Source organism: Simochromis diagramma, unplaced genomic scaffold (genome assembly GCF_900408965.1).
Source record: "Simochromis diagramma unplaced genomic scaffold, fSimDia1.1 OVJJ01000545.1, whole genome shotgun sequence".
In the NCBI taxonomy this organism is placed as follows: domain Eukaryota; kingdom Metazoa; phylum Chordata; class Actinopteri; order Cichliformes; family Cichlidae; genus Simochromis; species Simochromis diagramma.
Window position 1 is genome coordinate 1,130,818 of NW_024387371.1, and position 60,948 is coordinate 1,191,765.

General features: G+C 40.5%; 2 protein-coding genes and 1 long non-coding RNA gene across 4 annotated transcripts; 1 reads left to right on the plus strand and 2 right to left on the minus strand.

The window, feature by feature from the left end:
* Nucleotides 1-15,572: 15,572 nt before the first annotated feature.
* aar2 (AAR2 splicing factor) lies at nt 15,573-19,207 on the minus strand. Its single transcript, XM_040008242.1, has 3 exons — nt 18,158-19,207; nt 17,847-18,076; nt 15,573-16,636 (listed from the first exon to the last, which is right to left on the minus strand). The coding sequence occupies exons 1-3, from the start codon at nt 18,918-18,920 to the stop codon at nt 16,469-16,471; spliced, it is 1,161 nt and encodes a 386-aa protein (XP_039864176.1). The 5' UTR covers nt 18,921-19,207; the 3' UTR covers nt 15,573-16,468.
* An 11,306-nt stretch (nt 19,208-30,513) lies between these two features.
* On the minus strand, nt 30,514-54,757 carry prpf6 (PRP6 pre-mRNA processing factor 6 homolog (S. cerevisiae)). 2 transcript variants are annotated; one of them, XM_040008186.1, is made up of 21 exons: nt 43,610-43,830; nt 42,972-43,134; nt 42,714-42,832; nt 42,515-42,593; nt 40,537-40,713; nt 39,871-39,999; nt 39,648-39,742; nt 39,392-39,548; nt 38,974-39,136; nt 38,117-38,235; nt 37,790-38,008; nt 35,326-35,448; nt 35,100-35,221; nt 34,794-34,932; nt 34,540-34,659; nt 33,530-33,706; nt 33,244-33,377; nt 32,841-32,932; nt 32,120-32,234; nt 31,842-31,968; nt 30,514-31,364 (listed from the first exon to the last, which is right to left on the minus strand). In XM_040008186.1, the coding sequence occupies exons 1-21, from the start codon at nt 43,798-43,800 to the stop codon at nt 31,212-31,214; spliced, it is 2,913 nt and encodes a 970-aa protein (XP_039864120.1). In that variant the 5' UTR covers nt 43,801-43,830; the 3' UTR covers nt 30,514-31,211. The 2 variants fall into 2 exon arrangements, with proteins under 2 accessions (XP_039864120.1, XP_039864121.1); XM_040008187.1 differs by lacking the exons at nt 42,972-43,134; nt 43,610-43,830 and adding an exon at nt 54,753-54,757 and having other exon boundaries at nt 42,714-42,771.
* Nucleotides 54,758-54,958: 201 nt separating this feature from the next.
* On the plus strand, nt 54,959-59,971 carry LOC120719174. Its single transcript, XR_005692632.1, has 3 exons — nt 54,959-55,273; nt 58,681-58,853; nt 59,188-59,971. It is a non-coding gene; the product is annotated as an uncharacterized LOC120719174 (long non-coding RNA).
* The last annotated feature ends 977 nt before the right edge of the window (nt 59,972-60,948 follow it).

Here is a 60,948-nt window from a genome sequence, read left to right on the forward strand (position 1 = left end):
AAGTTTAGACTACAGATAAAAATAAATAACAAACACAGGAGCATAAGAGAATAAATCAGAAAAATCATTTTTCAAATAAATAAAATAGTAGCACTGTTCATTGAGTCATGGAGCGTGGATGAGCTTTTAGTGCGTCAGCTGTCCTTCTGTCCCAAAATACAGCAACAGTTTCCGAGTGTAGGAACAGGATTTCTCTAATTTGTCATATTTTTCTTTTTTTTTTCAGTTCCAGAAGCTCAAATGTAAGGCCTGACTTTTTTTTTTATCAACTGGCTGAAAATGTAAATGTGCACTGACATACATTTACAAACCTTCATTATAGTGTTTACATTAATAATTACCACGCATGAGTGGGTTTACTGTAGCTGTGACTTCATATAGGTTTTGCAATACATGTGTTAAAGAACCGCTTTTTGAAATTGTGTGTAATATGTACAGTCATGATCGAAAAGTTTAAAGTCGAATGAATGTCGTGGCAATAAGGGGCATGAATGATGTCTTTGAACTATTCTTTGTCTGGGGTGAAATGATTGTACAGCATACATCTTTAATGATATTAAAAAACAAGAATGGGGTCCAAAAGTTTGAATTTATTTGGCATTGTTGCCAAGCTCAAAAGCCCAAAATTACCATGAATTTCATGCCCAGGATGAGTGTGTGTAAACTTCTGACCATAACTGTACACAAGTAGCATTTTATAATGTGTGAAACTGGTACATCTGCATGTTAAGCCAATAAGCATGTGGTAAACACACTCAGACTGCAGAGTTTATTAGCAGGTATATGCATGAAGTCTTCTGGTCATAATGTTGCAATATGGCTTTTATTTGCTGATTTTTATGCTGATTTTGAATTTATTCAAAACGGTGTGTGTTAAACTATAAATCAAACATATTCATAATTAAACATTTACTCTATTCGGGTAATAAATCACTGTGCAGAACCAAACATTGCCCAAGATTTCATGGAAACAGAGCGAATGGACTGCATTCATAAACCACACTGATGGAAATTTAATGTGTAAACTGAATAAAATGAAATACTAAACAGTTTTGGGGCCTCTGTGCCAGGGATTGCATTTCATCACAAGCAAATATGCGTAATAATGTGTTTTCTATTGGGACTGTAACCATGAAATACACTGTAGGCCTGAAATGGGCATTACTGAATTCCTTTAATCAACTACATGAGGGATTGCACTCAAAGAAAAAAAATACTTTAAGGGTTTGCAGACGCATACCCTCGTGTAAGTTCAATGTGTGAAAAGAGAAATGTTAAATATATCCAACTAACAACTGAAGAATGACTAAAATTGATAAATTAATACATTTTAAACCTTAACATGGAGCAATTCCCGTAGTAAAAAGTCTTTTTGTATTCATTTAGTCATTCATCACTGCTCTGCCCTTCCAGAAACTTCATACCTCTATCATTATCTATACTGTATATCACCATCAAACGACCAGTGAACTGGGAAGAGAGCAATGCCTTTCATTAAAGAATGTGTATCATCCCCTAAACTGAGCGCTTCACTGACCCACTTGGTGCATTGCATGCCTTATTAGATGAGCTCAAGCTAATCCAACTGTAACCAATTGTGCGTTATTGTTCACGCTAATTACTCCATTAGAGGAGGCTGTTCTCTAGTTCACATCAGGAGGCCAGAGGTCACAGTCGCCCAGGGTTGAAACCTCTCACTCAAATGCCCACCTTCACCATCACCTAATCCCCCTTTCTCCACTCAGCAGTCTAATGTACATTTATAGTCCCCATACTGTCGCAGTCTGGGAAAGATTAATCTGCAATAATGGCAAAATTGGGTTGTCGCTGGAGATTTGAGTTAATACGCATACATCCGCTCCCCATTGTGGCCCTGTGACCTGTGCATGTGCTCCCGTCAGTTGAGAGCACAGGTATGCAGGGAATGCTATCACAGCAGAGCCAGACAGATGCTGCTCAGGGGTGCGAGTGGGAGGAATTGTAGGTTAAGGGGTGAGGACCGTGCTTCGCACCCAGCTGGATGTTTGTTCAACCTGGGATCATTTATGAAAAGAGCACACGCTGAAGGAGGCGGTTACGCCGCCGTCGTCTCTATCTCGCCTTCTATCTGTATAAACTGTTCTCCCCCAAGCCGCAGGACACAAAAGAAAGTTGCAATGATGTGGAAGAAGTTAGTCCAGCACTGTACTCCCCTGTGGCGCAGCACCAGCCTGCAGCTATCGCTCAACACTGTCTAGCCTCTGTCTTTAACCCTGATTTGTCCTGTCTGGATTATAGGAAGAAGTGAGAGGGCTTATCATTTCACACATAATAATCTCATTTCACAGCCTCTGGCACAGGGTCAGAAAAAAGGGGAAGCACACAGAGTTCTGAAAGCTGGAGGTCCAATCACATGCTGCTGCTGCTGTGTGTGTGTGTGTGTGTGTGTGTGTGTGTGTGTGTGTGTGTTCGGGGTCCTTTGTCTTTTGAGGCAATGGGATATTTAAGTTTCCTTATAATAAAATTTAGGATGGCATTCAAAACTTATTAGGGTGCATGTGGATGTTCAGTCATGTATCCCCAAGTTATATATCTGAAACACAAAGTTCTTGGGGGAATAACTTAAATTCACCCTTCCTTCCCACTTATATTCACACCCTTCTCCAGTTTCCTCAGTTTGTGGCCTGCAGAAACAATCCCTCATAGGCACTGACGTTTTTTGGCTTTCATTCAGATTAAAATGTTTGGTCTTAATTAGAATCAAGTTAAATGGTAGCTGTTGAACTATCAATATCACAAGTATTTTCACTGGGTTCATTCCATCTTTGATTCCTATTTTGTTGAGCTATTTTTACAAGCTCAAAGCCTAGAAGTGCCCTTTAACCACCCTTACAAGACAGGCCTGTAGGACACATCAAGAAGGCTATAAGTACCATTCATATTAGCTAGTAAACAACTTTGATAGCATCATAAAATTGTGATTCTATCTGATGCTTTCTTTGCATATTTGTTCAATATGACATTATACAAATTGCTCAAACAGTGATATCTGCTGTCACATCTCCTGACCCCATGTTGTCACTCCTGAAGAATGCTTTAATGACACGTCAAAGGCTATACATGCAATTGTAATGGATAGAGCACATACCAAACACACAGCAGCTGCTACCAGTGCCTCTACTCTACATACCATCCTGTATGGCGCTTCACTGTGCCCTTAAAAAATCCTGAGCATGCATGCATACATTACTTTCAGGGGTGCCTGCAAGTCCCACCCTTGGATTTGACGAAGTGCAGAGGGGCTGTTGCTACATTACAGTCTGGAATGCAATTATGCTCGATTGGTGGATCAGTGTCAATAAATCCCTAATGAAATGCATGGATTTAGCTTGCACGCTGGATCGTGTTAGTTTAAAGAAGAGCTATATTTCACGGTGAAGTTTAAACAGACCCCTTTGTCTCGCAACTTAATCCTTTGTATGACACAGTACCAGCCAAACAAATCTCATATTTTAATAAAGAATGGAATTCTTCATCTGACTGCAAGAGGGACCAAGTCCGGACTTGGTGCATTGCTGGAGGGAAAATATATTACGTACTTTTGATTTTTAATATAAGGCCTAATGTGTGCGTATGAAATTGATTCTGGTGATATGTGATAAGGGGAGTCTGTTCCCTTTTTATGCAGTCAGCAAGCCATGGTTGATAAGCACCCAGCCAGTTATTAAATTAATTTCAGCAAAAATCAGGATGTGACACAACCAATTACTTTTAAAAACGAAGACATTCACTGTAGATTAAAAGGAAAGGTCTAGCCCATAAAGGTTTGATAAGCCAGGTATTACAACATGAAAATAATTATTAAGAATCAACGGTTTTTATTGTGGAAACGGTAATGTGGAAACAAGAAGTTTGGAATCTCGATGAAAACTTAATATTTTGTTACAGGAGTTGTTGGAAATAAAAGGCTTTGTAATAGCCAGATTTAAATCAGGTACCGCTTTAACTCTTTTTTTTTTTTTTTGGCAAAGTCACAAAACATTTTGATTGTAAAATGGTTGTAAAATAGCTGAAAAGTACCTTTCTCTAGAAGGCTATGCGGTCTTTTTTTTTAAATAGCTCTGGGCATTGAAGACATTTTCATTTTGATGTGCTGTGCCATAATTTATACATATTTTTAAAAAGGCACTCCAATCACTATAAAAGCTGTGAGGAGTTGAGCCACAACTAGGTTCATAAATCCAACTTCATAATCATCAGTATTTGCAGTATCATACGATGGTCATTACAGACTCTAAACTGGTCTTTCTTTCTTTTTTTGTCTCTTATCCGAGGTGTCTTAAATTTCTACACCTTGTTAACTTTGGAGCAACCATGTTTGTAAGTACCAGTTCTAAGGCGATAAAACGCTAAAAGGCACAGTGAGTCATTTTTTGAGGTTATTTAAAAAAAATTTATAAGACTATTATACGCATAATAGTATATCAGTTAGTGTGTAATTACATCTTCCAATAAATTCATGGAGTCTCATAAATTTAGAATTAATCCCATAAAAATACACAGGAGCAGGTGTCAGTTTGTGGAAGCTGCCATTTTCTTGATTATAGTCTCCAAGATGTGAATCACCATTCCAACTAATCTACATACGTAGTACACTAGGGCAGACACCAGAACTCGTAGGTATTCATGTACAGTGGAGACAAATTTTAATTCACACGTGCACCTTCAGACTGAAGATATGATGGATCATACCTATGTTTTGTCACCTGAGAAGGGCTTCCCTTCACCAAAGAGGTAAAAACATGACAGAAAGAGACAAAGTGATGATTTTGGCATAGTATCTTTCCAGAGGCAAGGATTTGCAGAGAGACAATGATTTAAATAATCTTGACAGAAAAAAATGTCCTTCCAACAGCAGGCGCTGCAGCTAGAATAATACACTTGAACTGGGTGAGGTAAGAAAACTGAATTCAATTGACTGCAATCTGCTATCTACAGTGAGATTTTCCACACTATACCATTAAGAATAGCAGGAATGCAACGGCCCGTGCTAGTTTAACTGACTCTAACCAGCAGGCTTCTTCATTAATTCAGCTCTGCTAGCTAAGAGCATCAGTCATTGTTGCATTCATTATTTCATTTGTTGGTTAGAATAACAAAATAATGAAAGGATGCTCTTCTTCTCTGAACCAGACTGGTCGCTACAGTGACTATGGACTTTTGAGGTATAACGATAACGATTCAGAGATGTCTTTGTCCTTGGAGGTATTTTTAAAGCCTTTACTATTATTCAAATTCATGCAGAGTAGAGCAGGTGGTAGTATGGCCATGTACTGCTTGCAGTTGTAATATAGTGCAATTGTAGTTGTCCTTTGCATCACTAACAGTTTATCAAAATAGAGAAAGCCATCAAAAAAACTCTCAGTGTGTGAATGTGGTAAATCCACAATCTTCATGACTTTGTCCTTCACCCTAATCCTGATCCCATCGCCCCAGACCCATAAATTATATTAAATATCTTCATACCTAACAGGTTTCATTCAAGGAATGTAGTACTAATGAACTTTCCTCTAGTTTATTTGAATGAATTGTTCCTCCTTCTTAATAATTTAGAGTTACCAAAGCCTTGAATCTGTAATTTAATAACTCATACTCTGAGAATAAAATACATCTTCCCCTGCTTGTAGCTTTTATCATCTCTTACTCTTCATGATGTAATGAGCTTAGTATTTTAAAGCATTTTACACTTTTCCTGCCCTGAAGATGATTTTGCTTAATGAAAATAAACAAAGGGTTCCAGTGGTTGTGATGGCATGAATTTATTAACACATCCAGGAATCTGAAAAACTAACAAATCTCCATTCTTTAGCAGACAGAGTATGAAGGTTATATGCTGCAGCAATCATAGAGCATGTGCCGGTCAAACACGTCTGGGTACGTGTATGTGCATTTAGTGCATGTGGGAGAAAGAGACACAAAGTGCATGCATGCACATGTAAGTACATTTTTGTGGTTTGGATTAAGAACCCCCAACGTGCAAACCTCCAACATTTGACTTTTCTCAGGCTATTGGTTATTAAGGCAAGAAATTGTGCACTGGTGACCCCAGACATCTAACTTATGGCTGATTGTTCCCACTTAGCATGGCAGCACTTCAGCTGAAACCGGGTATGGCTTTGACTTAAACAATTCCCAAATGGACTGGTCAGGATTTCTGTTAGATTAGCTAAGAAAGCCCCTAAAGTATACAGCCATCACCAGTGCATCCCAGAAAAGAGAAGCATTTTCATTGTTTTTTATGGTGTGTATATGTTGACCAGCTGCAGTTACTCGTAAAAAGTTAACATCTTTCCTTCATAATACTAGAACTCAAACAAAACCATTCATAATGTGCTCACGTGTCCTTGCCGGAGACAAAGGTCACTCCTGGGCGTGTGAAATCACTCTGTGAAATGCTGGACTCCAAATTGGCTGGGTGTGACGGCCACTGATTTGCCAATCATTCCATTTCTTTCAGGAGACTGACTGGGCTGCCAAAAGAAGTGTGAAACACTGCCTTTCAGATTAAACCAGAAAGAGAAAGAAACAAATAAATGCCAACACACAGACCCATAAAAAAACATTCTTTAAAAAAAAAGCCTTTATTTAGACATAAAGAACCAATGCTAAATCGTGTGTGTGTGTGTGTGTGTGTGTGTGTGTGTGTGTGTGTGTGTGTGTGTGTGTGTGTGTGTGTGTGTGTGTGTTTGTGTGTGTATGGGTGAACACAGAAGAAGACAACCTGTTATCCTTCTTCTCAAAACAGTTGTCTGAACACCATAGACTGCTTTGAACCACTGTGTTTTATCAAGGTTTTGCAGACATGTGACTGCTAACCATGTGATGTTAATGTGTCCACCATTTTGGACCTATGACATCATGGTGTCATAGGTCAAATGAGGCACACAGGCCTAGAAATTGGTCTGAGACTGACTTGAAACCACCTGTTGCTATGGGAAAATGTTGGCAAAAACTGTAATTGTTTTGGTTTCTAATATTTTCTGTTGTTGCCTGTAGTTTGCACAAAGTGGCATACTTGTCTCAGAAACACTGTCCAGCTACTCTCCAAGTTGTCCTGAAACTGTAGCTGTAGCTCAGGAGGTAGAGCAGGTCACCTACTGATCGGAAGGTTGGTGGTTTGATCCTTGACTCCACTAGTCTGCATGTCAAGTATCCTTGGGCAAGATACTAACCCCAAGTTGCTCTCCGATGCATCCATCGGAGTATGAATGTGTGTGAATGTAGTTAGAAAGCACTAAGTACAGAGAAAGTGCTTGTGAGAATGGGTGCGCTTTAAGTACTCTGGGAGAATAGAAAAGCGCTATATAAGAATTGGTCCATTTACCATTTACCAAACTGTGAAAATGACTGTTTGCCTTCAAAGTAAAAGCTTTGTCCTTTGAGACATGTTGGCTTACTACCAATCATCTAGTATTTAGCAAGTATTTGAAGGCAAACATGAATAATTATAAGCACCCGTGGCAATCAGCTAGCAAATGAGAGCTAGCAACCTCCAGAAACATTGCTAACAAGTCAGGGAATACACATTTTTTCCTATCTACTGGTGGTTGTATTATATTCAATATGGCAAACAAGTCTAGAGTAACATATGCATGTCTTCAGCTTTGCCAACTTTAAGTAAAACTCTTGAGTGTGTTGTTAAGCAAGTGTGCTTGGCAACACACTCTTTTGAACTTTTGAGCACAATACTAGAATCAGTAAAGCTCAGGCTGGATGCCTTTGTGCACAGCATACACTGGGAACCAATCTTCCGTGTAAAAATATTGCTTCCATTCCCCTCTTTGACCATTAAATGCGACCAGATCACTGCACATGTTTCCGTCCGAGTGAGGGTCTTTGTTTGTCTACACATGAATCCCAGCAGCCCTGGTGTTGGGGGGTTTGCAGGGAGGGATGCAGGCTGGAAGCTGTGGGAGTAGAATCATTAACCATAAAGCATAAATCTTCACTCTGCAGACCTCAGGATGGGGCAAGGACTGCATAAGGCCGAGGGAGCTTCTTCTTCCTTCAGTAACATACATGAACAGGACCCTGTGAGTCTGAACTGAGAGATGGATACTCCCTTTCAGTTTTGAAAATGCTTTTCAGTATGTGGATGCATTAGTGTCTCCCAAGGAGGAGGAGGACTGCAGGAGAATGCAATCTCAACTGTGGGTTCTCCTACTTAGAAAGAAATGGAGGTCCCGGTCAGCTAAAGAACACAGCTGAGATCAAAGACTTGATTTTACTTATTTATTTGCATGGATATAGCATGTTAACCAATGGATTGAGTAATATACAATAACAAATCACAATTATGCTCTCATGTTCTTGGCTTTTATTCAGTAATATTTATATTGCGGCAGTGGTCTCTCCCCTGTTACTACACTACAGTAGTCTTTGTGCAGGCATTCTGTGGGCAGTCACTCCTGACTTTCATTAAGCAGCTATGGTTCCTCGCTAATCTGGACAAGAAGAAGGGCCTAAAGGAGAAACGTGGACCTCGTTCAGACCATGACAAGAGCCAGTATCTGTTTACTTGCCAGACATCTTGGGTTTAGAGAGGTAAACATAACAAGAGTGAAAAGAGTTGGTGAAAAAATGTGACTGATTTGATACAGCGAAGAGGGAGAAGTTTGCTAAATATGTTTATGACAGAAAGCTGTGCTGCAGCTTTAAGTGACATCACAACAAAATAACAGCTTCTGCAAGTTGTTTGTGATTTGGGTTGAGTAACTCAAGTCCCTTAATTATCCTAAGCTGACATACCACAAATATACCACACCTAACATGTTTTTGGATAGCCGGAGAATTCTTTTCTTTTTTTCAAATCTAGATGATTTAACACTGGAGGTTGTGTCTGTTTTGCTTGTTATAAAGTACCGACACTCTCATTTCAGCTTAATCAAGACCCAGTGAATTCTCATGTGCAGCTCAGTATTGTTTATCTATTAGCGTCTCGTCCAGGGTCATCTTCTCTTGCTTGCAGTTTCATTAAAGTATTGGAAAAATCTCAAACCACTTTGGCCATATCCACCAAATTTCAAAAATAATTGGCCAAATTTGCATTCCTGATTATGTCTTCCTACGCATCAGTTGCCAAGTCCTTGGCATCAAATACAATCTTGCTCTATGTTCACCACATGGCTGAGTTTATAGTCTATGGTTTAACATCAATAGAAAAATGGCCTCCTATGAGCCAAACACGTGGCCACCTGGCTCCAGTGAGCCTGGCCACAATACGGACTCATACTCGCATGCACATACACACACTGACAGAAGCCTCTTCAATTAGACAGACTTAATAGCAGTGGTGACAGCAGTAGGATAGGAAAGGAGACAGCTAGCACTCAGATTAGTGATGATGGGCTTGGATGAGTCTAGGATTCTGGCCAGGGACACAGGGGAGTTAGAGCTGGAAGGCTAGATGGAAAGAGTTTAAAGAATATGGTAATTAAGAGTTATTTACTTAATAAACACCCTGATGAGAAGTGATGTTTCCTTAAGGTCTGCTAATGATTATGAGGGAATTTGGGGAAGCTGACATTGGTACAGCAAGCTACAAAATACTGATAGCCGAAGAGAACTGACCTCTCTCTGCTCAGCTACGGTGGATGATGGTCCAATAACTCAACTCAGGCCTAGACGCAGAGAAGCAGAGGTATGGGGGAAGTGGAATACGGTAGGAAATAGTGGGAAGGGTAAAAAGTACATAAAGGAGACAGGAAGATCACGATTTACTGTTGTATTGAAGAGATGTGGGAATAAAACAGGGGAGGCTGGGATTTTTCTGTGGCTTTTTAAATGCTGCCTGTGTCACAAAATAAATCGTGCACATTTAAAATGAGCTAAAGCACAATTAATAAAGGAGCATATGTGCAGTTGTAGTCAGAAGTTCACATACTCATCATCATGGCAGTTTGGGGCTTTGAACTGTTCGTTTTCCAGGGTGGAATAACTGTACAGCATAGATCTTTAATAAATTTTTAAAAAAAGAATTGGGTACAAAGGTTTGAATTAATTCTGGATTTTTTTCTAATCCAGAGAAGGTCAAAAGTAAGTAAGTAAGTAAGTAAAACTTTATTTATATAGCACCTTTCAAGATAAAAATCACAAAGTGCTTCACAGAAGCTAAAACCTAAAAATAAAAATCAACTAAAAGCAAGTTTTAAAAAGATGGGTTTTTAGCTGTTTTTTAAAAGCGACCACTGAGTCCACAGATCTCAGGCTCAAAGGGAGAGAGTTCCACAATCTGGGGGCCACAGTTCCAAAAGCTTTGTCGCCTTTTGTTTTCAGCCTCGTGTGCTGGACAGCAAGCAAGCCCTGGTCACATGACCTCAGGGACCTGCTGGGAATGTATGGATGCAAAAGTTCACTTATATATGTTGGTGCTTGTCCATGCAGGGCCCTGAAAGTCAAGGTCAAAACCTTAAACTGGATCCTGAATTTAACGGGGAGCCAGTGCAGCTGAATCAGCAGGGGTGTGACATGGGAAAACTTGGAGGACTTGGTCAGAAGCTTTGCAGCAGCATTCTGAACAACTTGCAGATGATCCAAAGAGGCTTTACATAAACAAGTAAACAAAGAATTACAGTAGTCCAGACGAGATGAAACAAATGCATGAATGACAGTCATTCATACAGTCATAGGCTCAAATATACATATCTATATATCTATATATCTATATATCTATATATAGGGGGTTGAGGCCTATGCAGAACAGCAGTGGGGACAGAGCATCTCCTTGGTAGATTCCGCACTTGATGGTGACTTGTGCTATGGGCTTGAAGTTGGCCTCCAGTGTTGTCCGCCACGTCCCCATTGAGTTCCTGATGAAGGCTCTCAGGGTCCTGTTGATCTTATATAGTTCTAGGCATTCCAGGATCCAGCTGTGGGGCATTGAGTCATAGGCCTTCTTGTAATCAATCCAGGCAGTGCACAGGTTGGTCAGTCTGGTCTTGCAGTCTCGGCTGACTGTTCTGTCTACCAGTAGCTGGTGTTTTGCACCTCTGGTATTCTTGCCCATCCCTTTCTGTTCCCCGCTCATGTATTAACCCATGTGCCTGTTCATCTTAGCCGCTATGGTGCCTGACAGGAGCTTCCACGTGGTGCTGAGGCAGGTTATTGGTCGGTAGTTGAAGGGGACCGGTCCCTTCTGGGGGTCCTTGAGGATCAAGACTGTCCGGCCTTCGCTTAGCCATTCCGGGTGTCTCTCGTCAACTAGCAGCTGGTTCATTTGTGCTCCCAGACGCTCGTGGAGTGCAGTCTGCTTCTTCAGCCAGTAGGCGTGAACCATGTCAGGGCCTGGTGCTGTCCAACTCTTCATACTGGAGACCCTTTCTTGGATATCTGCCACTGTGATGGTGGGGACCCTGTTCGGGGAGGTTGCTGTGGTCTGCCACTGAGCATTGCCGTTATGGGTTGCGTCCTTCTCCCACATGCTTTTCCAGTATTGCTCCGTCTCCAGCCTTGGTGGTGTTGTTCTCATATTGTTCACCTGCCACTGAGAGTACACCTTGGCTGGTTCCGTGGAGAACAGCTGGTTTATTCTCCTGCCTTCTATCTGTCTGGTGTACCTCCTCAAGCGGCTGGCCAAGGCTGTGAGTCGTTGCTTGGCAGTTTCCGAGGCCTCAGGTATGGATAGCTTGCTGTATTTCTTATGCACCTTCCTCATCGCACCTTTCTGCAACTCCGATAGTTGGCTAACCTCCCTCCATGCTACCTTGATCTTAGCCTCTAGCCTCCTTCTCTATGGAGAGTACTGCCCCTTGTGTTGTTATACATATCCTCTATTTGAGCCTCTATACATGGAATATAGAGAGCCTCTATGCCTCTATGTATACTTTTGACCCTGTGTGGATTAAAGAAAATCCCAAATAAATTCAAACTTGTGGATCCAATTCTCATCAAGAGAACAGTTCAAAGTGACATTCATGCCCATGATGAGTGGTTGTAAACTTCTGACCACAACAGTATCTACAAGACTTTTGTTTCATAAGAAAACAAACAAACAATCAAAAATAACTAGCAGAGGTTAATCCAAAGCAATGTAAATAAGTACAAATCAAACAGGAAATGAAATGTTGGAAGCAACATTTGTTGCTTGTGTGTAAATGGTAAATGGTAAATGGCCTGTATTTGTATAGCGCTTTACTAGTCCCTAAGAACCCCAAAGCGCTTTACACATCCAGTCATCCACCCATTCACACACACATTCACACACTGGTGATAGCAAGCTACATTGTGTGTAAAGAATAAAAAAGGGAATTTTAAAAGTTTAACAAAATAGCAATGAATAAAGCAGGACTCACAGGAAAGCTATGAGTAAAGAAAGTTTTCATTCACTTCAGAGACCAATCTCAAAGGTCCAGTCTGCTTATGTGTTTGCCTCCATGCTGCAGCCTTTTGGGGGAGTTCTCTCTTGAGTGTTTGGCTACCAGGAGGGGTCTGCTATCACCTCAGAGCCCCCTAACAGAAAGTGAGCAGCTGGAAGAGTGTGTGCATCTGTGTGTATTTGGGGTGCAGGGGTATTCAAATCCCTTTTTGCTGTGACGATGTCGGCCAGAGTTCGTGCTCTGAGTGCCATGGCCAAAGACAACACGAGCTCACTAAAAATGGAAGTCAGATTCAGTCATCTGACGAGCAGGTGGGGTAGAGTGAAAGATAGCTGATGGACAGTGAACGGGGGATAGGAACCAGAAAGGTCTTGGTTTGTTTAACCCACGTTTGATTCTCAATGATCATCTGATGTTTATTTAAGCTCTCAGGGATGACATACAGCACAGGTGTAGACACTTTTATAAGCTCTGTGACAAAACTGAAACATGTAAGTGAAGGTGATCTAGGCCTCTGTTGTCCTGGAGCATCTCTATGTGTTAATCACGGCCGGTGCTTTTTTCACCTCAACACATTTAGTTGCTTAGTCTGTGAAATTTATTGGCCAGCTGCTGTGTGCTTATGCTGTACTTGATCAGAAAGACACACAGATGACTGCCGACTAGGTCTCAAAGGTCTGTCTTCTTTTTAGCTCCTGCCTTTAATCGCTTCACCAGATCACTATAGCAGAACATATTGTTCATAGACTCACTCTCTCTCCCCTGATGTGTATGAAATTTCCAGGAGAGATTTTTTTAACCTCGTTCATCCTTTCTTTTAACACCCCTACCACTCCGCCGTCAATAAGTCTGGGTTCAAAATGTGCACGCGCCCAGACCGCACACTCATATATGCACCCTGGGAAAATGTACACGTGCCTGAATCAAATTTGGGTCATGCGAGTCAGACATGTGAATTCCCGCTAGCACTGCAGCAGAGAGGGATTATTGCAGTGCCTGGTCATCAGCATATACTTCCCAATTTAGTAAATGCCAAACATCAAGACAACAACAAAAAAATGAGAAAAAGTAGCTTCTGAAAACTGATGTGTGTATGAACAGGGAATAAAATCCATTCCACAGATGCACACACCATCAAACTTTTTCTGACACCAGTTTTGGTTTATGAGAGCAGGTCATTTTGCCTTCATCTGGAATATTTGCTTGCATTTTTATATCAGCAAAACCAGGTTTGATGCAGAGCAAACACCCTTTCCACTTCTGGATCTATATGTATCCTTACATATAACTTTGGGACGCAAACAATGACTGAAATCCTACTTTTTAACTAGTTTTTATCCAGATTATGCCTTCTGCTATAGCTCAGAATAGTCCTGGAAACATGCAGACATCACTGTGTGTACACACAGGGAGGGAGAACAAAGGAAATCACCACATGAAATTAAAAAGAAATAAATCAACAAAGATATAAAGAAAATCATTTGCCATTTAGCAGCAAATCTGTGGATCCTGATATTTTTTATATTTCCTAGTTAATCTCTGACTTTACACCACAGGGATGGCAAAACGTAACTGTTTATCCCAAATGAAGTAAGAGTTAGTAATTTAGCAGTTCAGTACGCGCATGATCAAACACCTGATTTGTTTAATCCACAATGAATTCATCACATCCAGCCCACCGACTGTCAAGACGTCGCACACACTAAGCGCTATCCTTCTTTCTGTCTTGAAAAGAGAAAGGCGAGTGGGCGAGTGACTGAAAAAGAAACAGAGGGGCCTGTGTTTACACTGGCAGAGTGAGCGGCCTGTGAGCCCCATGGAAATGGCCAGCTCACATCTGATGGCGAGAAAGCTCCACCATGACTGACAGGGCCTGGCTTTTGAAGCTCTGCACAGTCAGTGCAGTCTGTTTCTCTATGTGCCTCGCTCCCCCGGGGTAGCCACACCAAACAAAACAAATAAGAGAGATTAGAAGGAAAATGGTTGCCATACCAGGGAACACAGAAGGAGAGCCTTCACTGAGGGTGAAGGGGTGCATGTGGCACGGAAAAACTGGACCCTCAGTGAGTTGTCCGCTGAATTCCTATACACTGTAATTCCAACACTAATAGAGGGGCTGGAATGCCAAGGACATCCCAGTGGAGTCATTTCTGCGACTGTCTTCATCAACAATGTACAGTATTTCATCTCCGGAGAGGAAAATGCATTTACCAATCACTGGCATACATTTTCCTTCCATGTTGTGCTGATAAGTTTCCGCCATGCTCTCCAAGCCATACTCGCCATTTAATTGCATTTAAAAAGGAAAATAACAACCAGCACAGGGCCCCAGTGGTCTCACAGCGGACCACAAACACGAACTGATCTTCTTTAAAGGGTTGCGTAAATCTTCAAAGGGGAGTTTTCAGTGTAAAGCCCACTATTACCATCACTTTCACAATACCAGCTGTCTTCCTGGAAGAGAATGGATTTCTTGTATTGGCATTTAGATTTCCAGCAACGGGCTCAGACTCTATTGATTCCCATAATTGCATTAGATGACTTTTGTCCTTTTCAAAACAGCTTTATAGCTATAGATTGGTTCATGGAGCCAGGGCATGTCAAATAAGAGAGGTCCAGCTGAAGAGAAAAGGGTTCAAGAAGTGCAAGAACAAGATTAACGGGTGAACAGATCAATGAACCAACAGGAGAGCACAGTCTGTGATATCCACCGTTGTAGCTGAAGGGATGGAGCTGAAAGGTATGGGTAAACTGTATAGGAGTTGTAACTGCATATGTATACAATTACATTCCTCCTTTGGTGTTTTTCCACACCGCTCTAGATAATCTTATATAGATATTTGAAGATAAGTGTTAAGAGTGATGGTGGAAGAAGAAAAAGTCGATTAACAAAAAAAAAGCTCTTATCCCAGTCACCCATGTCATGATGATAGCAGCACCTTTTATCTTCTCTTTGCTCTTCTTTAAGAGAAAAAAACTTATCAAAGCTAGTAAATTGTATGAAATTCTTCTTACAAGTCCTTCCCACCAAAAACAGCAGCTTTTATCGATTGTGGAACTGACAATCTGCAAATATGGTGTTATAGAGCAGCTTTAAAGCTGTAAATAAGCCTATGTGCGCCATCTAGTGGAGGAGAAAGAGAAAAGACATGGTAGCAAGTATGAAAGGTTCATTATTGATAAACAACAGTGACAGAAACCACCAGACACAGGTGGATATTTTGTTTCAGAAGTGCTGTTTTTATTAAATTGATTACAGTAAAGAAGTAAAATAAAAACAAAATTTAACAAAGCAGTACTTTAACAAGAAAATCATTACTTTATGAGTTCCAACCCTTTCAGAAAACCTGGTAAATCTTGTGAGTATGCTTTTTCCCACAGGTGTAGTGCAGCTCACACACGATCATTTCAATGCACTCTGCAAAAGAACTAATAGAGCTACACAAACTAACATTATGAGGATTCCTTGTAACTAGGAGAAAGACAATGATGGTAGCAAACAGCTGGAAGCAGTCGCAGTGACCAACAACACGCTCAGCCTCTGAATGACTGAATAGGTTCTGTCTGCAATCACTCTCAGACAGACTGGAGAAAGTATGCTGTCTAATTTATAAACACAAACAGATCCAACACAACACAATCCTTCTGAGTCAGTCTCTGCTGAACCAGACTTCACTGCATCTCTCTGCAACTGTTTGCCAGCTGCTAATTTAAATGTGAGGCTGCCGAATGCTTATGTGACTCTGCAGCTGAATCATCGTCCTGCAGCAGCTGTGTCACCATTCGTGTAGAAATGTCTGAAATTATGCTTCAAAACTATCAGGTCCTAGCTGGACTCTGAATGTAAGTACATAATGTGAATTTCAGTGTATTGCCATTTTATCACCATCACCAAATCCACTTTAAAGATAGCAGCTGTCTGCAAGTGATCACAGACTTGGTCGCCATCTTCAAAGCAACTATTTGAAAGCCAATGAGATCAGTCAGTTGCAAAAATGTTTGGTCGTGCCGTCGTCTCCACCCACTGTTTTCCCTAGTGTGACTGTAGCATAAGATACTTTGTGGATCTCCTTCTGTGTTCCTTTTTCTCGGTGAGGAGAGTCCATTGAGTAGTTTCAGTCGACTGTCACACCTTCAGGCAGCTCCACCACAACAGGTTCACAGTCGTCCAAGTCTGAATCGAAATCCCATCTGAACTTCTTGGTCAGGTGGGCTTTGAATTTCTCTGCTCTCTTACGCAGGTTGGCATCTACACCAGGCCCAATGGCAAACTGGAAAAAATCCTGTGAAGAACAATTAATCAAACAATTTTATAAACTGGTAACTGTAAATGTGATCTGTAAAAATTCAGGTGATGCTTTGATACTGTGGTCCATTTTTTGTTTGCAAGCATTTCTGTGTGTCGTGGAGATCATTCAGGATTATGAACGTATGTTGTACAGATCGAATTATAAACTGTCCTCAGATACCAGCCATATAAAAATAGTGTTGTGAAAGGTATTCAACACACTGGCAATTTAAACATCCCTTTCTCATTGCATACGAATTATTATCTTTATAATTATTTTTTTTTACATTTAACCAGAAGAGCATGCAAAGTGTGGAGCAAGCCCAGGTTTAATCTCCGCTGGGGTTTAAGTAGTACAAATGCAGGGTTCAACATAACCAACAGGCCAATGGCCCAAGGCCAGCAGAAAACTCTACTGGGAAAGTTGATAGCCCAGCTGCTGACCCATTTGGACCAGTGACGGTGTTTCCACTGACCGATTTACCCCTGAACAGAGCTGACCGAAATGATCGACTGTTTTTAGCTGCTTTGACTTCCATTTGTTTATTTATTCCACTACATTTATTTTAAACCTTTATTTACAGCTTTTTTCCTAATAATCTTCTTCTTTTAGCTGCGTCATTTACCACAGTGGATAATCTGCCTCCATCTCCGCCTATCCCTAGCATCCTCCTCTGTCACACAAACTCTCTGCATATCTTCCTTCACTACATCCATGAATCTCCATATTCAGCTTCCTTTGTACAATCTGGCCACTATCCCTCCTCTGCATATGTCCAAACCATCTCAGCCTTCCCTCTCCAACCTCTCAAACCTGAGCTGTCCCTCTGATGTACTCAATTCTAATTCTGTCCACAGATCACAATGTAGTCTGAATACAGCTTGAATCTACTAATAAATAATGATATGTTCCTATAGCATAATCTTGAAATTGAACTGTCATTTTTGTGGGCCAATAAAGTCACACAAGGAGCAAGTAAAAGGCTGATCTTCTGGCTTGTTGGTTGAAAAGTGTGATACTGGTTAATGGACCCTAAATTACTTAAGATTAGTTTGCAAGAACACATTTTTTCAACTTTTTAATATCACAACATCTTGGTTGACATCTAAAATCAATTTTGCACCAGTGAGATGAATATATATTATTTAGTTAGATATAAAGGAGCATCAAGTGACAAACACTATAGTCTGATTTGTGCATGTACCTGCAGCGTGGAGGTAAGGAAGTTGTTTTGAGATACAATGTCAACAAAAAAATCAGGAGGTATTTCTCCAAGCTGGTGGTAGAGCACGGCGATGAGCCCCAGGTAGAGGTCCTTGCGCTTCAGAATGGACTCCTCTGAGCGGCACAGCAGAGCGAGGAGGCACTTCCAATGCTCGAAGCCCTCGTACACATTTCCAAAGAGAAAACACACAAAGGCAAACTGCAGCTCACCTGAGAGAGGGGCTAAATGTCAGTACTTTTTCTTGCATAATGAATCAAGAGTAACCCATTTTTAACAAATGTGATACATACCTAGCACGTTAAGAGCCTCCTGCATGTGGTTCTTCTCCAGCACCGTCTCCAGAGCGTAGCTCAGGTCCATGCTGCACTTGGTGATCTCAGCCGGCGTAGCCCCGGGAGGGTAGGTCTTCTTAGGGATGACAGAGAAGCGCAACTCCGTACCCTCCCTTTGTTTCATCTTGGGGAGCCTGTCAAGCCCCTCTTTCATGCTCTGACAGGCCGTGTCATTCCTCGGCTGCTCCGCCCTGTCTTTGGTGTGTGTGAACTGAAGCTCGGGAATCACGTCACTGAATGCACATACTCGACCTGAGAGAGGCTGCAAGTTTTTGGCCATTTCCTCACTGATACGGTCAGTGAGGGACACCCACTTCCTCATCACCTCATAGGGATAGGGGCCCAGGTAAGGATCCAGCTCGCGCAAGCTGGCACGAATCCGACTCAACTCCTCTTCATTCTTGGAGGCTGAGAAGTCCAGATCTTCTTCCTTGGCGTCCCAGTTGGCCAGTATGATCTCTCTGGGTTTGAGAGAGAGGAAGAGGCCTGTCTTCGGGCCAATTTGTCCTCCATAGCCTGAAGAGCAGTAGTGGAGGAAGTGCAGACCAGGGGGGATCATTTTAACACCCCGGAAACGAGGACCCACTTGCCAACTCTTGCAGTCGATTCCGAGCTCTGTACCCTGAGGAACACCCAGCAGCACGAGGGTAGCTCCCTCTTCGAAAAGCCTCAGGGCAACATCTGGATCCATGTCCACACTACCACTGCTGCTGCTGGCCATGTCTTTTAAGGGGTACTTAACGTGAATCTACTAACGAATTAACTAACTAAACTCTGCTCTCACCTGTTAAATGCAGATCACTCAAACGGATTTCCTCAAAAGGTCTAAAACAGAGAGCCGCTGCTGCTTTGACGCTAATGCTTTCAATTGATGCGATTCTCGATGACTGAAAACATGGCAAACAATTTTAAAGCTACACTGTGTTAGTAACTTCGGTGTAATAGCCTTTCTCACAGCCACACTTCATACATCCAGCTGTTGACGTTTCGAGTCGTTCGTATGGTGGAAGTTGTGCCACAAATTTCTTGCTCCGGACGGAAACAGTACCATGAAACACATTTGTGTCCGTCTACTTTTAATTTAAATACATTAATTAATAAATTTAAAATGTTATAAATCGTTTATGTATAATAGAATAATTATATAGATATATTATATGATTTGCGCATGTGTATAGTTATTGTATATTATCTATATTTGCACTTCGTCTTTTGCTTGCTGCCTGTAGGTGTCGCCAGAGATCTCACCCTATGCATCGTCCTCTGTCTCACCAAACCTTGGCATTCTCCCCTTCGCTACATCCACGAATCTCTGTGGTCTTGCTCTTTTCTTCCTCTTCCTTCTTGTATCCGCGCATGTCCATCTCAGCCTTGTCTTTCTAACTTTGTCTCCAATCCACTCAACGTAAGCTGGCCCTCCAGTAGACTCATTTCTAATCTTGTCCATCCTTGTCACCACAAATGAAAATCGTAACATTTTCAACTCTGCCACCTCCACCTCCTATATTTTTGTCTGCCTTCATTACCTCTGCTCCTTGCATCCTCACCTTTACCCCCCTCTCAGTCACACACATGTCTTGCTTCTTCTGACTTTCATTCCTCTTCAGTGCACACCTCCACCTCTCCAAGCTCTCATCCCCCTTCTCACTATCAGCATTTTATCAACAACTTTAATATTTTTTGGGAACGCAGGCATCTGTTTAAAGCAAATGGATTTAATTTTAACAAGTCAGGGGTGAAACTGTTCACCTCCAACTTGTTTTATTCCATACATCATCCATCTGTGCTTGGTGCCAAGGCTGAGATAAACGAGGAGTTATCTCATAAAGAGGAACAAACAGTACTCCAAGAACAGACAAAGCCCAGCAGAAACCTTGAGGAGGAGCTCCATTTTCCCCCACCCAGGAAGAGCCTCAGAAAGGAGAGACATCTGAGGCAAGAAGAGGGGTCCCTATTTGCCTCCAACTCTCTCAACAACGCCAACGACCAGGACCAGGACCAGGGACCACGATCTTCCCCAGTCCCCCAAACCCCTGACAGGCCATCACCCCCATCACCCTCCTCCCCCTCCCTTTCTCCCTCCTCCCCACACCTGAAATTCACTGAGGAGATGATGGAGCGGGTCAATGCTGGGCTCAGATCTACTCCCCGGCCCAATCCCTTTTTGTCCCCCATAAACCCCCCCACCAGAGCGGCCAAAGGTTCGCCATTGAGCCCCACCCTCAACAGAGCAATCGAAGTCACATTGCCCAGCCTCGCCCCCCTTAGTTCCTCCTTACCACCTTCATGCCCTGTCTCTGCAGTCTGATGTGTGATGTGTGGAGGGTCCGGGCTGTGAGGATTACGGCAGTGGTGACTTTTCCCAGGAGAAGCTGGGACCCTGTTTACTAGAAGGTTTTAAAATTTCTGTACTTTTTGGTGACAGGAGACATGTGGCCTGGTCAAAACACAGAGAGCTGCACTCTAAAAGATCTTTAAACATAGTAAACATACCTTGTGTGCCACAGACTGCTCCCAAACACGAGGGGACAAGTAATACCTCTAAAACACTTAAGTTGGCTTTATTAAACGTTAGATCTTTAGCTGGGAAAACATTTTTAATTTTTTTTTTTTTTTTTTTTTTTTTTCTAAATTTTTTTCATTTAGAAAACATTTTTAATTAATGATTTAATCACTGAGCACAGCCTTGATTTTATGTTTTTAACTGAAACTTGGTTGGACCAAAGTAACAGTGGAGCTGTTCTCATCGAGACGACCCCTCCTAACTACAGTTTTATCAGTAAGGCCAGGGTGAGCAGGAGAGGAGGAGGGGTTGCTGTCTTATTTAATGAATCATTTCAATGTAAGCAGCTATCTCCTGGAAGTTTTCAGTCTTTTGAATATGTGGCTTTACAGCTGAAGGCCCCATCCAAAGTTGTGTTTCTTAATGTTTACAGGCCTCCCAAACACTGCACAGACTTTTTTAATGACCTCAGTGAACTGCTGTCTGTGATCTGTGTTGATTTCGACTGTGTAATTATTGTTGGGGATTTTAACATCCATGTGGACAACCCTCAGGACAAAGGGACTAAAGACCTGAGTAACACTCTGGGCAACTTTGGGCTGACTCAGCATGTAACAGAGGCCACACATAATAGAGGACACACTCTTGACCTACTGATCTCCAAGGGCCTGAGCATTTCAAACATTACTGTGTCTGATGTGGGCGTGTCTGATCATTACTGTGTTTTCTTTGAAAGTAAAATCTCAGCCCACACAAATATATCAACAACAGTGATCACAAAACGGTACATAACCGAACACAGTAGTGCAATTTTTAACCAGGTCTTCCCATTAACACCTGACCTGTCCAGAGGGTCAGTCAATGAGCTCGTCAATAGCTTCAATGCTAAAATGTTAAATGTAATGGACACTATTGCTCCCATTAAGGTGAAGGTTATCTCTGGAAGGAAAAAGTCTCCATGGAGAAACTCCACACTAGTGAAAAATGAAAAAAGAGAGTGTAGGAAAGCTGAGCGCAGATGGAGAAAAACAAACCTCCAGGTTCATTATGACATCTATAAAGAGAAACTTCACAATTATAATTTACAACTGAGGAGTGCAAGAAGGTCCTACTTCTCTGACATCATCACTAAAAACAGCCATAATGCTCGGGTCTTATTTTCTACAGTTGACAGGCTAACAAACCCTCCTGTGTCAGTGGCAGCTGAACTTCATTCGACCATGGCCTGCAATGACTTTGCCAAATTCTTCACAGAAAAAAATCCAAAAGATTAGACAAGCAATTGGTACATCAACAGCAGATCCAGAATATGTACTGTGTCCACCGAAAAACTGTTTAAACACCATGAAACAGTTTCACCCTATTAACAGCAAAGACCTGGAGGACATCTTAGGTCAACTGAACTCCTCCTCCCGCTGTTTAGATGTCCTGCCAACAAGTTTTTTCAAAAAGGTCTTAAAGACTTTGGAGTCAGACCTGTTACAGATCGTCAACTTTTCTTTAATATCAGGCATGTTTCCAGAACCACTAAAAACTGCTGTAATAAAACCTATACTGAAAAAGGACAATCTTGACAAGACACAAATGAACAACTACAGGCCGATCTCAAATCTCCCATTTTTAAGTAAGATCATTGAAAAAGCAGTTTCTCAACAGCTCAATTACTTCTTAACACAGAATAACTGCTATGATGCCTTCCAGTCAGGTTTTAGACAGAACCACAGCACTGAAACCGCTCTGACCAAAGTGTTCAATGACATATGTCTGAATACAGACAGTGGAAAAATGTCAGTCTTAGTTTTACTGGATCTCAGTGCAGCATTTGACACAGTTGACCACAACATATTACTCAAACGACTGGAGAACTGGGCAGGTCTTTCAGGAACTGTACTAAACTGGTTCAAACATACTTAGAAAACAGGAAATACTTTGTATCAATAGGTAACTTCACATCTGAGCAGACAAGTATCACATGTGGAGTTCCCCAAGGTTCCATCTTGGGACCCCTTCTGTTTAACATTTACATGCTCCCACTGGCACAGATTATAAAGAACAACAAAATAAACTACCACAGCTATGCAGATGACACACAAATATATATCACAATGTCACCAGGAGACCGAGGCCCTGTACAGGCTCTTGGTAAATGCATTGAGGGAATTAATGACTGGCTGTGCCACAATTTTCTCCAGCTAAACAAAAACAAAACTGAGGTAATAGTCTTTGGCGCCAAAGAAAAACGATTACAGGTCACCAGAGAACTTCAATCTATACACCTAAAAACCACAAACCAGGCGAGAAATTTGGGTGTAGTGATGGATGCAGACCTAAACTTAGAAAAACACATTAAGACAATAACAAACTCAGCTTACTATCACCTCAAGAATATTTCAAGGATAAAAGATCTGATGTCTCAACAGGACCTGGAAAAACTAGTCCATGCATTCATCTTTAGTAGGCTTGATTACTGTAACAGCATCTTTACAGGTCTACCTAAAAAAATCAGTCAGACAACTACAGCTCATTCAGAACTCTGCTGCTCGAGTCCTCACTAAGACCAAAAAAGTGGACCACATCAGTCCAGCTCTGAGGTCTTTACACTGGCTGCCTGTCCGTCAGAGGATAGACTTTAAAGTTCTGATGCTGGCCTATAAAGCTCTGAATGGTTTAGGACCAAAATACATCAGCGACCTCCTGACCCAGTATGAACCTTCCAGATCCCTCAGGTCATCTGGATCTGGTCTTTTATCAGTTCCCAGAGTCAGAACCAGACACGGAGAAGCTGCATTCAGCTTTTATGCTCCTAATATCTGGAACAAACTCCCAGAAAGCCTCAGATCAGCTGAAACACTCAGTTTATTTAAATCCAGGTTGAAGACTCACCTATTCTCAGCTGCATTTGAATAAAGCACCAAATTCACAATTTCAAAACTTACATTTAACTACTGATTTTATCTATTGTTCTGATTTTATCTGTTTTGATTTTATATACTGTTTTGCTTGTTTGTTAATTAGTTTGTTTGTTTGCTTGTTTTAATCAATTTTAAATCATGCTTTTTATTTGTTTTTGTTTCTAATGTCTCTGTAAAGCACTTTGAATCACCTTGTTGTTGAATTGTGCTATACAAATAAACTTGCCTCACTGCTCTCACTACAGATCACAATGTCGTTTACAAACATCACAGTACACAGAGACTCCTGCCTGACCTCATCTATCAGCTTGTCCATCACAACTGCAAACTACAAAGTGGCTAAGAGCAGATCACTAATAAATAAATAGCAGATTGGTTGGGTTTTTTTTGCTAGACTTTATTTAAAATATAATGATTTAGCCAGCATGTATTAATATCTGCTTTATTCACATTTAGCTTTTTCTTGTGTCCTCTTTATGGAAGCTTTTTTCCGTCACTCAGAAAAAAAAAGTTAGAAGCTAAGTTAGAACTTTTTTCACAAAACGTCAAGTTACTGACTAAATGTTTTAAAATTGATTGATTTCTCATGAGTAGAAAATTTCAAGACATCACCTGAAAATTTTGACTAACAAAAAAAAAATTAAATTAAAATAAAAATAAAAATCTTGATTGACAGAAACAAGCTTCTATATGTTTCCATTCTTTACAATAAAGACATTGTGCAATATTTATTGAATGACATTTTGTAACACTAACATTCATTCCTTAATCAAAATAATGAAAAAAAGGATGGTTATATAATATCTTGCAACAAAAGTCTATTGTAGCTGATACACCTATAGCACCCCTAACAATAATAATTAATTAATATCATTATTACAATAACCGCATAGGCTCACTTCAGAATAGTATAAATCAAACATGAACAAATTTTATTATGTGGCATATATTTAACTATAAAACGGACATAAGAACATTTTTGGGTATGATGACATGTGGCTTGCAAACTCAAAACAGAGTTTGTACAACAGGAGAAACTTTTAAAATGGTCTAAAAGTATCTGAACGCGTCGATCTTTAGCTTATCTTTGCTTACTATATAAAGCTATTCCATAAAATGTAGCAATGCTGACATGCAGATGCTGGTGTAGCTTTTAATACACAAGACACTGAGAACTTGACAACAGTAAACATTCATGACTTTGCTTTTGAAAAATAGCTGTCTAAACACAGTCACTGATTGGTTACATGTAATATTCGCTATCTGTAGCAAGGAACACTGTGTAAATTCACCTTATGTCTTCATGAGAAAGTAGCACAGGCCTATAGGAACCAGGGAGATACATTTCCTACTTTGAAAGCACAGAGACACTTTGAAGTTTTTGCCAGCAAGTGATCAGTGCCTTGATAACTCGGATTAACCGCATCCTTTTTCTCTTCTTTCCTCGTATTTTCTGGACAGCTGAACAAGAGGTTTTATTTCCCTGAAAAAAATGGAAAAAGAAAATAGCACAAGAGCGGTTTGGCTTGTTTTCTCACTGTGCGGTGGTGGTGGTGGTGCTGGGGGCTCAGAAGAACACATTAAAGTCATCTTACCAAATACTGGAGACGGCAGTTTTGCACAATTAGCTGCCCCATGCTCTCAACTGGCTTCTCCAGGTCAGATTGATTTTTGCCACTCCCCTGACACCGCATCTGCTGTGTCATACCATAGATGGAAACCAGGATGCGACGTGCCTGCCATGAGATAACAGCCCAAACGTGTAGAAAATTAAAAAGGTGGAATAGTCCATCTAGCATGTCAGTGAAAGGTTGAAAACTTCTTCTGTATTTACCCAAACGTAAATGTACAACATGTGCCACGCAGGTTCTCATTTTTACCCTGTCCATGGTGCTGAAAGTGCATATAATGTAGTGCCACTTACCTTTCCTGAGGGACAAGGGTCTCTCTCTTTAAATTTATTCGCTGAAACAGTCAGATTCTGCAAAAGAAAAAGCCCAGAGTTGAGTTATTTAAGACATTTATTTGGCTTGTGATGCAAAAGAGAGAGGGGAGAAAGAGCTTTACTTGAAGAGCAAACACTGGAGGGCAGCCTAGCACATGTTATTAACTCACAAGCTTTATCACAGCTGTAACTGACTGCAGTGAACTGGCATTTAATGGTAGTTTAGTTAGTGGGGATGTCTGCCAATACAATGCTTAAAACACAATCATTTTTAAAAAATCTACCACAGTTAATTAATCCCACAGATAAACTTTGCAATCATACCAGATTCTGTAGTTCAACGGAGATGACTTCTCTGTAGGAGCCCAGTATTTCTTTATAGTTACATCTACTTTTCCCACAGGAGTAGGCCAACAAGACAGCCACCAGGACACTACGGAGCAGAGTTCCAGTCAGACACTATGAAAAGAGAGCAGTGTTACAACTCTTCACACGCAACCAAGGAAAACAGGCCACGAATCATCGCTCAATTTGGCTCCCGCTGAGGCGCACGGTGCGTTAAAAGCATCTGTCAGTTTCCAGCTGTCTGCGCCACCTGACATCTCGACCAAAGTCGAAATAACCACATTAATATACGTCGGTGTGCACGCTTCATCAGCAGCAGCTCATTTACTGCGTAAGTACGCACCAGATGTTCAAACTGCGCTTACCATTTATCATGTTTTTCTGCGGGATCTTCAGACGAGCAAACCCATCTCTAGTCGTGACCGTCTTCGCTCATGGTGAGCTCCAAACTTTCACTTTTTTTTTTTTCTTTGGCTCCCCTTCAGTACTTTTGCACTACCTGTGGCGGAGACGTTAATACGGCGACGGGTAGACTTCCGATGTGGCGCTCCGTGGCTTCCAACATTACCAAACTGACTGCTCCTATTTCCTTCCCCGTCATGGATTGCTGACGCCGGGCTTAGGATTTCACCAAACTCCAGTCCGATCAAGTCAAGGACAACTTCTGCAATCAATCATTTGCCTCCATCCTTTCGGTTTCGTTGGAAAGACACGACGCGGCATTTATCCAAAGCGCCGATTTAAACTTTTTAAAAGCTTGTTGTGATAGCAAAAGAAAAAAAAGGCAGCCTACAACATAAAAAATGGAATGAAATACCAGAGAGAGCAGTCAAAACTATGACCCTGCATGGGAACTGCTCGGGAGGATGAATGTCACTCTTAGAGTGAAAGTGTGGGAAATCACATCTCACAAACAAAGTGTGCAGTCAGAGTTTGAGTTGACATTTAACTTACAGCACAAGAAAAAAGTCTTAGAAACCAACTTGTTTGGGAGAAACAGTGAATTCTGCAATAAACTTTATTGTCTGTTTATTGGATGCCTGCAAAGTATTTTTAAACACATTTCAGAAAAGATATGTAGAAAGGACAAAAATCATGGCTACATGATATAATCCTTGAGAAAGAGTTTATATACACTGTCATGTGTTTCTAAACAGATATAGCCAAATCTGGAGAAGACACAAAACATATAATTCCACAAAAATGTAAAGTGTTTAACAAACACAGCTACAGATAAAAACACCTTAATGTGTTCAGTTCAAACATTCTGTAAATGTGAAACTGCCCTTTTGAGATAGTTCTTGTATAAAATGCCTGAAATATGCATTTATTTCACAATTGTAACAACCACATAGACTGAACTCAGATTCTAGACACAAATCAAAACAATAAAGCATAATTTTTGATTTAATAGTACATTTTTACCACCTTCAATGTGAGCTGTAAATATAATTCGTTAACAGAATTCTCATGTGTGCCAAATCCAGCTGACAGTGTGCTGGTTTGCTGTGAGACGACTTGAAATGGCTGGTCACAGGCAGCTAAAGAATGATGAACAGATCAAGCAGCGTGAAAGCAAAATAAGTGCTTGTCAACACACCAGAGAACACATTTTCTCATTTAAAGATTTCACAAAAACAAATGCAAGTGTTACAGAGTAGGGCTGGGTATCGTCACTGATTTCTAGAATAGATTCGATTCGATTCCGATTCACAGGGTCCTGAATCGATTCGATCCACGATTCGATTCAATTCAATTCGATTCGAATCTGGGAAATTTTGCCTCAGACAGTCAGAAATGTTATAATTCAGATCAGTACATTTACATATTTTTGTATCTATAAAAAGGAAGCTGACACTTTCCAGACTTTATCAAAGGTGTGAGCATCACAGCAGATGCCTTTGTGTCAAAGTAGCTGAAGATAAAACACAGAAAAACATGAAGGTGATTTTCCTGGCCTGGGATTTTATAAAAATATTCTGCAGTACATCAAAAACAAAAGAAAACCATTAATCAACATATGAACATTATCTCTGAAGTTACAGCGGTTTTATTAGAGACACAGCGTTTTGCATTTTGTATAATTTTAAAAAGTTTAAATTTGTTCAGAAGCCTATTGAATGGCAGAAATTTGGTTTTCTTTTCGGAAGTAAGTAAAAGGAAAAAAAACCAGCGGCCGGTAAATAACGGTAGACTTGTGCGTAACAAGCAAGCGAATAATGCAGAAAACAGATTTCGTGGATAGACGGGAAACTGTTCTTGAAGTACACTGAGAAAGAGAGAGAGAGAGCTGTGCATGAAGTGTGATTTTATTGTGGTGGAAGCAAAACAGCAAAAGTCAGAGGGAGTCCATGACGATATTTTTATGAAGCGTAGTTTGGATCTTCTTTTGCTGCTGGTTCGGTCAGTATTGTTTGGAGAGAGATAAAACTAACAGCTTTAGAATCAGCGCAAAAAGGGCGTAAACACAAAGCGCGGACCCACCGAAACATCAGAATCAGCGAGCTGTCGGCTTTCAGCCCCGACTGTGTCCGTGCCGTCGGGTGAGAAAGGCGACATCTCACTGATTCTGATCCGTCGGCGGGTCCGCGCTTTGTGTTTACGTCTTTGTGCAGAAGCCGTGTACCTGCTCTCATTTACTGTTTTAAATGTTTGGTGGTTGTCAAAATTTTGTGACGTTTCACCTGAGATTCTTGAATTTTGGGCAAAATACATTTATATTAAAAAATCGATTCAGGATTTTAATGAATCGATATCACGTTATCCAAGCCAGAATCGATTTTAATCGATAAATCGATTATTAAAACCCACCCCTATTACAGAGTGAATATGGACGTTAAGTACAGACTCTCAGCTTTGAGTTAAACAAAAATATTGCATGAACTGTTGAAAAATCACAACCATCTTTCACAGTCACTTATTTTCAGCAGCTAGAATGTAATTTAATAAATTAACGTGGAATGAGTTTCCTACTTTGTGGTGTTTAGCCCAACATTTAAGTTTTTCATGACTCTTTCTGCCTTGTGTCATCACAACACTAGTGACTAGTGAAACTGGAAAGCATGCGTGTTTGTGCATCATACTGTCTCCAGTCCATTTTTTTATTAGATGCTGTATGCTTGAGTTATGAGCCAATGGATGGCTGTGCCAATCTTTTTTTGTCCCGTCATTCCGGTAAAGGTTGATGTCAGTTTTATTTGTTTAAAGAATGGTGTTTCCAAACTGCTCTGGCAAAGTCTAATCTTTCCTTTTACTTTCAGGTATGGTTTGAACCTTGTCGTTAACCCTCTGTATCCTTATAATTAGAGCCCGACTGACTTAGTTGTATGCCAGTCTATTGGTATCTGCATTTGTAACAGCTCATAAATGACATAGAAGAGAGAAACGCCATTCAACCACGTTGTGGGTGTTGATATTGCATAAGTTGTCCACCAGAGGGCACTCTGCAACTTCCCTATTCGCAACCCACCAAACGCAACAAGCAGCTGATCCGTGCAGCTTCAGGCAGGGGAATAAAAAAAAAAAAAGTACACGTAACAAATGTTTATGTTTATTTTATGTCTTCTTAAAAAAAAAAAGAGAAAAAGATATCGACAAATATATCGCAATATCATATTTTTAAAATAACCAAATATCAGTATCGTCCTAAATATCAGTCAGGCTCCATTTACAATGGAAAGGATCCCAGGATCATCCACCGGTGTTGTCATCCATGGAAATGTGGACTTTGTTATCTTGCAAAGTGCCTTGGTTTGGTTTTTTCCTGTCTAAATGATTTGGCCTCTCTAATGCACTCGCTATCAAGCTGAAGGAGCTGTTTTTTCTTGTTTTGCAGCTGATATTTGGTCTGTTACACTTGTACTTAAGAGCTCTTTTGATGGCACGTTGTGGTTCACAGCTGCTTTCCAAACACGTCATTTGGAAACATCTCACAACCTTTTACCGCATTAACTTGTGAAGAAGAAAAAAATAGAAGCAGCTCACAAAACAAAATAATAAATAAAAACAGAACACTGTAAAAACACTGGACCAGCTCTAACTCATCAGTGGTATTGGACACCCCTTGAATTAAAGCTTATAAGTCTGTCCTTTAAGTCCATATTGATTATATAACTGTAGCTTTTGTTACATTTTCAGTAACAAAAAACTGCCATCTTCCTACTTGTACACAGAGCTGAATGTTACCCAACTCCAACTCCACAAAGCTATTATAGCCTGCCCTGTTTATCTTTTGTTGCCCTTCTTCTGCCTAACAAGCAGAATACCAACACTGACCAATGGGAGTGCAGACTGTGATATTTGATCGATATCGGTAAAGTTAGTCAGGTTGTTAGCTGAACTAGGCAGACCTTTGGAAGAATTCTGTGGTAATGTATATTAAAATTTAGATGATGCTGAATGATCCAACACGGCAGAACTATAAAATAACAGCAGGGATTATTGGATAAAAAAGATGGGAGACACTCTGCATGACTCTAAACCAAAAAGAAGAAGAGAACGGCAGATTTACTATGACATAATCATTTATTTAATAAACCTGAAAGTAACCTTTTATACTCAGTAATATGCTAAAAAGGTGGATTTAAAAATGAATGAATGAATCACTAGAATGGGTGTTTTTCTCTTTAATTATTCAATGCACATGCGACAGCTGCTTACTAGATGATTCATCGGTTGCATCTTCACAGCAGAGTTGCAAAGGGAAAACAATGTATTATTTGCCAGAAGGCGTGTGGGACCTGAAGCAAAACAAAATTCAATGTTTTAACAAAAAACAAAACACACCACCTCTGATCGTCAACATCAAGCAGAGCATGACTCAGGAGGTTTAAATAATAACAGAAAAATGCTGTGAAATCCGAGAGGACACCTAAGGGTACTCTTCTAGCACTTTTAGGAGAGTATAAGACAAGGATTTTAACAAAGAAGCCAAATCACAACAATAGCTGAGGCCACACCTTGAAACCCCATACACACAGACAGATCAAAAACGTATCCACAAAAATCTCACATCGCAGCCAAAGATCTCCTTACTGCATATCAGGATGAAGAGGGTAACCATCAGTCACTTTGATTTTTTTTTATTTTTTTTTAAAAAACATCCACAGATTTCGTCACTTTGACGTCAAATCATTACTTTCTCCTGACACATACAACAACAAAGAAATGTAAGGGCGTGTGTAAATACTTTAAATCTGCCAGAGATGGGCAAGTCCTGGTACAGAATAAGCATGTCAATAGCTGCTCACTGCTATACTGGTGACTGCCAGAGTCCTCCAGGTGTTTTCAGTCCAAATTTCCCCACTCTCAGAATGTGTTCTTGATCTTGCTGGCTACCTGTGCTAAGATCTCTCCTGTCTTCTTCTGCCAGTTTAGTACATGTTTGGACTCGGCACACCACAGCTCTCCATGACGGGGCTCTGCATTCTCACAGCGTTTTCGCACCTCTTCCTGCTGCTCCTGAAGCATACAGAGCAGTAATGTTATACAATCACAGCACAACACATGGACCGGCCACACAAACAAGTGACTACCAACTTTGTGAAGAAAGAAAAAAAAAAAAGCAAGAATGTATACCATAAATCGTGCAGCTGGAAAAACTAATTACATGTTTATCATGTATGATTTCACATGTTTTACTGCACATTTTAACGACTGAACATAAATCTGAAAATTTTAAGTTTATAGCAGCTGACATATCCACTTCATACAATAACACTAAGTAATAACAAACAATTGATTCACAACCAACGCCTGTAGTAAAACTGCACCAATGCAATCAATACTGAGGAAAACTCACACAGGTACATGAAGAACTAGAAAACTCCACAAAGAAAGCCCCCAGCCAGGCAGCAGGTTTGAATCAAACTTCAAATGATTTAATCAACTTATTAATGCATGAACAAAATAGCGCGAGTCTAGACACCAGATCCTTACCTCTGTGCCATGCTGCAGCTCAAACTTGTAGAAGAAAGCCCAAGCATCCCCCAGATCTGGCTCAATCTTTACGGTCCTGAGGAACCACTCTCTAGACTTGGTGATCTTACGCTCACTCCAGAACAACCTGACATATGCAGAACATCTCAAAATGTTAAGAGTTTCATACAGAAAGGTCTGCTGAATGTAAAACACCAACAAAATACACCTTTTTATATCGTAGGTTATCACAAAAAGTAATAGCTATTACTAAAGGGAGTGAAAAGTTCAAGTCATACTTGGCTACAGCGAGCAAGACGTGTGGATCATGTTCACACTTCTTCAAAGCATCCACACTCTTTGTCTTCCTCTGGGGCCTGGCCTCCAAAAACACTGCCTCAGCCCACAGGATACCTTTGAAGGAAGAAAATAAAAGGGGATTGAAATTTGTGCATTAAAGTCCAATAGTGCCAGTGCAATGAACGAAAATTAAGTCTGCATAAACGTGAAGGGCACAGAGGAAAACAAACCATCTAAAGCAGGGATCACAAACTTAATACCCAGGGGCCAGATTCGGCCCGCCAAAGACTCCAATCTGGCACAGCCTACTTCAAAACGATTTTATGTCGTACATGGCGCTCGAAAATCTGTCAAATGTTTTAGCACGACTTTGCTAAGCTACGAACCTGCACCGCTTGATGGATTGTCTGAGTATTATGGCTATCGTAGGCAGGAGCCTCGCGGAGTGATACGTACTGTGCTTCAACATAATATTGCCGTATTGTGTGTGTTTAACCTCTTTTAAGTTTTGTGGATATTATACATGGTTATGCTGAGGATATGTCGGCCAATTTCCACTGGAAATGCCTTTTGGTTAAACTGTCAAAATTTTATATAACTTTAATCCACATAAAAAACAGCTGCTTGTTTAACTGAAAATACATTGATGTTGGGTTTTTTGCACTAATACAGGTTCAGACAAACAAAGCTTTTCCATCTATAGCAGCATTTTATACACACCTGAATTTGGGCACTCCTGCAGGGCTTTGGCCATCAGCGTGTTGGCAATGTTCTTCAATCCAGCCCTGTACTCCAATCTGACTGACTCCAGCCTGATTAATAAGATCATATGTACTTTTAGATGCCTTTATTTCAGAATTTATGACAATAAATGGTGTTGGTGTTATATATGTTCTTGATGTGCCAGCAATGCCAGTTTCGGTTGATGTGGTTTTGCAAAATCAAATTAAGCCTGCTTCTAGTTTGGAGGCACAAATATAATGTTTTCCAGCTGTAAGTTTTTACAGGTTTTCATGGATAGGAGAGAAAAAAAAACATACATATGCTAAAATACACTGCTGCGCAGGTGACCTTTTCCAAACTAAAACTCTTCCTAGTTCCTTGTTGTCGTGTATTTTCTTACCACAGCTCAGCGGTCTGGGGATTCTTGAGCCGCGCCTTCTCGAGGATTGCTCTGGCTCTGGTCAGCTGTCCCACTCTCTCTTCCAAATGTGACAGCAACAACCACAGTGGCACAGAGTGGGGACACTTCTTTAACTGTACCAATGAAAATAAAAATCCTTAACCCTTACTCTGGTTTTTAATGATACACTCATTTTCATCAAAAAATAAAACACTTCCTTCCTTTGCATTTGTGGTCAATCCAATACTAAAACAAACCCACGCCCCAAACATAACCCCATCCTCACCCCTTGGTTATAGGCCTCTCTAGCTTTATCCATATTTTCACACTGCTCCTCGATTTGGCCTCGCATCATCCAAAGCTTAGGGAAGTCCTCGTAGTGCTTCAGGGCCTCGGTGCACAACTCCTGGGCAGCTTCTATGTTTCCCAACACCCACTCCAATTTCACTGACTTCATAAACACCTGTAGAGATTACAAATACAAATGAGACCTATGAAGTTTTATATTTGCAAATGCATTGTAATACACCTGAAACAGAATAATGTAAAACAAGGAAAATGCTTATACTGAACCCCAGTACTTGCAAGTCTATACATCAGTTTTATCAAATGCCAACTTGCTAACTTTTTGCCTAAATGCTTAAGTGGTTAACACTAAAACTTTGTGTTATCTGATAGGACAAGCAGTACAGCAAACATTAAGGCAGATTCTCTTACTCACATCTGTCAGCATACAACAAAGATAAAGGGGAGTGTTGCCAGGTCACTTGACAGACAGAGTGGTGGTTTAAAAGCTTGGCTGACACATCTGTCAGCCTATGTGGTACTGAACGGCATAATCTGTGGAAAACCTGCAAGCCTGAACCTGACAGTGTTCCCAGAAACAACCTCAAGGAAATTGCACCATTATGTAGAGAGCAGTGGTTTCAAAACAGAAAAATAAACTAACACTTGAATCACTCATCCAAAATGTGTCAGAGTTCAAAAATTAATAACACTACATGAAAAACACAATGTAGTACAGTTCATAAAAGGCCAGTCAAAGTGAAAGGACAGGATTGATTCAATGCAAACGCAGTCATACTCAGTGCAAGTGACATGAGATAACCTGAACAACTTGATTTCATTAATCTTCTTATAAAAATATTCAGTTTCCTTTAATAGCTTTTTAGGCAATTCTATAATTCAACCAAGTATTAAAAGCTCAAACAGAAAACCAAGTATTAACTTTTATCCTTTCTATGAAGTAACCTTTACAATAGTTCCCTACTCTGAAATTCACACAGATACACTTACCCTGGCTGTTGGTGCACTGCTGCGGGCCTTGGCTAGCAGTCGACGAGCTCTTTCATACTCATTATTCTCCGACTCCAGTTTGACAGCAGCAAGCCAGATCTCTTCACTGTTTGGGTTAGCCTATGAAAACAGACAGAGGAGGACAGAGGGTGAGGAGAAGCAGAAGACACAGGATAACAGAGTTAGACATAGGTATACATAGATTACTCTAATATTTGACATGCTGTATCGAGAAGTGAATGCTTTTTAATTACCTGGAAGGCCAGAGCAAGGATGCTTCTGGCTGCTGGCACATCCTCAGCAAGCCACTTGGACTTGGCACCCATTAGCCACAATACCTCTGCTTTGGGGCAGTGAGCCACAGCCCTCTGAAGTAAAGCCTCCAAGGACTCTCTGAGAAATTAAATGTGCCATGAAAGAATAATGGATGCGGCGGCGGCGACGAAGCAGCAGGTCATAAAGCACAGGAGCAAAAAAGAATAAATAAGTATAGTGATGCAAAACAGCAACTGTCACCTTCTGACTGCTAATGTTTGCATTTGGAAATTAAAGATTGTCACCTGGTGCCATGGTTCTTCTCAAAGTAGGCAGCTCTAAGCCAGACACTTTTTTTACTTGGGAATACTTGGAGAGCATGGGCATAGATGGCTCTGGCACACTCCAGCGCCCCATGGGCCACACACTGAGGCACAAACACACAACCATCTCATTGTTAAATTTAACTACAACAGCAAGTATGTAAAAAACTTTATTTTAAAAAACCCAAACTAATCTCTCTATACTTACACTCTCGGCATCTTCCATCCAGGTGTGTTTGCGGTCCTCCTCCTCAATTCCAATCCCTATGACAGCCCTTATCACGGCCTGGCAGGTAGCCACACTACCTGCTTTGTCACACTCCTCTGCGTCCTGCAGGGTATGAACAAGCATTTAGAAGGATAGACACTTTGGGAGAAGAAGAAGAAGAAGGGTGCAAAAATTACTGGATGAACTGCTGGTATCAATTCTAGGTAAGCCATTCAAATGAAATGATAAAGTGATTAACACAAAAATAATTCTAATATTAATTAGAAAGAAATTTTAAAACTGACATCAGAACACCTGCAGATTTATAAAATAATAATAATATTAAAGCTGACAGACATTAATAAGCAAATATTTGCGGTGACAAGAAAAAAAAATGCCACTGGCAAAAAAAAGAAAAAACAAACAAATAAAACTATGCAAAAGAGGAATTTCAGTTAAAGACAATTACTGCAAAACAGCGGTGTACTGCACTAAACAAAACATTAGACACAGTGCTGTGTTGTTTTGCATCCAGATGAAACATTACTGGCATCTCTTTGAGGATCTTGTGTGAGTTGTTTGCCTGTTCTCACAAACCATTCATTTAACATGTCCCACACTTGGCAAGTGGATTGCTGGGGAGCCAAGGAAGAGTAGGGTTGACTTCAAAGTTGTTTGGATAAGTGTTCTGCATATTCTGGCTAAAAGCCGTTTTCTCTTCACAACAGTGAGACAGGTAATGTGTAAACAGGCAATTCTCTGGAGCCTTTAGGGGACTCTAGTCATGTAAATGTAAAATAAATCAGTAGTTTGTCTTTGCAAGGTTTTAATTTGCTTTTGCAGACTTGCAAACTTAACTCCACAGCAAAGTCTCTAAAAGAGTAAGTCCAACAACAACCAATGAACAATTCGCAATAGCAAGTTTGTATGAAATCTCCCAAAACAGATCCTCGCTTCAAGTTTAAGTGCAGCAGGCTGTTCAGCGTGAATCTTTGGGCCTTTTCAGAAACAGGATATGTCACACTATTGGCTTCCTCACTTAGTTAACCCTTTAAGACCTACCATAGAACCAAGTCCGCCAGAGCTTATATTATATTTTTACATGCTGTAGAGCCATTTTTGGGAGCATTTCAAGTTGATATACATCAATACAACCATTATAGCTCAAATTTTAATAATATGTATGCATTAAGTGAATAGTAATTACATAAATTGCAAAAAAGTGCAATAAACTACAAAAAAATTTAAAATCGTTTTTGTTTTTTTAACATATATTTCTAGTTAGAGAAATTTAAGAGGATTATCCCTCAAAACTGCAAATACAAAAAAGTTGCACAAAATAGTTTCCCACCACAGGAAATTTATTTTAAGTATCTTCATAGTTTTATTTTTGAAATACACCAATTTTTATATACTGCAGGAAAAACGAAAATAAATATTATAATGCAAATTTGCAAAAAAAAAAAAAACAGCATATGCATCAAAATAAACTATTTCCAGCAGTGCAATACGAGTCCTAAGCATCTCAGAAACGACACAGAAAGTCATAAAGTCAAACATAACTTTTAAAAACACCAGTATAGGCTCATAAGGCCCTGATGGTAAAAAAAACTACATTTCCGCAAAATGACGTCACTTCCAGTTTCGGGCAGGTCATGGCGGACATGCGATAGTTCGCGCTGTTGGATATAGGAAGTGTTACGAACAGCTGATTGGATCGGCAAAGCGTGTTTCTGGAATATTATGTTTTTGTTGCTGCAAGTGCTTTTTATGCAGTTTTGCAAAGCTATATGTGGAAGGAAACTGCGACCTAGGACAAGCTGATGGCATAAGATGTAAGTACTATGCCTCCGGTTTCATATGCAAAAAAAATTATTGCGCTAGCTTACATGGTTGCAGTGCTACCGGGATTTTAAAAAAAGTTACGCAAAACGGAGCGTGCCTGCTCCGACCGGCTTTAAAGGGTTAAAGTGATTCCCTCATTCAGGCATGACTCACCTTTGTGCTAGTGTTTTTTGTGTGCTGTAGTGATCTTACTGTTGCCATCTTGGTTAAAAAATGGGATGTGACAAAGACGAATGAGCATGCCTGTGAAATGGCTTGTTTATTGGCTGTTGCCTGGTCAATCACAAGTTGTTAGCCAATGAGCATATCCTCTTTTTTTTTTTTTAAGGAAACATACTCAATTTTTTTCCCTTCAGCAAGTCCTGAAATGAGTGACTGATCCCATTAAACCATACTGAAAATTTAAATGCTAAGAAAGCCTTTTTTTCCATTTTGACTTTTTGTGACTTTTTGAGTCCTCAGCTATCACCGTCTGTTAGCCTTCAGATCGAATGCAGGTTTAAAGCACATCACAGTTCAAAGTGGGAGCCACTCATTTATGAATAAAAATAACGAGCAATTTGGTCTCCCTTTATCTTCTCAGTCATTTCAAAGAAAACAGAAAGCCCCAGAAACAAACCTGTATCCACTGTTCTCTGTTGATCTCCACACCATTGGCACGCAGAGAAGTGATGGCTCGGTCAATGATCTTTTCGACCATCTGAGTGTTCCCATTGGCCTCCTCCAGCTTCGCAGCAGTGATCCAGATGTGGCGATCAGTGGGGATATTCTCTCGAGCTTTGTTCAGGACACGACGAGCGTTCTCATACGTCTCTAACCGGGCCAGTGCCAGCCAGAGCTAGAGAGGACAGAGAGTTAGTTATAAAGTTCATTGCATATGTTCATATATTGTGCTGCACTCTGAGACATTCAGTCCAATTTCCAAATGTTCATGTTGGTGAAGTACCTCCACACTTGTAGGGCAACACTCCACAGCTCTGCTGAGCATGATCCTGGCATCCTCTGGTTCCTCCAGTTCAACAGCTGTCTTCCACAGTCGAACTGACTTGGATACATTTTCCAGCGCTATGACAGGGAACAGTTAAATAAGTACTAAGTAATTTTGCTGATGCTTCTTATTTTGAATAACTTCAATGCAAGAATTCATAAAAACAAGAACACAAAAACTATTTAACAAAGATCCTATAGAGCTCAGAGAACACACAAGCACAGACAACAAAAATAAATAACATATTTTCTGTAATAGCAACAGTGTCAGCTGGGATGGGAGTGTGCTTTGTATGTAACTGAGAAAAGTAGAGCAGAGGCAACTGAACATGTAGAGGCGGAGTAAGCTCTTCCTCAGAGGAAACGCTGATCCATCTCTGTCAGTGGGGTATGCTGCTGGGAAGTGTTAATAAGCGTTTGTGTGTGTGCGTGCGTGCATGCGTAAGTTAGAGCATTGACACCATGGTTAAATAGGGTGCCTCGCTTTGACAAGAAGCCAGAAACACAGCTGCCAAATGTAACTGTGATAAAATCTTTTGTTGCAACCTTATGAGTAAAGAAAGTGAGCAGATCTGTGCGGGTGATTTTATAAGAAGATAAACAGATTGAGACTGGTCTTGAGTTTTGGCCCTGCAGAAATTAAGTTTCTTTCTTTTGGCAGAAATAGTTCATTCTCATATGCATTGCTGGGAAGGCAATGAACTTCGGCTCATATCATAACAGGAAGACGAATTTCTGGTAATCTGTGAATAAATAAACACAAACACACAAAAAAGCTTTTTGTTAAATATTGGAGGGGATAAACGACAACCTTACCCTTTCTGAGGACTCGTTTCTTAGCCCTGACGTCTGTCTCCAGCTCTGCAGCTCTGATATAGATGCGCACAGACTGTGGAAGGTGACGGACAGCCTGGGCTACCACCGCTTTAGCTGTGTCACCAGGCTGGAGCCTGGCAGCCTCCAGCCACACATCCTCACTCTAATCCAAAGGGAAAACACTTATTTAAACAGGAAAGCACAAACCATTGCCCCCATTTGCAACTTATTCAAGAAGTAATGTTACGTCTTAAATTTAAGCAGCTGTTACATTATAATACTAGCGATATACTAATACCATATTCTAAGAAATGCAATCTTAGAGATTATAGGGTTAATTTGAGCAAAATATCCAGAAAACATCAGCATCCTTGTGTTGTCATTTAATAGTTTCATTGTACTGTTTAACTTCCTTTACCTTCGGACACATCTCTGTGCCTTTCATGATCAGGTTTCTGGCCACCTGCAACTTCCCAGTCACCTCCTCCAGCCTGGCAGAAGCAATCCAGGCAGGTGGGTGATGGGGATTTGTTTCCCTCACTGATTTCAGCAGCAGACGAGCCTTCTTGATGTCACTGAACAAGCAGAGCCACAAATAAGCGATTAAACACATATACACACAGCAACTTCTTTTACACAAATATAGCAATCTGATGCTGTCAGTGTCTCTCTACCTGATGTCTCCTCCATAAGTGGGGATCATAGAGTTAAGATCTGTCAAGTAACCCTTGGGATCCACTACTGTTTGTCCACTCACTGAGTCAGACACCTGAATACAGAAAACATGTAGACAAAGGGATAGAGAATAGTTAAGTTGTTTCTATCAGTATAATGGCAGCAGCATGAATCCTAGAAGAAAGTAAAAGTGAAAGTTGCGCTAGGTGATGCATCATTTACCTGACTGAGCCTCATATCCATGAGTGTGTTTCTGGCCTGACCAATTTTCCTCATATCCAGTTCTCCGGTCCCTGGTGTCATCAGACCAGGTGTCATGCTTCCTGGATAAGGTGTGTTCAGACCTCCCAGCTAGTAGAGATAGGAAACAATGTCAACAGAGAGGAGCAACACAGTCTGTGAGAAGTCTGTCATGGCACGTTTAAACAGCTCTTGAAACAAAAGCCTGAATCATGTAACACTTTTCTAGCCAATGCAAAATGACACAAATTACTTCAATCTTTTAATTTAAAGTCAAGCAATGACTTTTTCTCTGTTAAGAGGCTATACCTCTTAAAAAACTCAACTTTTTAAATCAGCACGCCGTGTCTCCATTTTCAATTCATGGACGTCTACCTGCATGCACAGGTCAATGAAGTGTCCCTTTCAAATGTATTTTAAATGCCAACAAAGTTCGTGTGACCAGTTACTGTAGCAACAGGTGTCCAGTCTGTTAAACATACAAAAACTGAGCAAACTGCTGTAACTGGAGAGTAACTTTTTTTCCAAGGAGATATCCTGACTCCTGCTGGGCCATAGTGAAACTACACCCTGAAGTTTAGTGAAGTGCACTTGGAAGTAAATATGAGTTACAAAAATTCTTTCTATTTGTATACACAGTATACTGACCCCTTGCAACGGGTCAACAGAGGTGTGGTTCTCTCCACTCTGCAAGTGTTTGGAGAAGAAGCTGTCGGGGACAGGGGTGAGCTTCTCATAGCGGGGATTCCTCTGGCGCTTGTTTCTGGCATCTCCCACTTCAGGAATGCTCAGCCATTCCTCCTCTGACACCTCTGCAAGCTTCCTCTGTAGAGAAATGGCAAAGAAAGATGTTGGAGAAAAGAATGGGATGTGAGCATTGCTTTCATTTACAATAGTTTGATAATAGGGCTGGGCCATGTCATATCGTTCACGGTAATACCGGTATAATGTTGGGCAACGATAAGAAAGTGAAATATCGCGATAGAATATGGGTAAAACGCACATGCGCAGTGCCTTTTTTTTTTTCATACGCGCATGGCGGAAAAAGCATGGCGGCGACGGAGAATGAGAAGGGCGAAAGCGGATCGTTGAATGAAACAGATGAACCAGAATTGGTTTGTAAAAATGCTGCAACTTCAGTGGTGTGGAACTGGTTTAGCTTCCGTCCGTCAGATACACAACAAAGCACTATTTTTGGTAGCTCATGCTAGCGGGCTGTTGTTATTACCGTGTTTTTTTGGAAAATACGGCACACTTAAAATCAATCCTTTGATTTTTCTGAAAATCGACAGTGCCCCTTATAATCCCGTGTGCCTTATGTATGAACTCTGGTTGTGTTTACTGACCTCGAAATGATTTGATGTCGTACACGGTGCTCGAAAATCTGTCAAATGTTTTAGTACGACTTTGCTAAGCTACGAACCCACACCCCTTGATGGATAGTCTGAGCATTACGGCTATCGTAGGCAGGAGCCTCGCGGAGTGATACGTACTGTGCTTCAACATAATATTACTGTATTGTGTGTGTATAACCTCTTTTTAAGTTTTGTGGATATTATACATGGTTATGCTGAGGATATGTCGGCTAGTTTCCACTGGAAATGCCTTTTGGTTAAACTGTCAGCAAGGAATTTGCATTTGCACTGTTAAATTTTATATAACTTTAATGCATATAAAAACAGCTGCTTGTTTAAGTGAAAATACGTTGGATTTTTTTGCACTAATAAAGTTGTGGAGTTGTAAAGTATTTTGTCTCACATCAATTATATCGGCAGTTATACCGTTATCACAAATTTTCAAATGTATATCGTGATAAATATTTTTGGTCATATCGCCCTGCTCTATTTGATAATACCTGAGTACCTAAGCTAAATGTGATTTACTGCACAGAATCTGCAAATATCTGTACTGATTAAAATAGCACCTCTATTTTAATCAGTATTTTATTTCCTCAGTAAAACAAGAAGAAAAGGGAACACTGTTTCAGAGACAAACATGCAAGGCACTTTTCACTACTAGGCTACTAAGCTTATTTCACAGAAAGATCTTAGCCTGGGAATTCATTGCTTAAAAATCATGAATCTAGAGACTATAACCGATCCTGCCTGTGGCTATCTCATTGTACAAATCTTCCATTTAAAGCACAGTGTATGCTGTACTGCCTTCACACGCTTACTATTTGCACATCCTCTACAGAGAAAACAAAAAAGCACAGTATGACAAGAGGGGCACCACAATGTCAACTGTATATATTTCATTTGTGTAATATACTGGGACATTTATAATTAAAGCCATTTTTGTATATTAGAGCTATTTCATTATATTGCATAACTTTGCAATATATTGAAATATTTAATTTATTTTAGTTAGCTGCTGTTCTTACAATCTTGGAGAAACTCTGATCACATAATTTCCTCAGGGATTAAAAAAAGCCTTCTGATTCTGATTTAACCAAAGAATTGCATTGGATAATATTAATCCTTTTCTTCTATAGATATGATAATAAAGCCAATAAAACCAAAATGCATTTAAGATGCTTTTAGTGCAAAAAGAAGGCAACATCAGATTTTTTAACTCCATAAATGATGCAGAAGAGAGGTTTGGAATATTAGGGTCAATCTCTTACCTTTAAATCTGAGAACTGCTGCTGAATCTTTGGTCGCTCCATACGGTATTTCTCAATTTCCTCCTTTTCTCTCAGCTCCCTAAAATACAACGACAACCATGAACAAAAGACTCCTGCAATATAAAATCCATATTATATTTGAAAACAAATACACTGTGCATTAATAAAAATTAAACAATAGACTCTTCTTTTTTGTAACCTTCTTTCTTTACGTCTTTCATCCATCCTCTTGTCCAGCGCTGCATATATAGCATCGGCTTCCTCATCATCTTTCTCATAGGGCCCACTTGAGAACAAGCTACCTGCATAACCATTAAACTACAAGAGAAACAACAAAGTATGACAAGATTATCAAATTAACTGCTCATAATAAAAGAAATCTGCTTTAAAATTGTGACTTGATCATTTAAACGCTCAGAAAAAAAAAACACCTTTATCTACAGCAAATCACAGATACCTCATCATAGTTGGTGTCATTCAGATCTTCATCATCATCATCCTGGTTCTTTTTCATTTGGTCCCCGACCGTCCTCTTTCCAGGGGGTGCATGCCGGTCATCCACTGGATCATTAGCATCACGAGCAGGACCGATATCAGATCGGGTGGTGAAACCGGTGGCACTGGAGGGAAAAGCATTCATTTAAATGTGACATAAATAAACACAGCCTGGCCAAAATTATACAGCGAGATCTTTACTCTTCTCTATAACACAGTGACATAACACTATTTTGATCATTATGACTTTTTAACTTAAATTTTGCTCGCTTGTCTAAAACAGATTACATATTAGATGACTATGGATTTAGGAAGAGCATACATTGACATTTAACTCTATTTGAATTAAATTTCAATTTAACAGTTCACGTTTAGTAAAGCAATTAAATCATAAAACCACTAAACTATTTAAAAACATGGTAAGGGAAACGATATGCACTTTATTCACGTATAAATTATATATATAGATTAACCAATTAATTTATGTATTGTAAAACTACCTTGTACTAAAATTTTACTCATTATTAACTTGGGTTAGTACGATTGAAAAAAAAAAACGGGTCAATCTGGCTAGCAGCATGTAGCTTTAAGTTAGCTCACCCTCTGCCGAGACCGGGAACGTAACCGAGCGGAGCAGGCATCCCTAGAAACGGCTTTTTCTTTTTCCCCATGAGCGGAGAGGCGAGGGGCATTATCGGGGGCCCACCACTAGCCCCCGCCGCCCCGGTGCCTCCCGCAGAACTTTTGGAGACAATTTTAGGCGCTTGTTTTGCACCAGTGCTAGCCATCATTGCTCACACGACGAGACGATGCAGAGCCGGATAAACAACAGTCGAACTTCCGCTCCGAGGAAAAAGAGGCCTAAGGTCTAGAAACGCCTGGCAGCGCCCCCACAGGACTGGCGGATTATTAAATATTATTATTACTATCTTTATTTTACATTGTATTCAATACTATTTTAGTTTAGTTATAGCAAAACTGTTATACATTAACTATTCGGTTAATATTTATTGTTTTGAATGCAACTTGCTGTGAGACTATGTGGATGAATTAATTTCTTTACTTATGTTTTCAGCAGATTGAAATTTGCACAAAAGTCACAAGAGGGCACCACATCCTGAAAAATAATGCCGCTATGGAAACTCATTGAACTCAAGGGCCCGACTGTTGCTTCACAGCAAGAAGGTCGTGAGTTCAAATTCAGTCTGGAGCTTTTCTCTGAGGAGTTTGCATGCTCTCCCTGTGTCTCCATGCCTTCCTCCAACAGTGCAAAGACAAGCCTGTTACAATAAGTGGATGGATGGATGGTGTTGCATAAACTATCATCTGACTTTTGTGTGAAAACACCAAAGAGCTACATATTGTTTTATTCTGAGATATTTGTACTTCATTCTACTTAACCCTAATAGTACAAACATCCTGGCAGTTCCCTGATAATCAAATACCGAAATAAACTTCTCACATTACTTCATTCATTTATTTTATGGTTTTGTTTTCCCATAACAATATGTCATAAATGGACCACCTGAACCTGACCACCTGATGGGACACATGGCACAGAAACACCCTAACTGAAACACACAGTGGCAAATTAGCAGTAATGGCATTTTCAAAATGGAATACTTACATGCATACACTAACTTAGACATGTGTTAGCATATTAAAGTCCCAACCTATTTAACATTATGAGGGAAAAAATATCCATTATCCTCTATATAATGTGGATATTCAAACTTGAGACAGGAAACTGTCATAGTGGTAATTACATATTAATATGGCATTTCTGGGTTTCCTCCCATAAGATGAAATTAGTCTATAGGCTACAACACTGCGCTTCAATCACATTTAACTTCACTGATGCACAGTCTGAGCCTCGGCTCAGGCTTTTACATTTTTCTTCATTTACATCGCCTGAAGGGCAGACATTATATTACTCCCGGGAGAAGATGCTATGATGAAAATGGACTGTCAGGCACATTAGCCGATATATAGCTCACGCAGGACTAATTTAAACACGGAGCGTAACTCAAGCCTTTATTTCATCCAGCTATTGTATGGCCTATTTTATTTTTCCCTGATTATTTCAACGATTGTTTGATTTCAACCGGAGGATTTTTATAGTCACACATAGAAATCAGAATTATGTCAAGCCTGAATTGACAGGGAAAGGTGGTAGAGAAAACCCCACATCATATATCTGCAGTCTCTCATAGTCCTGAGCCATAATCCACTTCAGTCTCATTAATGATAAATTGTCTTTAAAGTATTCGCCTATATTAAGAGTGAGAATTTCTCAGAGCCTGATCCAAGCACACGTGTAGTACCAAGATTAATTTGCACAATAATTGATTCATTATTCTCTGCTACATGAGTAATGGTTACTATACCTAAATGAATAGAAAAGGTGTCTCCAATAATCTGATTTATATATTGGTAACAAAAGTGTGTTTCCATAAGCATAAAGCACCTAGCAGGAATCCACAAACCACCTCACATGCAGAAACGAACACATTCAAATCTGCAGTTGTGATGGCAGTGGAAGCAGAAGATAGCGCATATCTGCTCCGGGGCTGGGAAGACTGACTGAGTAACGGCGGTCTCGCCAGAGATCATGCTATCATCATTTCCTTTGATGTGCAGCCATAAAACATTTGGCAATGCTTCCTGTAAATGCAACTGTGAGTTGGAAGCTGTGTCTTGCATTAATAAAGTTTAAAAAAATGACAAAAAAACAATTTTTTTCTACTTTACCTGCATCATAGACAACTTGGCATCATGACACAGAAGTCTAAAAGGGACTCATTTGACCTCTACAACTCATCTGCATGAAAAAGACAACTTCCTATATATGTTTATAAGCAAATAGATCATAATGGAGACCATGATTTTGACTGACAAGCCTTTTTTTTGCCTAGTCATTGTTATAGAAAGCCTTTTTTTTTAGAACCAAGCAGTGCTGAAGGACAATAATTTAATGGCTTTTTTTGTTGTTTTAACAAAGACTAATCACTTCAATTAGCAAGAAAATGCATTTTGTGTTATAGAGATTCACAAAATAATATCTCTAATTTCATAATAAATACTTTAATTTGTGATCTGGTGATACACTGATGCTTGACAAACAAAAGTGTAATTGGAAGAATAAAATGTGCTCTAAACAAGTGAAATTACAAAGAGAGTAATTGTGAATATTTTAATGGGTGCAAGTGTTATGGCTATAACCCTTTAATAAATCCAGTTTGGTGACAGACTTTGCCACCAAAGTCACCCTGGAGCTTCATTTTTGCAGTGTAAATAATAAAACACGATTCACTAAGGACTTGGTTTCCCTCTGTGTATGGTTTTGGGGACCAGGGCGGGGCAGTCTTTTTAAACTTATGTTGCGTTCCTGTACCCCTAGACTGGGGCGTAACATAAAGCATACAGTAATGTGTGCATTCTTGCATGTTTATTCATTTACGTGTGGGCCAGTTTGCATGGATGCATAACTGAGTTTAATCTATTTTTTCAGTGCACAGAACTCAGGATGGAGAAACCAGTGAACTTTCTGCCTCAACCTGTGCTACACCAGATGTCTACAGTGTCATGTGAATGCAAAAGAATGGGTCCACAGCGGTTAATAGGAAGATACCGAGAATTAAAAAGATGCAACATCTCAGCCAAAAGCAGCATGTTTACGGTCCACTAATTGAACGAAGGCTGCTGTTTGGAGGAAGAAAGCACAGGAGGGCATATGTCAAGATGACAGGTTTATTGATATGCTTAATGCATCACCTACAAGCACACACCTACACTCACAAAGACACACATCATTCATTTTGCTGGGATTCATTGTGAGTTAATATTAGCTCATTATATTTTACAATACATTGTGGACAAAGGGAAAAAACAGGACACAGACAAAACCATTTTTCAGTGTGCAGACATACTAAACTGAATGACTGTGTCTTAGCTGAAAGCAGTCTACCTTAACAATGCCTCATTTCATACGTAGAAGAAAGTCCTGGGAGGATAAATGATTTATTTAGAGCTGATTAGTGGCTGTTTATTATTCTGAAACAAAGAGAAGTGTCCTTGTGGAAGGACAACAGTAAATTCCTATTAGGGCTTTCCTTTTGGAGTGGCTATCTACAGCTGTTTTGGCCAACAGATGTTCAAATAGAATTTCATTGATCCACTGAGTAAAACAAGGCTTTGGATGAGGATAGTCCAATAATGAGTCTAAGGCAGGATCTGCGACACTGTAAAAAGGAGGGAAAAATGGTGGTGGTTTTTGTGATGTGAATACTAATGCATTGACAGTTCAGGCAGTCGTGGCAAATGCACATTGCAGGTCAAAGTTAATGCTGCATTAGGCTAATTGCTGTGTAAAGAAAAAGACCCCCTCCACTCCTCTCTTTAAGCAGTAATAGGATCACCACGAGTCTGTGGGAGGAGGCTTGTTTGGCCCATGCACACATGCCATGTTACATGTCTCCTTGTAGGCATTTAGTCTTTGCTCAGTGTGGGAGAAGAATGGAAGTGTGTGAATTACCCTCACTGTGGTTTGATAAGAGGTTTCTCATATTTTTTGCATTACATTTGACAGCTAAGACAATCCAAAGTACAACTGATTTGTTTCCCTGATGGGTGAATAGATAAACGAGATTATTGAGTGAAGCTGTTCTCCTGCCACGTTGCCTGTTGTCTGCTCAAGACGGCGGGGTTATTTAGACACGGTGAATCGGTTCATGATGCCTTGTGTTTTCTCTGCTGCTGAATTTCTTGAGAGGAGAGGAGAAGAAATATAGATTCTCTCTGATCATGGAGGTCTCAGGGGACCAAAAACAAAAGGGTCTTCATTTATATATATATATATATAAAAATAAAACACCCAGCACGCCCCTGCGGGCGGTTTATCCTTCAAGCTCGGGTCCTCTACCAGAGGCCTGGGAGCTTGAGGGTCCTGCGCAGTATCTTAGCTGTTCCCAGGACTGCACTCTTCTGGACAGAGATCTCCGATGTTGTTCCCGGGATCTGCTGGAGCCACTCGCCTAGCTTGGGAGTCACCGCACCTAGTGCTCCGATTACCACGGGGACCACTGTTACCTTCACCCTCCACATCCTCTCGAGCTCTTCTCTGAGCCCTTGGTATTTCTCCAGCTTCTCGTGTTCCTTCTTCCTAATATTGCTGTCATTCAGAACCGCTACATCGATCACTACGGCCGTCTTCTTCTGTTTGTCTACCACCACTATGTCCGGTTGGTTAGCCACCACCATTTTGTCCGTCTGTATCTGGAAGTCCCACAGGATCTTAGCTCGGTCATTCTCCACCACCCTTGGGGGCATCTCCCATTTTGACCTCGGGACTTCCAGGTTATACTCGGCACAGATGTTCCTGTACACTATGCCGGCCACTTGGTTATGGCGTTCCATGTATGCCTTGCCTGCTAGCATCTTGCACCCTGCTGTTATGTGCTGGATTGTCTCTGGGGCATCTTTACACAGCCTGCACCTGGGGTCTTGCCTGGTGTGATAGACCCCAGCCTCTATGGATCTTGTACTCAGAGCTTGTTCTTGTGCTGCCATGATTAGTGCCTCTGTGCTGTCTTTCAGTCCAGCTTTGTCCAGCCACTGGTAGGATTTCTGGATATCAGCCACCTCCTCTATCTGCCGGTGGTACATACCATGCAGGGGCCTGTCCTTCCATGATGGTTCCTCGTCTCCCTCCTCTTTCTTGGGTTTCTGCTGCCTGAGGTATTCACTGAGCACTCGGTCAGTTGGGGCCATCTTCCCAATGTATTCTTGGATGTTCGTTGTCTCATCCTGGACTGTGGTGCTGACACTCACCAGTCCCCGGCCCCCTTCCTTTCGCTTAGCGTACAGCCTCAGGGTGCTGGACTTGGGGTGAAACCCTCCATGCATGGTAAGGAGCTTTCTTGTCTTTATGTCAGTGGCTTCTATCTCCTCCTTTGGCCAGCCTATTACCCCAGCAGGGTACCTGATCACGGGCAGGGCGTAGGTGTTGATGGCCCGGATCTTGTTCTTACCGTTCAGCTGACTCCTCAGGACTTGCCTGACCCTCTGCAGGTACTTGGTGGTTGCAGCTTTTCTAGCGGCCTCTTCATGGTTCCCATTTGCCTGCGGGATCCCCAGGTACTTGTAACTGTCCTCTATGTCTGCAATGTTGCCTTCTGGTAGTTCAATCCCCTCAGTTCTGACTACCTTCCCTCTCTTTGTTACCATTCGACTACACTTCTCCAGTCCGAACGACATTCCAATGTCATTGCTGTATAGCCTGGTAGCGTGGATCAGTGAATCGATATCTCGTTCACTCTTGGCATACAGCTTGATGTCATCCATGTACAGGAGGTGGCTGACAACTCCATTCCGTAGTCGGTATCCATAGCCAGTCTTGTTAATGATCTCACTGAGGGGGTTCAGGCCTATGCAGAACAGCAGTGGGGACAGAGCATCTCCTTGGTAGATCCCGCACTTGATGGTGACTTGTGCTATGGGCTTGGAGTTGGCCTCTAGTGTTGTACGCCACATCCCCATTGAGTTCCTGATGATGGCTCTTAGGGTCCTGTTGATCTTGTACAATTCTAAGCATTCCAGTATCCAGCTGTGGGGCATTGAGTCATAGGCCTTCTTGTAATCAATCCAGGCAGTGCACAGGTTGGTCAGCCTGTTCTTGCAGTCTCGGCTGACTGTTCTGTCTACCAGTAGCTGGTGTTTTGCGCCTCTGGTATTCTTGCCAATCCCTTTCTGTGCCCCACTCATGTATTGACCCATGTGCCTGTTCATCTTAGCCGATATGATGCCTGACAGGAGCTTCCATGTAGTACTGAGGCAGGTTATTGGTCGGTAGTTGGATGGGACCGGTCCCTTCTTGGGGTCCTTGGGGATCAGGACCGTTCGACCTTCGGTTAGCCATTCCGGGTGTCTCTCGTTAACTAGCAGCTGGTTCATTTGTGCTGCCAGACGCTCGTGGAGTGCAGTCAGCTTCTTCAGCCAGTAGGCGTGAACCATGTCGAGCCCTGGTGCTGTCCAACTCTTCATACTGGAGACCCTTTCTTGGATATCTGCCACTGTGATGGTTACTGGACCCTGTTCAGGGAGGTCGCTATGGTCTGCCCTCAGATCCACTAGCCACTGAGCATTGCCGTTATGGGTTGCGTCCTTCTCCCATATGCTCTTCCAGTATTGCTCCGTCTCCAGCCTTGGTGGTGCTGTTCTCTTATTGTTCCCTTGCCACTGAGAGTACACCTTTGCTGGTTCTGTGGAGAACAGCTGGTTTATTCTCCTGCCTTCTATCTCTCTGGTGTACCTCCTCAAGCGGCTGGCCAAGGCTGTGAGTCTTTGCTTGGCAGTTTCCAAGGCCTCAGGTATGGACAGTTTGCTGTATTTCTTATGCACCTTCTTTGCCGCACCTTTCTGCAACTCCGTTAGTTGGCTAACCTCCCTCCGTGCTACTTTGATCTTGCCCTCTAGCCTCCTTCTCCATGGAGGGTACTGCCCCTTGTGGCTGTTCAACTTGTAGCCAAGCATCTCACTGATCACTGCTGCCGTATTGTACATCAGCTTGTTAGTGTCGGTAATCGTGGTTGTAGGTATCCTCCGTAGTGCTGCATTAACATCATCTAGCAGACCTTCTGAGGGTACTTCACGTAATCTTGGTAACCAGCTACGGGGGATCCAGGTTTCAAGCTTAGCCATGATCCTATTTTTCAGGTCAGTTCCTCTCGCAATCAACGATCCTTCTCCTATCGCACTTGGGGCTATGTACCCAATCTCGGGTAGGGGTGATGATATCTCCCCCCTGACCTGGCGTCCTGACTCCTCCTTGCCGTAGCATTTATGTTGTACCTCGTCAATCTCTAGCTGTGATAGCAGTCCCTTCTTTCGAATGTTGGAACACTGAGCTACTAGTTGTTTCGCCGTCATTGTGGATGTTGGGTATTGAAGAATCCATAGGTCCCTCATCCTATTCGTGTAGCCCCTTTCGCCAGGGTTACTTGCGTAGTAGCATTCCAACAATGCCCTGTTTTCGTCTCTTGCCCACCGATGCCTTCTTGCTCCAGTAGCCCACTTGTCGTCAGGGTGAGATATATATATATATATATATATATATATATTAGAGGTGGGAATCACCATACATCCCACGATACGATATTATCACAATACTTAACGCACGATACGATATTATTGCAATTTTTTAAGATATTTTGTGATATTCAGATTCTGTACATAAAGGTAAACTTTATCAATATTCATTTTATCTAATATCAAAGTCTCGCACTCAGTCTTTCTCTCATTTCAGTCAGTTTTATTGTTGACAAACTTGAACGGTTTGTATTACAGTCTAGTCCAACTTAACTGAATGCAAACATCTGGTACAATTATAGCTATTCTGAACTATGCAATTTATGAAAACTATGCAGCCCATTCAGCAACTGAAGAATTTGAAAGTAAATTAAAACAAAATGTAATTTTACATTAAATAAAAAGTTTTAAACTTAATTAAAATAAAACATGTCTTAAATTAAAATAAGTAAACTGTCATGTTTATTGCTGCCAAAAAAAAGTTAAATACATTTGGACAGTGAAGGAATGTCAGGATTCTTGCTCAGAAAAAGGAGCTGATCAACATGCTCTGAAGTCAGAGCATATTCCGGTCCACAAAACTTTTTTTGTAACAAAATATCGATTTCTGCTGTCCCTGTACCGATACATTATTAGCAAACAAAATATCACGATACTACACAGTATCGATTTTTTCCCCCACCCCTAATATATATATATATATATATATATATATATATATATATATATATATATATATATGGAGAGAGAGGGAGAGAGACAGAGAGGAGAGAGCTATTAGACACTTTAATGTTATTTTCTTGTCTCATCATTTAATTTCACAAAATCCAACTTTGTATTGCCTTTCAGTCATCTGCTCAAAAAATCCTTCCCCAAAAAACCACACGCACCTGTTCCCTTGTGAGCACAATAACAGACATAGTGTGCAAGATAATACAATGAGACTGGGGGATTGGTTTACTGCCCTGAAACCAGCCACTACAAGTACATGTGGGTGACAGGAAAAAGGATTAAAATGTAATTATTCTCATATGCTTCTCTTCTCTATCCATTGTGGTTCAATTAAAAAATATTAAACTATATTTATGTGTACTCATATATTTGAAAATAATAGCAGTAGATCTAGCCATGCTACATTAACAGAAACAGGAGAAATTACTGCTCTATAATATTGGATTTGTTACCAATATCCTTTTTATATATTATTAATATATAACTATTCTGAATTGGTGCAGTTCTCACCTTAGGAACACATTTCTCCGCCCACATTAGCTTTTCTCATCGTGTCTACACATACAGCTAAACACATTTTGTTATTGTGTCGATGCACTTCCTATCTCAATCTCACAACTTTACTTTTGTCAGTCCAACCTACATGTCTCTTACTTCTCTGCAGAACACTGAGGCCACTCACACACTGTCAGTGGTAGTAGTGAAACTGTCCCCCAGTTTAAAGCTAATGGAAACATATTGCCTCAGTCTTGTATCACAGGTGCACATCATGGCATTGCTAATTACACACAAGCATATTCTGTTCTTATATGTAGTGGGGGTTTAATGTATTATGTATTAATTTGTAATGTTCTAAGTTTACATGTTTCATCACTGTCTGTTTTCTCAAGCATATAGGGTCAGAGGTGGCAGCGAGTGAAAGGGATGATTTACAAGACAATAGTGAGACATGCTATGATTTACAGTTTGGAGGCAGTGACAGGAAAAAGAGCTGGAGATGGCAGAGCTGATGAGGTTAAGATTTCACTGTGAGTTACCAGGATGGCCAGGATTAGAAATGAGAGGGACTCCTCAGTTTTAGGTTTGGAGACAAAGTCAGCGAGGTAAGCCTGACAGCCTGGACACGTGCTGTAGAGTGATAGTGGATATATTGGACAAAGCATGAAGATGAAGCTGCCAGGAAGGAAGAAAAGGGGCAGACCACAGAAAAGATTCATGGATGTAATGAAAAAAGGTTGGTGTGACAGCAGAAGATGCTGGGGATAGGGGGAGATGGAGGTTGTTGATCAGCTGTGGTAACCCATTAAAAGACTGGCCAGAGGAAAAATAAAAAGAAGATAGTTTCACATTTATCATCTTGCTTTTCAATGAAATAACATTTTGGAAAGTATCAGATAAACCTTTCACATTTCATTTTGTGTCAGAATGCCTTTTACTCTACATTAAGGCCATAGTTCTCACAGTACTCTTACCAAAAGATTTTGATAAAATTATAAAACCATTTGGTGTTTAAGTATTACAGTTTTTCTTGATAAATTTGGTGTAATTCTTATATCACAAACATCATTCTCACCACTCTTAAGGCACTGCTCAAGACAAGCATTTTTTCCAACACAGATTCACTTGTGCAAAAGACACTAAAACAATAAAAACCTTTTCGCACATATGTAAAAACATGGAAAGTCAGTCACTGAGTTCAACTTGGTGATCAACAAATAAAAACCCTTGCATGAGGAAACACAGTAATGCACTGGAAGAGGTTTACTTGCAACAAATAGAAATACAAACTTTTAATCTTGTTTCACAACTGCTCATCCAAATTTCCCTTTCAAGCACATCCCAAGGATGCCCTACTGGACTGAGATCTGGTTACTGTGGAGTCAATCTTTTAATGTCTAATTTTGGGGAGTCAGTGCCAAATTGTGCCTTGGTTTCCTGTTCTTAGCTGACAGCTGTGGCCCCCAGTGTGGTCTTCTGTTGCTGTAGCCCACCTGCTTTTTACAGACAGATGTGTTGTGCTTTCAGAGATGCTCTTCTGCATAGCTTGTTTGTAATTAGTAATTTTTTGAGTTACTGTTGTTCTCCTATCATCTCAAAGCAATCTGGCTATTCTCGTCTGACATCAACAAGGTATTTTCACCCTGAGAACTGCTGCTCACTAGGTATTTTTCCCGTTTCAGACCATTCCATGTAAACCCTGGAGATGGTTGTGCAGTAAAATCTCAGTACATCAACAATGTCTGAAATACTCACACCAGCCCGTCTAACATCCACAACCATGCCACGTTCAATCATCTTTCATCCTTATTCTGATGCTTGGGTTGAACTTCAGCAGCCTGTCCTGACCATGTCTACATGCTGAAATGCACTGAGTTGCTGCTGATGTGAAAGGCTGATTAGATATTTGGATCACTGTGAAGAAGGGGAGAGGGAGGTCTGGGCTTCTCTGCTTAGGCTGCTGCCCCTGTGACCCGGCCCCGGATAAAGTGGATGAAGATGGATGGATGGATGGATGGATGGATGGATCACTGTGAAGTGTAGGGGAAAAGGGGTACCTAATAAAGTGGTTGCTGAATGTATGTAGCATGACTTTACTGGACTATACCTTAGTTTGTTCTATGTTCTCAGACTGTGTCTATTTTCTTTGTCTGTTTTCTGATGCATAATGTTTCACGAGTATCATTTTGCTTTTTTCCATTTCATCAGTTTTTTGAAGTTTCAAAAAAATCCTTCACATTTCATTTTGTTTGTGAAAAAATGTAACTCTACATTATAGTTTTTCTCAGTGAATTTGGCTCAGTTCTCACAGTAGAAAAGTCATTCTCACCACTCTTAATGCATTCTCGAAACAGATTTTTCATAACACACACTCACCTGAGCAAAACACAATCCAACAATCAAAACCTTTTTCACTATGGAGTACCACAAGAGCCACGTGCATCAAAATAAAGAATTCTGTGCTTAAATAATGAATTGTAGAATAAATTCTGCATTTGTAAATTCATTTTTGAAATCCAATTTAATAAACTGCATTTCAAAATCCTTTTTCCATTTGCTCTTTAATAAACTGCATTTCAAAATCCTTTTTCCATTTGCTCTTTAATAAACTTCATTTCAAAATCCATTTCCCTTTCCTGTTCGCTCAGGGATTAGCTGCTGGATTAGCTCTTCGATTAACAACTTCCTTGCCGCTATTCAAATTAGCCACACCGTGAGATGTAAGGAGCTCTCTGATTGGTTGGACAGATACAGACTGTCTGCCTGGATTTTTCTAGCTCATAGCTTCGCCCTGCTAAGAAGCGTGTGTGCTTGTACAAAGGCCGTTCAGCCTCAGGATTTACACTCGGCTCGACACGGATATGTGAAGAATGAAGAGACCCTGCAGCGAAACGGAGAGCGCAACCTCTGACTGAGTGCCTGTTTTCGCAGTCTGACCACCTGTTGAAGGTAACGTGCTAACATGGCTAACGCTAGCATCACCGCACGTAGCCCCGTTATTTTAAGGTGATCTTAGTTTGTGAAAAAAATTTACGTCGCAGCTGTATGAGCTAGCTACGTGTTTTGTAAGCTGCTGTGCTCTTCACACATAAAGCTGGAAGCAGCTCAGACTATTAGAACCAGCACTGAGGCCATACAGTATTAGAGCAATGGCTGCAACCTACAGCCTTTAAACTAGCGATTAAAATGCTGACAGTAAACTCGTCAGTCCAGATGTTACCACATTACTCTGTGGTACTTAGAGTTAAAACAACTGAGACAGGCTGATTAAAATAACAGCTATCAGTTCTCTCATTCCTTATATCAAGACTGGAGATCACACTACTGGTTTCAGTTCATTTAATATGTGAGTGCACCAGTGGCGTGTCTAGAAAATTTTTGTTGGGGGGGCCAGGTAGGGGCACAGATTTGGAGAAGGGTGGCAGATGTAATTGGCAGATAATGTTTAAAAAAAAAATTCTACCAACGTTAACCATAATTCAATAATCCGAATGCGCTTTTAACTCTTATTAGAATGAGATTTTAACCACTACGGTGCAAAGTTTTTAGATACTGCGTTGATAAAGTACAAGAGATACAATCAGTGCTTTGTCAGTGTTTACTCAGCATTCAAGGACAGCAATATTTGCATAGTATTTTTACTGACATATAGTGCACATATGTTTTGGGCAAAAACATTTTTGAATATTAAAATACGAACATTTGTAACAAACAATTGACAAATTAGCCAGTTCCAATGTAAAACTTTATCTGCCTGTTAAAAAAAGAAGATAATCTTCTCACAAACTGGTGTTTGATTTTGAAACAGGAAAAAAGTGGGGAAACAACTGAAAAGACTAACATTTGAATAAAACCTGAAAGCAAGTAAATACTTTCTATGCTGCCTTATGGTAAACTTTGGTAATATTGATAAAGAACAACACTGGCTGATGATGAAATACAGTCAGCTGGCATGGTGACACTGCCAGTATTAACCTGCAGGGCTGGACTGGGACAGAAAATCGGGCATTTTGACTACAGACTGGCCCCCCAGGTATTAAAGCCATAAAGTCTTTGAATGAAAACAAACGCTGTTGTGACAGTGATGTACACTATCTTGTTGGTATATGTATGATTTCTATACATTTTACATCAGATAAAAACTTTGGTTGTAAGATTTAGATAATTATTTAATAAAAGCGAGATATTTTAAATGAGAATAAGAAAGAAAAGTATTTCTTTGTGCCCACCTTTCCCTGTTAATGCCCTACCTGGCCCCCTGGCATAACTTTGCTAGACCCGCCCCTGCACAGTTACCAGCTGTCAGCTACGTAAAAAAGGATCCTGGTGTTATTTGTCTCTCAGAAACGGTTCATAACTTTCCTTCAACTCATTCATGTCACCTAAACCTGTTTCTCCATCACCTGTTCAGCTCTGATGATTCAGTAAGGACATCTCCTGGTTTCATCTTCATGTTTCCCTCTCACCAGATATACAAACCGACATCATGACCAGCAGCTTTACAGCTGTGGCTCCAGCAAACATCAGCTGATAGTAGAAATTAATATTAAATAAATTCTAACAACAGCTGATCAAGCTTAAACGTGCTGCTGTTGTTTAGCGCGACATCTGCTGGTTTCCTGTTTCTGGCACAAAGTGGGCGATAAACAAACAAGAGAGAAAAGCCGATCAGCTGATCATTGATCAGTTTCATGATTGAAGTAGCAACAGAAGAGGGAGGGGGGGGATGAGAGAAGAGGCAGCTGTGCAGCGTAAACACACAGAATAAATCCAGCTTTGTCTTTTTCCATTCTAGCTAAAGTACGGGACAAACTGCGTCTCTTCTCAGCTCAATACAAAACGCATAATATTTTCTCTGAATGAGGGACCATTCCATTTTTAAGGAGCCGTTGGCAACTCTACTAACTAACCTTATGAATAAAATAAAGTTCACTATCAGTAACATCATAGCAACTGAACAGCTGTACAGAAACTCCGTCATGCTAGCTCAGGCAGTATGAGTTATTGCAACTGACAGTAAAAAGTCAGCACAACGAAAATAAACTCCACCTAAACTTGGTTTATATCTGACCCAGATAGACTGCAGGTCATAACTTCTTACCTGAAGTTCAGTTCACCTGACACTCGGACTGGCGGCTGCCTCGGGGCTCTCCTCCTGCCTCCCCTTCCCTCATCCACCTGCTGGCCTCTGTGGAAGCCCCGCCATAGCCACCACCAAACAACGGAGTTATTTTTACACATCGACCTGCATCTGGCCAGTCCACCACCTCTCATTGTTCATGCCCTTACAAAATAAAAATAAAAAAATAAGTCACCGGGCGTATGCCCGATGGCCAGTCCAGCTATGTTAACCTGCAACGAAATCTGCAGCTCCATACAGCAATGTTACGACTTAGATTATATCTTATAACTCATAACTCTTATGTTAGCTACCCTCAGTAGCATACTGTCTGAAATATTCAAAGGCTGCAATAATTCTTTAAGTGTTATTTTTTTCCTTGGTATTCTAATTTCACCGAAGTTTACTAAACTCAACAAACTTAATATTACTTACCGGGACATTTATTCTGTCCTCATTTTCTTTCACCGAAAAATTGTTTCCTGCAGTGCCGTCTTTCTGCTTGGCTCTCCTACCTTTGCTAACGTGATGCGCATAGCGAAGAAGCCGATGCTGCATTCACTTACACTCGGATATCTGAGCTTCACCGTGAAAACATAATCGTACATTTGATATTTGATTGAATTTTATTGTTTTACCTTTGGGGTGGCACCTGGGGTGGCCAGTCTGGTTGGGGGGGTGGCCTGTGCCCCCCCAGGCCACCCCGCTGGACACGCCACTGGAGTGCACAGATTCATTCTCAACTGGACATAAACGATGATCAAAGGTTGTATATATGATGACGTCAAATCCCAGCCTCTAACACAGTGCGCTGAATCTTAGCTTTGAATGTCCAGTATATTCTAATCAGTACAATTTAAGCATTCACTGAACCTACAGTATCTACACCTGTGTGGCAAATGTGTGGTAAAGACACAGATAATGAAATTTAATTATTAATACAATATACATCATGAGAAACAAAAGCTGAAATTGATTCAGTTTAGTACTTTTCTCTGTATGCTCTGTGATTAAAAAGGCCTTAAATTCTGTGATATATATATATATATATCTATATCTATATACATATATATATATATATATATATATATATATATATATATATATATATATATATATATATATATATATATATATATATATATATTACTGTAAATTATTTTCACAGAGGTCTTAAAGTAGTTAAATCTCTGCTGATAGTCTGGTTGTTTATATTTTCACGTTTTTGTGTCTGTAGGGCCGTTTGATGACGATTTGGACTCCTCTGGGAGATGACGACACACCCACATCTGTTCCATACTGCAGCCGTTGATGGTGTTACAGCTCTGAGGCAGCTTTGGGGCATCAGACGCACACACTGGAAAACCAGCACCTGGACTCCATGCAGGAGAGACGGCCTCAGTGATTTAGGTTCATAAGCGAGTTCAAACATTTCTGGCCTCTTATCACTTAGATTTCTTAGTCTTAAAAGTGAATGCATTTAAAGCAGGAACTGCACACCTAGCCATCAGAAGTTTGGAAGCATGAGTACTGTAAAGTTTTGTAGGGTCCTTGTTAAAAATTCCACAAGCACCACACCACATCTGACATATATAGTTCCATTTTTTACAGGACATTGTTGAAATTATAAACTATATATTGCAGTTATCCACTTGCCAGTAATTTTTGAGTAAATGGATGTCAGTGATAAATCAGTGGTGATTCACCTGAAAACGTTTTTAACAAACTTTGTTTTTTTTTGTAGAATCAGCAGCCGTGGAGAGATGCATTTGAATATCTTCTGGTTCCACTTTTCCTTACCTGAAAGCTGAGGATGGCTAATTCCTGACAAGGACACACCTCAGCACTTATCATGGGTGTTACATCCTCCGTGCAGCCATTCCAGAGAGAACGAGAGAGCAACGACCGCTCATTAAGACCAGCCAGAAATCTGTCCCTTTCTGGCAGCTGTGGAAACTTCCAATAAGAGAGTTTGCATTCTTAGAACAATGCTGGGTCATGTGTGATGTGTCATCATATGAGGATATTACATTTTGACTTAATTCTTCTCAGTTAAGTGTTTTGATTGTTGATCCAGTATTTCAGCTTTGTGTTGTGCTGCAAGTTAAAACTCATTGTCCTCATGAGCACAGCATCTAACAACTCTCCTTAAAAAAGTCGATTGACTGAACACAATGGTTTCCAGTGGGAGATATATGCATCACTCATCCATGATACTGGTGAAGTCACCTGGATGAGTGATAAAATAATTTGTCCATGGACAATCCAGAGGAACTAAACTTTGTTGTTGTTTCTCTGGGCTCAATTTCAGCCTCAGGAGCATCTCTCAGAAGAAAACAGTTTTGAAAATAATAAGATAAAAAGATTGTTGAACCAGGTGGTATTCTCTGGAGTTTAAGACCAAACTCAAACAGTGAATCGCCATTAGACAAGTTCAGTATGACTGTGGCACATGATACAAAAGAATAAATACAGAAGAATAAAAACTTTATGTGAATAACTTTACTCTTCTTAAATATAACTCAGAAAACAAGTAAAAGTACAAATGTGTACAAGTTAGAGACTTCCTCAGTAAGTTTACACTCTTTTGGGGTGATTTTAATTGTGTGTTAAAGGAGAAAGAGATTAGGAAGTAAAGGATGAGGCTGTCTCTCCTGCATGGAGTCCAGGTGCTGGTTTTCCAGTGTGTGTGTCTGAGGCCCCAAAGCTGCCTCAGAGCTGTAACACCATCAACGGCTGCAGTATGGAACAGATGTGGGTGTGTCCTCATCTCCCAGAGGAGTCCAAATCGTCATCAAACAGCCCTACAGACACAAAAATGTGAAAATATAAACAACCAGACTATCAGCAGAGATTTAACTACTTTAAGACCTCTGTGAAAATCATTTACAGTATATATATCACAGAATTTAAGGCCTTTTTAATCACAGAGCATACAGAGAAAAGTACTAAACTGAATCAATTTCAGCTTTTGTTTCTCATGATGTATACATCATGAGAAACAAATTATTAATAATAGTATTAATAATTAAATTTCATTATCTGTGTCTTTACCACACATTTGCCACACAGGTGTAGATACTGTAGGTTCAGTGAATGCTTAAATTGCACTGATTAGAATATACTGGACATTCAAAGCTAAGATTCAGCGCACTGTGTTAGAGGCTGGGATTTGACTTCATCATATATACAACCTTTGATCATCGTTTATGTCCAGTTGAGAATGAATCTGTGCACTCACATATTAAATGAACTGAAACCAGTAGTGTGATCTCCAGTCTTGATATAAGGAATGAGAGAACTGATAGCTGTTATTTTAATCAGCCTGTCTCAGTTGTTTTAACTAAGTACCACAGAGTAATGTGGTAACATCTAGACTGACGAGTTTACTGTCAGCATTTTAATCGCTAGTTTAAAGGCTGTAGGTTGCAGCCATTGCTCTAACACTGTATGGCCTCAGTGCTGGTTCTAATAGTCTGAGCTGCTTCCAGCTTTATGTGTGAAG

What these genes read in the sequence shown, in the direction of transcription:
- aar2 (XM_040008242.1), bottom strand. Translation starts at nt 18,920, where the DNA reads ATGGCCAGCAGCAGCAGTGGTAGTGTGGACATGGATCCAGATGTTGCC. An exon ending in GGAGGCTCTTAACGTGCTAG is followed by an intron (nt 18,077 to 18,157) that starts GTATGTATCACA and finishes CCCCTCTCTCAG; the next exon opens with GTGAGCTGCAGTTTGCCTTT. An exon ending in TCCTTACCTCCACGCTGCAG is followed by an intron (nt 16,637 to 17,846) that starts GTACATGCACAA and finishes TGTTCTTCACAG; the next exon opens with GATTTTTTCCAGTTTGCCAT.
- prpf6 (XM_040008186.1), bottom strand. Translation starts at nt 43,800, where the DNA reads ATGATGGCTAGCACTGGTGCAAAACAAGCGCCTAAAATTGTCTCCAAA. An exon ending in AGCAGTTCTCAGATTTAAAG is followed by an intron (nt 40,714 to 42,514) that starts GTAAGAGATTGA and finishes ATTTCTCTACAG; the next exon opens with AGGAAGCTTGCAGAGGTGTC. An exon ending in GTCTTGCTCGCTGTAGCCAA is followed by an intron (nt 31,969 to 32,119) that starts GTATGACTTGAA and finishes TGCATATGTCAG; the next exon opens with GTTGTTCTGGAGTGAGCGTA.